The 72,089-nt window shown below is 44.7% G+C and overlaps 1 protein-coding gene across 1 annotated transcript; it reads left to right on the forward strand.

Moving 5' to 3' along the window:
- The first annotated feature begins 21,843 nt into the window (after positions 1 to 21,843).
- On the forward strand, positions 21,844 to 55,853 carry PLPP5 (phospholipid phosphatase 5). The gene is made up of 8 exons (XM_077262250.1): positions 21,844 to 21,894; positions 41,695 to 41,785; positions 48,685 to 48,793; positions 50,921 to 51,011; positions 51,333 to 51,396; positions 51,944 to 52,068; positions 52,386 to 52,556; positions 54,665 to 55,853. Exons 2-8 carry the CDS (start codon positions 41,715 to 41,717, stop codon positions 54,832 to 54,834), a joined length of 801 nt encoding a protein of 266 aa, XP_077118365.1. The 5' UTR covers positions 21,844 to 21,894; positions 41,695 to 41,714; the 3' UTR covers positions 54,835 to 55,853.
- The last annotated feature ends 16,236 nt before the right edge of the window (positions 55,854 to 72,089 follow it).

Consider the following 72,089-nt stretch of genomic DNA (forward strand, 5'->3'; position numbering starts at 1 on the left):
AGGTGGAACCTGTACTGACCGCAAACCCTAAACTGTCACCGCAACTAGAAGTAGCCGTGGGGTGTACCTAACACATCCTAGACACATTGACACAGCCGGAGGACTAAATACCCCTATAGATGGAAATGGGAATTCTATCTTGCCTCAGAGCAGAACCCCAAAGGATAGGCAGCCCCCCACAAATATTGACTGTGAGTATTAGAGGAAAGACACGCAGGCAGAAATCAGGATATAGCAAAAGAGGCCACGCTAGCTAAATAGGAAAGGATAGGACAGAATACTAAGCGGTCAGTATTAAAACCCTAAAAATATCCACAGCAGATAATACAAAAATTCCACCATCTAACTAAAGACATGGAATGTATATCTGCATCTCCTGAGAATCCAACTTGACTGAAATATCCAAACACAGTCTAAGCTGGACAAGAAAAAACATTGAATAGTACTGAATTGTAAAGCACACAGCATGTGTGCTGTAGAAACAAAACAAGACACTTATCTTTGCTGATTTGGCAGCAGGGCAGAAGGAACCAGAGATGCAAAACCTCCAAAAACAATGGACAACTGGCAAGAGCTAATGAATCCTGCACACCTAAATATCCCAGTCAGAGCTGCAATCAGCAGGGACACCTGCCCAGGATTGCAACCCAGGGACAACTGCATTACTATCAACAACCACCGGAGGGAACCCAAGAGCAGAATTCACAACAGTACCCCCCCTTAAAGAGGGGTCACCGAACCCTCACCAGAGCCCCCAGGCCGATCAGGACGAGCCAGATGAAAGGCACGGACCAAATCAGCAGCATGGACATCAGAGGCAAAAACCCAAGAATTATCCTCCTGGCCATAACCCTTCCATTTAACAAGGTACTGAAGCCTCCGCCTCGAAAAGCGAGAATCCAAAATCTTCTCAACCACATACTCCAACTCCCCATCAACCAACACAGGAGCAGTAGGATCAACAGAGGGAACAACGGGCACCACATATTTCCGCAATAAAGATCTATGGAAGACATTATGGATAGCAAAAGAAGCCGGAAAGACCAATCGAAAAGACACTGGATTAATAATCTCAGAAATCCTATAAGGACCAATAAAGCGAGGCTTAAACTTAGGGGAAGAAACCTTCATAGGAACATGACGGGAAGACAACCAGACCAGATCCCCAACCCGAAGCCGGGAACCAACACACCGACGACGATTAGCAAAACGTTGAGCCTCCTCCTGAGACAATACCAAATTGTCCACCACATGAGCCCAAATCTGCTGCAACCTGTCAACCACAGAATCCACACCAGGACAGTCAGAAGGCTCAACCTGCCCCGAAGAAAAACGAGGATGAAAACCAAAATTACAAAAGAAGGGCGAAACCAAGGTAGCCGAACTAGCCCGATTATTAAGGGCAAACTCGGCCAATGGCAAGAAAGCCACCCAATCATCCTGATCAGCAGACACAAAGCATCTCAGATAAGTTTCTAAAGTCTGATTAGTTCGCTCGGTTTAGCCATTTGTCTGAGGATGAAATGAGGAAGAAAAAGACAAATCAATGCCCAGCTTAGCACAAAAGGCCCGCCAAAACCGAGAAACAAACTGGGACCCTCTGTCGGACACAATATTCTCCGGAATACCATGCAAACGAACCACATGCTGAAAAAACAACGGAACCAAATCAGAAGAGGAAGGCAATTTAGGCAAAGGCACCAAATGGACCATCTTAGAGAACCGGTCACAACCCAGATGACAGACATCTTCTGGGAAACCGGAAGATCAGAAATAAAATCCATAGAAATATGCGTCCAGGGCCTCTCAGGGACCAGCAAAGGCAAAAGCAACCCACTAGCACGGGAACAACAAGGCTTGGCCCGCGCACAAGTCCCACAGGACTGCACAAAAGAACGCACATCACGTGACAAAGAAGGCCACCAAAAGGACCTACCAACCAAATCTCTGGTACCAAAAATACCAGGATGGCCAGCCAACACAGAACAATGGACCTCAGAAATCACTCTACTAGTCCATCTATCAGGAACAAAGTTTCCCCACTGGACAGCGGTCAGGTTTGTCAGCCTGAAATTCCTGAAGAACCCGTCGTAAATCAGGGGAAATGGCAGAAAGGACCACCCCTTTCAGAATGCCGACCGGTTCAAGGACCTCAGGAGAATCAGGCAAAAAACTCCTAGAGAAGGCATCAGCCTTAATATTCTTAGAACCCGGAAGATACGAGACCACGAAATCAAAACGGGAAAAAAACAAGGACCATCGAGCCTGTCTAGGATTCAGCCGCCTGGCAGACTCGAGGTGAATCAGATTTTTATGTTCGGTCAAGACCACAATACGGTGCTTAGCTCCCTCGAGCCAATGTCGCCACTCCTCAAACGCCCACTTCATAGCCAACAACTCCCGATTGCCGACATCATAATTGCGTTCAGCAGGCGAAAACTTACGGGAAAAGAAGGCACACGGTTTCATCAAGGAACCAACAGGATCTCTCTGAGACAAAACGGCCCCTGCCCCAATCTCAGAAGCGTCAACCTCAACCTGAAACGGAAGAGAAACATCTGGCGCAGAGGACCAATTCGTCACATCAGCGCCTTTCTTCGTCAAATCAGTCAAAAGGGTTTAACCACACTGGAGAAGTTAGCAATGAAACGGCGATAAAAATTAGCAAAGCCCAAAAATTTCTGAAGGCTCTTCAGAGATGTGGGTTGAATCCAATCATGAATGGCCTGAACCTTAACTGGATCCATCTCTATAGATGAGGGAGAAAAAAATAAAGCCCACAAAAGAAACCTTCTGCACTCCAAAGAGACACTTAGACCTCTTCACAAACAAAGCAGTATCACGAAGGATCTGAAATACCATCCTGACCTGTTTCACATGAGACTCCCAATCATCGGAAAAAATTAAAATGTCATCCAAATATACAATCATGAATTTATCAAGATAAGTCCGGAAGATATCGTGCATGAAGGACTGAAAAACAGATGGAGCATTAGAGAGCCCGAATGGCATCACAAGGTATTCAAAATGGCCTTCGGGCGTATTAAACACAGTTTTCCATTCATCACCCTGCTTAATACGAACAAGATTATATGCCCCCCGAAGGTCAATCTTAGTAAGCGAACTAGCCCCCTTAATCCTAGCAAACAAATCGGAAAGCAGAGGTAAAGGGTATTGATACTTGACCGTGATCTTATTCAAGAGGCGATAATCAATACAGGGTCTCAAGGAGCCATCCTTCTTAGCAACAAAAAAAAATCCTGCTCCCAACGGCGAAGAAGATGGCGGAATATGTCCTTTCTCCAAAGACTCCTTAACATAACTCCGCATGGCGGTATGTTCAGGCACAGACAGGTTGAAAGGTCGGCCCTTAGGAAACTTACAGCCTGGAATCAAGTCAATAGCACAATCACAGTCCCTATGTGGTGGAAGGGAACTGGACTTGGGCTCATCGAATACATCCTGAAAATCAGACAAAAACTCTGGAATTTCAGAAGTGGAAGAAGAGGAGATTGACATCAAAGGAACATCATTATGAACCCCCTGACATCCCCAACTAGTCACAGACATAGACTTCTAATCCAACACAGGATTATGTGCCTGCAACCACGGAAAACCCAGCACGATAGCATCATGTAAATTATGCAACACCAGAAATCGACAATCTTCCTGATAGGCTGGCGCCCTGCACATGGTCACCTGTGTCCAGAACTGGGGCTTATTTTTAGCCAAAGGTGTAGCATCAATCCCCCTTAAAGGAATAGGGTTCTGCAAAGACTGCAAGGGGAAACCACAACGCCTGGCAAACTCAAAGTCCATTAAGTTCAAGGCGGCGCCTGAATCCACAAACGCCATGACAGAAAATTATGATAATGAGCAGATCAAGGACACAGATAATACAAATTTAAGTTGTATAGTACTGATGGTAAATGAACTAGCGATCCTCTTTGTACGCCTAGGGCAGACTGAAATGACATGAGAAGCATCGCCACAATAAAAACACAACCTATTCTGACGTCTGAATCCCTGTTGTTCCGTTCTAGACAGAATCCTATCACACTGCATTGACTCAGGCATCTGCTCTGAGGACAACGCCACAGTGCGCACAGTTCTGCGCTCCCGCAAACGCCGATCAATCTGAATGGCCAGAGACATAGAATCACTCCGACCGAAAGGCGTGGGAAACCCCACCATAACATCTTTAACGGATTCAGAAAGACCCTTTCTGAAAATTGCCGCCAAAGCATCATCATTCCATTTAGTCAACACAGACCATTTTCTAAATTTCTGACAATACAATTCTGCCGCTTCTTGACCCTGAGACAGGACCAACAAGGTCTTCTCCGCTTGATCCACAGAATTTGGTTCATCATATAATAATCCTAAAGCCTGAAAAAAGGCGTCTACATTAAGCAAGGCCGGATTCCCAGATTCCAGGGAAAATGCCCAATCCTGAGGATCGCCACGCAGCAGGGAGATGACAATTTTAACCTGCTGAATGGAGTCACCAGAGGATCGAGGTCTCAGAGCAAAAAACAGTTTACAGTTGTTTTTAAAACTCAAAAATATGGACCTGTCCCCAAAAAACAAATCAGGAGTAGGAATCTTAGGCTCCAAAACTGGAGTCTGAACAATATAATCAGAAATACCCTGTACCCTAGCAGCAAGCTGGTCTACACGAGAAGCTAATCCCTGAACATCCATGCTAGCACAAGACTCCTCAGCCACCCAGAGAAAAACAGGGAAGAAAAGACAAAGCAGGCTACAGAAAAAAAAGGCTCCTTCTTCCCTTCTTCTGAGATGCATTTAACTCATTGTTGGCCAGTTGTACTGTTATGATCCGGTGACCTTGGAGCCGCATGAGACTTTCTCAGGAGTAGGTGGAACCTGTACTGACCGCAAACCCTAAACTGTCACCGCAACTAGAAGTAGCCGTGGGGTGTACCCGTGGGGTGTACCTAACACATCCTAGACACCTCGACATAGCCGGAGGACTAAATACCCCTATAGATGGAAATGGGAATTCTATCTTGCCTCAGAGCAGAACCCCAAAGGATAGGCAGCCCCCCACAAATATTGTCTGTGAGTATTAGAGGAAAGACACACGCGGGCAGAAATCAGGATTTAGTAAAAGAGGCCACACTAGCTAAATAGGAAAGGATAGGACAGAATACTAAGCGGTCAGTATTAAAACCCTAAAAATATCCACAGCAGATAATACAAAAATTCCACCATCTAACTAAAGACATGGAATATATATCTGCATCTCCTGAGAATCCAACATGACTGAAATATCCAAACACAGTCTAAGCTGGACAAGAAAAAACATTGAATAGTACTGAATTGTAAAGCACACAGCATGTGTGCTGTAGAAACAAAACAAGACACTTATCTTTGCTGATTTGGCAGCAGGGCAGAAGGAACCAGACAGAGATGCAAAACCTCCAAGAACAATGGACAACTGGCAAGGGCTAATGAATTCTGCACACCTAAATATCCCAGACAGAGCTGCAATCAGCAGGGACACCTGCCCAGGATTGCAACCCAGGGACAACTGCATTACTATCAACAACCACCGGAGGGAACCCAAGAGCAGAATTCACAACAGAGGTGGATCGCTGATGTTTTGGGAATGTGTGAGCTACAAAGGCACAGGAAACTTGGTCAAAGTTGAAGGAAAGATGAATGTAGCACCTTCTCAGCAAATACTGGAGGCAAATTTGCACTTATTAGCCCAGAAGCTGAGCATGGCATGTACTTGAACATTCCAACATGACAACGATCCAAAACACAAAACCAAGTCAACCTGTCATTGGCTACAGCAGAGCAAAGTGAAGGTTCTGGAGTGGCCATCTCAGTCTCCTGACCTCAATATCATTGAGCCACTCTGGGGAGATCTCAAGCCCGCAGTTCATGCTAGACAGCCCAGAAATTTACAGCAACTGGAGGCTTTTTGCCAAGAAGAGTGGGCAGCTTTACCACCTGAGAAAATAACCTCACCCACAACTACCACAAAAGATTTTAAGCTGTCATTGATCTTAGAGGGGGCAGTACACGGTATTAAGAAATGGGGTTTGTGAACTTTTGATCAGGGTCATTTGGATGTTTTGGGTTGTCATTATGATTTAAAGAGAGAAAACAGTAGTTTGACAATAAATGGCTTCACCCAACCACTAACCATGAGCGGAGAAAAATAAGTTTTGGTGTTATCATTCATATTTTCTGAAAAAAAGGCCAAGAAAGCAAAAATTCTCCCGGGGTATGTAAATTTTTGAGCACAACTGTACAATGGATGGGCTGCTATATTGACTACCTCCTATTCATTTGGAAAGGTCAACAGGAAAAAATTGCATAATTTTTGTCCTATTAATAACAACCTCTTTAATTTAAGATTTATCCACTGTCATAACAATTATACCAACAATTTTTTGGATATTACTTTACATGATGTGACAAAGTCACTGGTAAAGTGCTGGAGGGGAGATATGTGTCACTAAGCTTAATGGCGTCAGGGATATAAAGCCAGAGTATTTTCCTCCAGCACACTAAAATGTTCTGAGACCTTAACTAAAGTTGCACAAATGGGCTGGTTTTATGTGGACATTAATAGAGCGGGTGGGAGAATGTCCACCTTATCTCCACCTGCAGTGCCGGCACCACCGTGTCCTGACTGGACCTGTGTAATGTCACAATCATGTGATCAGTCACATTATGGAGGAGCAACATGTACTGGGGCATAAGTAGCTGGCTTCCAAAGACAGCAGTGTTCAGTGTGCCTGGAGAGGAAGCACTCCAGGAAAGTGTTTGTGCCCGTTGCTAACCGTGAATGGGCTGATCCCCGGCTAAGAGGCTTTTGCCCAGAGGGCCGTGTTTATTTTTTCCAACTTGGTTTATGCTGCCTTTAATAAACCAAGCACGTTCTTAAAGAGACAGTGTTCCATTTCTACCTCTGTGTCCAGCAAAGTGTGCCACCCTACCACAATGGGGATACCTCTAATAATAATGTCATAATAACACCATTTCGCAAACCAACAAATTTTAATGAGATGCTCCAGGCTAAGTCATGTCATCCTGCGCATGTCATAAAAAACATTCCCAAAGGAGAATTTATCCACAAAAGAAATAGTACTCAGAGGATTTTATTAAGGAAGCAGAAATAGTTATAAAATAGACTTTCATACAGAGGATACAATCCAGCATTATTAAACCATGCATTAACACAGGTGTCCCAAATCAATAGGACTGAATTACTTGACAAAGAGTTCCCTCGTGTACCATAAATGAGACATATATCTACAAATATTAAAAAAATAGATCTAATCCCAATAAAAACACAGATCAAATTTTCAACCAACTGAATTCAATTTCAGGATATAGTCAAAATAGTAAAAAGAAAATACCTACCTATCTTACAACAGGATAATAAATTAAAACAATCTGAAAAATACAAACAACATTAAATATATAGCCAAAAAAGCACCAACTCTTGGATATTTCCTCTCCCCTAGTTTGTTTAAACATAAAACACACATAACAACTGACACATGGTGATCATTAAAAGGTTGGGGTTTTTTTTAGATGTGGCAGTGACAAATGCATCTCATGTGCACATGCCCATAAAACCAATACTTTTACTTCCTTTTCCACTGGGCTTTCCCTCCCTATTAAAGATTTCATGAATTGCAACACAATGGGTGTCCTATACCTTATAGACTGCACCCAGTATCGTATTCAATACGTGGGTTGGACAATAAAAGCAAATCAGAAAACACACGTCTGAAGTGATTAATACAGCGGCGATCAATATCTCTGCAGTACCAAGACATTTTTCCCAATGTCACAAGGGAGACTTTTCTTCTCTTCAATTTAAAGGTACTGTCACACTCAGCGACGCTGCAGCGATATAGACAACGAGCCGATCGCTGCAGCGTCGCTGTTTAGGTCGCTGGGGAGCTGTCACGATCAGGGGAACGACTCCGCATCGTTGAAACTGGCTTCAACGATGCCGAAGTCCCCCTGCAGCATCCGGGTAACCAGGGTAAACATCGGGTTACTAAGTGCAGGGCCACGCTTAGTAACCCGATATTTACCCTGGTTACCATTGTAAAGGTAAAAAAAAAACACTACATACTCACCTTCTGATGTCTGTCACGTCCCCCGGCGTCCGCGCTGCTGCTCAGAGCTTCCTTCACTGAATGTGTCAGGGTCGGCAGAGCACAGCGGTGACGTCACCGCTGTGCTCGGCTTTACGGCCGGCACTGACACATTCAGTGCAGGAAGCTCTGAGCAGCAGCGCGGACGCCGGGGGACGTGACAGACATCAGAAGGTGAGTATGTACTGTTTTTTTTTTTACTTTTACAATGGTAACCAGGGTAAATATCGGGTTACTAAGCGCGGCCCTGCGCTTAGTAACCCGATGGCATTGATGGCATCGTTGCTTTTGCTGTCAAACACGACGATACACACCGACCTAACGACGAAATAAGGTGCTGGCCTTCTAGCTCCGACCAACGATATCACAGCGGGATCCAGATCGCTGCTGCGTGTCAAACACAACGATATCGCTATCCAGGACGCTGCAACGTCATGGATCGTTGTCGTTCTCGTTGGAAAGTTGTTCAGTGTGAAGGTACCTTAAGGCCATTCAAAAAGTCATCAAACCAGCAAGAGGAGGCAATTATGGAAGAATAATTCTGAACTGCGAATCCTTCTGGATTATTAAACTGAACACTAGGACTTCAGCTGGCCTAAATGTTAGGATATTAATTACACATCAAACACGATCTAGACATAGTCTAAAAGTAAATATATATAGTACAGACCAAAAGTTTGGACACACCTCATTTAAAGATTTTTCTGTATTTTCATGACTATGAAAATTGTACATTCACACTGAAGGCATCAAAACTATGAAGTAACACATGTGGAATTATATACTTAACAAAAAAGTATGAAACAACTGAAATGATGTCTTATATTCTAGGTTCTTCAAAGTAGCCACCTTTTGCTTTGATGGCTGCTTTGCACACTCTTGGCATTCTCTTGATGAGCTTCAAGAGGTAGTCACCGGGAATGGTCTTCCAACAATCTTGAAGGAGTTCCCAGAGATGCTTAGCACTTGTTGGCCCTTTTGCCTTCACTCTGCGGTCCAGCTCACCCCAAACCATCTCGATTGGGTTCAGGTCTGGTGACTGTAGAGGCCAGGTCATCTGGCGTAACACCCCATCACTCTCCTTCTTGGTCAAATAGCCCTTACACAGCCTGGAGGTGTGTTTGGGGTCATTGTCCTGTTGAAAAATAAATGATGGTCCAACTAAATGCAAACCGGATGGAATAGCATGCTGCTGCAAGATGCTGTGGTAGCCATGCTGGTTCAGTATGCCTTCAATTTTGAATAAATCCCCAACAGTGTCACCAGCAAAGAACCCCCACACCATCTCCTCCATGCTTCATGGTGGGAACCAGGCATGTAGAGTCCATCCGTTCACCTTTTCTGCGTCACACAAAGACACGGTGGTTGGAACCAAAGATCTCAAATTTGGACTCATCAGACCAAAGCACAGATTTCCACTGGTCTAATGTCCATTCCTTGTGTTCTTTAGCCCAAACAAGTCTCTTCTGCTTGTTGCCTGTCCTTAGCAGTGGTTTCCTAGCAGCTATTTTACCATGAAGGCCTGCTGCACAAAGTCTCCTCTTAACAGTTGTTGTAGAGATGTGTCTGCTGCTAGAACTCGGTATGACATTGACCTGGTCTCTAATCTGAGCTGCTGTTAACCTGTGATTTCTGAGGCTGGCGACTCGGATAAACTTATCCTCAGAAGCAGAGGTGACTCTTGGTCATCCTTTCCTGGGGAGGTCCTCATGTGAGCCAGTTTTTTTGTAGTGCTTGATGGTTTTTGCCACTGCACTTGGGGACACTTTCAAAGTTTTCCCAATTTTTCGGACTGACTGACCTTCATTTCTTAAAGTAATGATGGCCACTCGTTTTTCTTTACTTAGCTGCTTTTTTCTTGCCATAATACAAATTCTAACAGTCTATTCAGTAGGACTATCAGCTGTGTATCCACCAGACTTCTGCTCAACACAACTGATGGTCCCAACCCCATTTATAAGGCAAGAAATCCCACTTATTAAACCTGACAGGGCACACCTGTGAAGTGAAAACCATTCCCGGTGACTACCTCTTGAAGCTCATCAAGAGAATGCCAAGAGTGTGCAAAGCAGTCATCAAAGCAAAAGGCGGCTACTTTGAAGAACCTAGAATATAAGACATAATTTCAGTAGTTTCACACTTTTTTGTTAAGTATATCATTCCACATGTGTTAATTCATAATTTTGATGCCTTCAGTGTGAATGTACAATTTTCATAGTCCTGAAAATACAGAAAAATCTTTTAATGAGGTGTGTCCAAACTTTTGGTCTGTACTGTATATATTTATTTATTATGCACCCATTCACACAATGAAAGTAAGCCAGACAAATATTTCATTAAAATACCCAAAAGATATAGACCAATAAATATATGCTATGTATCTCCAAAATTAGCATAAATCAAACAAAAGGGAGCTACAGCCCAGCAAATAACCATAAAATTATATTTTTATTGTAATAATTAAAAACAAACAGTCATAAATATACAGAAAGGGGAGATTAGTACATGGCAGAGTGAACTCATGGTGATCCATATAATAAATTCGCATGGTGAGTTCATAAACGAAATCTAACACAATGCAACAATTATGGAGCAAATGTGCACCAGCAAGCTCTGGATTGTAGAGGTAAATTTACCAGAGTGGGCACAAAGCTACCAAAGTTATACGCAGGACAATGTATAGTTAAACACACTGATAGCTATATGCATGCACACACAAGTGTGTAGTCCCCGCACAGATAATAGTATGCAAGTATAATGTAGTGTGCTGAATGACATCCATATCAGGGAAACCCCATTAAGGTGCCAGTGCAATAAATTAGGTTCAATTGGGTATAAGTATGTATATATGTATGCAGGGAACAAACAGCTGTTAATTCATAATTTTGATGCCTTCAGTGTGAATGTACAATTTTCATAGTCCTGAAAATACAGAAAAATCTTTTAATGAGAAGGTGTGTCCAAACTTTTGGTCTGTAATGTATATATTTATTTATTATGCACCCATTCACACAATGAAAGTAAGCCAGACAAATATTTCATTAACCCTATGGTCAGCTCTGTTGATCTTGATTATCCCCAGGTGTTTCTCATAACTTTCATTGAATTTGCTTCATTGTGATTGGCGTGTTACTAACATGTGATTTTAAATGTTTTGTATATATTTGTAACTCCGGAACATGCACCATAACCATGAATAAGGCTTTCATTAGCCAAAACGCGTAGGTCTAATTTCTACGCTGATGGATGATATATATGCACACAATATACAACTGTTTTTAGATGACCAAATAAAAATGGATTTTTAACTACTTCAATCGAACCTCCTTACTTCAGGAACCTCCCCGCCTCAAGAACGTATCCTCGGTGAAACCAATTTGAATATTGACTCAGAGAAGGTATATTCTGGTTACAGGTGTTCACAGAATGAGAACATCAAAGCCGAGAAAAATTCTAATTCTCTACTATCTACCCTCCGGGAGGAAGAATCCAAATCCATCTTCGATTCTTCCAAGGGGATGGCTAGTCTTGCCGGGCTAAGAAATACTCAGCAATTCAAGGTTCTTGTTTCCAAACCCGCTCCATTCTGCTCTGATGATGTCCAGTTGGTGAAAAGCATCCTGACCAAGAAGACGGTGAGAGATGTAACTTTTCTTCCAGTGGTTTTGATAGTACGTGGTCCTGATGAGAGGTTGTGGGAGTTCGAAAGGAAGAGGCAGGCTCCATCTTCTCTGCAGGACGTCCTCGCTGCTTGAAGAGGAGGCGTAAAGGGGGAGTACTGCAACACCAATGGGCCTTCTACCTCCATGTGGGCATGCCAACATACTTACCGGCCATGGCAGCGTCCCCGTGCTCCTCTGCCTCCTACAGTGCATGCCGCACAGGCTTCCCTGCTTGTAAAGGGCAGCTGCAAAGATGCCCCAAGGCAGTAGCTGAGAGGCATCTTATATATAAGACACATTCCCCAATAGTGAGGTGCCTGAGCATCCCCTATAGCAGTGTTCCCCAACTCCAGTCCTCAAGAGCCACCAACAGGTCGTGTTTTCAGGATTTCCTTAGTATGGCCCAGGTGATGGAATTGTTGCCTGTATAGATGATGGAATTCTCACCTGGGCAATACCAAGGAAAACATGACCCGTTGGTGGCTCTTGAGGACCGAACTTGGGGAACACTGCCCTATAGCTTCCTTAGTGTTAGTGTGTGTGCAACTGTATGTTGCCAGGTCCCCCACCCTCAGTCTGTACCGTTTCCCATAACCCGTGCATTTGAATGAAAATCTATCCCCGAATTCCACATTGTCCGTTCTATAAGTCTCTGAATCCTGCCTGTCAGTGACTCCGGTCCTGGGTTCCTGTTCAGCGAACCCGACCCTTAGGGTTGGCAGCTGTGGTACTGGGGACTGCATAGGAGTGGTACCTGGCGGCTACCTGCAGCTCAAGAGTGAGTCCACCATCAGGAGCTCCAGTGAACACCAGGTAGCCACGTAGCTACGACCCTCCTAGGCAAGCCCGGCCCCACTGCACAGTGGGTACACCACCTGCGAGAATGACAACTACTATAGCACACACATACTGCTAAGATTATATATACACTGCTCAAAAAAATAAAGGGAACACTTAAACAACAGAATATAACAACAAGTAAATCAAACTTCTGAGAAATCAAACTGTCCACTTAGGAACCAACACTGTTTGACAATCAATTTCACATGCTGTTGTGCAAATGGAATAGACAACAGATGGAAATTATTGGCAATTATCAAGACACCCTCAATAAAGGAGTGGTTCTGCAGGTGGGGACCACAGACCACATCTCAGTACCAATAATTTCTGGCTGATGTTTTGGTGACTTTTGAATATTGGTTGTGCTTTCACACTCGTGGTAGCATGAGACGGACTCTACAACCCACACAAATGGTTCAGGTAGTGCAGCTCATCCAGGATGGCACATCAATGCGAGCTGTGGCAAGGTCTGCTGTGTCTGTCAGCGTAGTGTCCAGAGGCTTGAAGCGCCACCAGGAGACAGGCCAGTACACCAGGAGACATGGAGGGGGCCGTAGGAGGGCAACAACCCAGCAACAGGACCGCTACCTCCGCCTTTGTGCAAGGAGGAACAGGAGGAGCACTGCCGGAGCACTGCCAGAGCCCTGCAAAATGACCTCCAGCAGGCCACAAATGTGCATGTGTCTGCACAAACAGAAACCGACTCCATGAGGATGGTCTGAGTGCCCGACATCCACAGAAGGGGGTTGTGACCACAGCCCAACACCGTGCAGGACGCTTGGCATTTGCCACAGAACACCAGGATTGGCAAATTCGCCACTGGCGCCCTGTGCTCTTCACAGATGAAAGTAGGTTCACACTGAGCACATTTGACAGAGTCTGGAGACACTGTGGAGAGCGATCTGCTGCCTGCAACATCCTTCAGCATGACCGGTTTGACAGTGGGTCAGTAATGGTGTGGGGTGGCATTTCTTTGGAGGTTCGCGCTCCCTCCATGTGCTCGCCAGAGGTAGCCTGACTGCCATTAGGTACCGAGATGAGATCCTCGGACCCCTTGTGAGACCATATGCTGGTGCAGTTGGCCCTGGGTTCCTCCTAATGCAGGACAATGTCAGACCTCATGTGGCCGGAGTGTGTCAGCAGTTCCTGCAAGATGACGGCATTGAAGCTATGGACTGGCCCGCCCATTCCCCTGAACTGAATCCGATTGAACACATCCGGGACATCATGTCTCTAACCATCCACCAACGTCACGTTGCACCACAGACTGTCCAGTTGGTCTTTAGTCCAGGTCTGAGAGGAGATCCCTCAAAAGACCATCCGCCGCCTCATCAGGAGCATGCCAGGCATTGTACAGTAGGGCGGTTATACAGACACGTGGAGGCCACACACAATACTGAGCATCATTTCCTTGTCATGAGGCATTTCCACTGAAGTTGGATCAGCCTGTAATTTGATTTTCCACTTTGATTTTGAGTATCATTCCAAATCCAGACATCCATGGGATATTAATTTTGATTTACATTGACAATTGTTATGTTTTATTGTTCTGAACACATTCCACTATGCAATGAATAAAAATTGCAACTGGAATATTTCATTCAGAGATATCTAGGATGTGGTATTTTAGTGTTCCCTTTATTTTTTTGAGCAGTGTATATACATACATACATAAATAGTATTACTATATCACACACATGCCTAATGCCACTATATACACACACAATAGTAACAGGTCACACACCTAGCGCCACTACATACGTACATGGTACTAGATCACACACATACTGCCACTGTATAAAGTCATGGCTAAAAGTGTTGGCACTCTTGAAATTGTTCCAATTACGGTATTTCTTACAGGCAATTGTTGCAATTACACATTTCGTTATACACACGCTTATCTCCTTTGTGTGTATTGGAACACAAAAAAAAAACAGAAAAGGAGGCAAACTGGACATCATTTCACACAAAACCTCAAAAATGGTCTCGATAAAATTGTTGGCACCCTCAACTTAACATTTGGTTGCACACCCTTTGGAATAAATAACTGCAATCAATCACTTCCTATACCCACCAACAAGCTTCTTACACCTCTCAACTAGAATTTTGGGCCACTCTTCTTATGCAATCTGCTCCAGGTCTCTCATATATGAAGGCGCCTTCTCCCAACAGCAATTTTGAGAGCTCTCCACAGGTGCTCGTTGGGATTTAGATCCGGATTCGCTGCTGGCCACTGCACAACTCTCCAGCACTTTGTTTCCATCCATTTCTGGGTGCTTCTTGATGTATGTTTGGGGTCACTGTGCTGCTGGAAGACCCATGACCTAGAATGCAAACCCAGCTTTCTGACATGGGCATTACATTGCGACCAAGAATCCTTTGGTAATCTTCAGATTTAATGATGCCTTGTACACAGTCACACTGCCAGAGACAGGAAGAGTACCCCAAAACATTGGCACCTCTGCCATATTTGATTGTAGGTACTGTGCTCTTATTTTCATAAGCCTCATTCCATTTTTGGTAACCAGTAGAATGATGTGCTTTACCAAAAAGCTCTATCTTGGTCTCATCTGTCCACAAGATGCTTTCCCAGAAGGATCTTGGCTTACTCACGTACATTTTGGCAAACTCAAGTCTAACTTTTCTATACCTGTGTCAGCAGTGGTGTCCTCCTGGGTTTCCTGCCATAGCATTTGATTACATTTAAATGTCAGCGAATTGTTCACGCTGACACTTGTCAGAACCGCAGGTGGCACACATGGTTCGTGGACCCACTGTGCCACAGGGCCAGGCCTGGCCAGGAAGGGGAGTAGCTAAACGGCTACCTGGTGTTCACTGGAGTTCCTGCTGACCCAGGGGTCAGGTTCCCTGACGTGGACTCAGGCTTCTTTCAGACTGGGCTGATTTGGAGACTGATCTTAGCAGTCTGGATACATGAAATACTCGGATAGGCACACATACAGACACATGGCTTTCGGATACTGGTACTAGGACCGGGGAACAATGTTCAGGACTTGCAAAGCAAGGACCAGGGATTCTGGTTAAGGACTGGGCACGCAAGGACCCGCGGACCTAACAACTCTCTATCAGGAGAAACTACACACTAATGAATACTGTGGCTTCGGCGACATTAGAGAGAGCTTTATATAAAAGATGCCTCCCAGCAATTGTCTGGGAGGCATCTTGCAGGTGTACTCAGATACTAAATGCCTCTCGGCTATTGGCTTGGGGCATTTTACCATGCCCCTGTAAGAGCTAAGAGTGCTGCCAGGAAGTGCAGGAGGCATGCCATCCAACGGAGAGGAGACTGCGCGGCGGCAGTGCTATGTCGGCATCCCTGCATATGGGAAGGAGGAAAGTCATGCAGGGACGTCGGCATTATCGTTACAACACTGATGCACCCTGAGCCTGTAGGATGGCTTGAATTCCTTTGGAACATGATTGGGGTTCTTATCCACCATCTAGATCATCCTGTGCTGCAACCTTTCATCATTTTTTCTCCGGGGAGACTAGATGCAGTCTCACGGGTTGTAAACTTCTTGATTATGTTGTGCACCTTTTATGAAGGAATATCAAGATCTCTGGAGATGGACAACCCCTTCTTGATCTCAATGTTTGGCCCCCGATAAGATAAAAAAAGCTTATACTCACCTCCCATGCCTGCGTCATTCCAGCAGTGTCAGTATGCACAGTCCCGTGGCTCTCGTTGGGTTGTGATGACGTGAACCTGGTGCCCAATCAGCACTGACACCAGCGTTGATTGGGGACCGGGCACCACGTGAGGTCCTGGACCACTAATGCCGACACCTCTGGAACGGCGCAGGCACAGGAGGTGAGTATAGGGTTTATAGAGTTTTGTTTTATCGGGGCCAAACATTTAGATCGAGAAGGGGTTGTCCTGGTAGTGGACAGCCCCTCTAATTGTAGTAGCACACACACAGTTGAGGCCATCACAAGCGAGAAATGTAGATTGCAATATGTGGGGTGCACCACCAGACCGATACGAAGAGGTATCTCAGACCATATATATGAAGTGCAAAATATAACTACTCGCAGCTTATCAGGTTCTTCTCAACACTTCCTTAATCATCACAAGGGTGATGTCACCACACCGAGGGTATGTGCACACGTTGGAAAAGAGGTGCAGAATTTTCTGCACAAAATCCGCATCTCCTGGCAGAATCCGCAGCCGCGGATTTGCAGTGGTTTTTATGCAGATTTTGTGCGGTTTTTACGCAGAATTGATGTGGATTTTGTGCGGATTTTGCCACTGCGGATTTTTAACATGGAGCGGTGCAGAAACGTTGCAGATCCACACAAAAGAAGTGACATGCACTTCTTTGAAATCCGCAGGAATTCCGCACTGATTTTTCCAAACCATCTTTTTTTTTCCCATTGCTTAACATTGTACTGTACACCACAGTGCGGATCTGCAGCGTTTCGGCGCAGAAAAATCGCTGCGGATCCGCAGCAAATCCTCATCGTGTGCACATAGCCTAAAGTTTAACGCCAATGAAAGATTCCTCCACCCAAATAGGGAGGGGAGAGATCACGTATTTACATAAAAAAGAAGCATTATTAGACACTAGAACCCCTAAAGGTATGAATATTAGGACGGATCTTCTATATATACATGGAGTTCTAGTTTTTTGAATTCCTTCTTTATACTGATGAATAGTGATTTGTTCCCGTCACTTCTGTGCCAATACTATTTAGTGGAACTGTTTGCGCCGAGGGACCATGCTGCACTCTGATTAAGAACATGACTGTTCGGAACGCGCAAGTTGCACATATTCCCGGGAATGTGGAGGTTTTTTTATTTGAAATGATGCAATAAACAGTTGTTTTTAATTACATCCCTCGGATTAATTGCTGGATAAACCTCTTCAGTTTCTCTCAGTCTGTTGCCGGCAGCCATTTTTCCTTGAACTGCCAGAGGGTCATCTCTCCACGAATTGGTGAGCTGGATTATTTTTCTTTTTTGTATGCCTTAATATTCATGTATACACATAAATCGTACCGCTAAATACACACACGCACACCTACATACTGCTACATATATACACACACACACCTATGTAGTACTATATGCACACACCTATGTACTGCTATGTACACGCACCTATGTACTACTATATACACGCGCGCACCTATGTACTACTATATACACGCGCGCACCTATGTACTACTATATACACACGCACCTATGTACTACTATATACACACACACACACCTATGTACTACCATATACACACGCCTATGTACTACTATATACACACGCACCTATGTACTACTATATACACACACACCTATGTACTACTATATACACACGCACCTATGTACTACTATATACACACACACACCTATGTACTACCATATACACACGCCTATGTACTACTATATACACACGCACCTATGTACTACTATATACACACACACCTATGTACTACTATATACACGCGCGCACCTATGTACTACTATATACACACACACACACCTATGTACTACTATATACACGCGTGCACCTATGTACTAATATATACACACACACACACACCTATGTACTACTATATACACACACACACACCTATGTACTACTATATACACACGCCTATGTACTACTATATACACACACACACCTATGTACTACTATATACACGCGCGCACCTATGTACTACTATATACACACACACACCTATGTACTACTATATACACGCGCGCACCTATGTACTACTATATACACACACACACCTATGTACTACTATCTACAGGCGCGCACCTATGTACTACTATATACATACACACCTATGTACTACTATATACACACGCCTATGTACTACTATATACACACACGCCTATGTTCTACTATATACACACGCCCCTATGTACTACTATATACACACACACCTATGTACTACTATATACACGCGCGCACCTATGTACTACTATCTACACGCGCGCACCTATGTACTACTATATACACACACACCTATGTACTACTATATACACACGCACCTATGTACTACTATATACACACACACCTATGTACTACTATATACACACACACACCTATGTACTACTATATACACGCGCGCACCTATGTACTACTATATACACACACACACACCTATGTACTACTATATACACGCGCGCACCTATGTACTACTATATACACACACACACCTATGTACTACTATCTACACGCGCGCACCTATGTACTACTATATACACACGCCTATGTACTACTACATACACACACAGCTATGTACTACTATATACACGCACCTATGTACTACTATATACACGCACCTATGTACTACTATATACACGCACCTATGTACTACTATACACACACCTATGCACTACTATATACACACACACACAGCTATGTACTACTATATACACACACACCTATACTACTATATACACACACACCTATGTACTACTATATACACGCGCGCACCTATGTACTACTATATACACACACCTATGTACTACTATATACACACACCTATGCACTACTATATACACGCGCGCACCTATGTACTACTATATATACACACACACACACTCCCTATGTACTACTACATACACAAACGCACCTATGTACTACTATATACACACACACCTATGCACTACTATATACACACACACCTATGTACTACTATATACACACACCTATGTACTACTATATACACACCTATGTACTACTATATACACACACACCTATGTACTACTATATACACGCGCACCTATGTACTACTATATACACACCCCTATGTACTACTATATACACACCTATGTACTACTATATACACACACACACCCCTATGTACTACTATATACACGCACACACCTATGTACTACTATATACACACACACACCCCTATGTACTACTATATACACACACGCACCTATGTACTACTATATACACGCGCACACCTATGTACTACTATATACACACCTATGTACTACTATATACACACACACCCCTATGTACTACTATATACACGCACACACCTATGTACTACTATATACACACACACACACCCCTATGTACTACTATATACACACACGCACCTATGTACTACTATATACACACACACACCTATGTACTACTATATACACACACCTATGTACGACTACATACACGCACGCACCTATGTACTACTATATACACACACCTACAGTTGTGGCCAAAAGTATTCACACCCCTGCACTTCTGTCAGATAATAAATACTCAGTTTCTTCCTGAAAAAGATTGCAAACACAAATTCTTTGTTATTATTATCTTCATTTAATTTGTCTTAAATGAAAAAAACACAAAAAGAATTGTCCTAAAGCCAAATTGGATATAATTCCACACCAAACATAAAAAAGGGGGTGGACAAAAGTATTGGCGCTGTTCGAAAAATCATGTGATGCTTCTCTAATTAGTGTAATTAACAGCTCCTGTAACTTACCTGTGGCACCTAACAGGTGTTGGCAATAACTAACTCACACTTGCAGCCGGTTGACATGGATTAAAGTTGACTCAACCTCTGTCCTGTGTCCTTGTGTGTACCACATTGAGCATGGAGAAAACAAAGAAGACCAAAGAACTGTCTGAGGACTTGAGAAACCAAATTGTGAGGAAGCATGAGCAATCTCAAGGCTACAAGTCCATCTCCAAAGACCTGAATGTTCCTGTGTCTACCCTGCGCAGTGTCATCAAGAAGTTTAAAGCCCATGGCACTGTGGCTAACCTCCCTAGATGTGGACGGAAAAGAAAAATTGACAAGAGATTTCACCGCAAGATTGTGCGGATGTTGGATAAAGAACCTCGACAAACATCCAAACAAGTTCAAGCTGCCCTGCAGTCCGAGGGTACAACAGTGTCAACCCATACTATCCGTCGGCGTCTGAATGAAAAGGGACTGTATGGTAGGAGACCCAGGAAGACCCCACTTCTTACCCCGAGACATAAAAAAGCCAGGCTGGAGTTTGCCAAAACTTACCTGAAAAAGCCTAAAACGTTTTGGAAGAATGTTCTCTGGTCAGATGAGGCAAAGTAGAGTTTTTTGGGCAAAGGCATCAACATAGAGTTTACAGGAGAAAAAAAGAGGCATTCAAAGAAAAGAACACGGTCCCTACAGTCAAACATGGCGGAGGTTCCCTGATGTTTTGGGGTTGCTTTGCTGCCTCTGGACTGCTTGACCGTGTGCATGGCATTATGAAGTCTGAAGACTACCAACAAATTTTGCAGCATAATGTAGGACCCAGTGTGAGAAAGCTGGGTCTCCCTCAGAGGTCATGGGTCTTCCAGCAGGACAATGACCCAAAACACACTTCAAAAAGCACTAGAAAATGGTTTGAGAGAAAGCACTGGAGACTTCTATGGTGGCCAGCAATGAGTCCAGACCTGAATCCCATAGAACACCTGTGGAGAGATCTAAAAATGGCAGTTTGGAGAAGGCATCCTTCAAATATCAGGGACCTGGAGCCGTTTGCCAAAGAAGAATGGTCTAAAATTCCAGCAGAGCATTGTAAGAAACTTATTGATGGTTACCGGAAGCGGTTGGTCGCAGTTATTTTGGCTAAAGGTTGTGCAACCAAGTATTAGGCTGAGGGTGCCAATACTTTTGTCCGGCCCATTTTTGGAGTTTTGTGTGAAATGATCAATGTTTTGCTTTTTGCTTCATTCTCTTTTGTGTTTTTTCATTTAAGAAAAATTAAATGAAGATAATAATAATACCAAAGAATTTGTGATTGCAATCATTTTCAGGAAGAAACTGAGTATTATCTGACAGAATTGCAGGGGTGTCAATACTTTTGGCCACAACTGTATGTACTACTATATACACACGCACACCTATGTACTGCTATATATACACACGCGCCTATGTACACACATATATGGGACGTTTATATACAAAAATAATGCTACCAGCGATAAGAGAATATTCCCAGGCCCTTGGTCCAGCCGCCATGTTAGTAGTCCCCCCAGCCGGCCTCCCACCAGCCTGAATCCCGGGGGCCTCTGCTGACAGTCACGATTGCGGTGTTATCGCCTCCATTCTGCATGTGGACGAGGTCACGGTGCACTTCCGTCGGCGGCTGACAGGCGGCAGCACTCTCCGGGCTGAGTCTCCCGGACTTGTCTCTGTCACCTCTTCTCATTGGTTCTGAAGCATCTATATAAGTAGCGGACTGCTGGGCAAGCAGCTGCCAGACAAGACAGCAGCGCCACGTGTGCACGGTAGGAGGGCGGGGCGGTGACGTCACGGCGCCGCTGTTATCAGCTGTGTGCGGCGGCTGCTACTCGGGGCGCTAATTACTAATCATTAGTCCTCTAATGAGGAGGGGGGGGGGAGGTGTCCGCACCGGCCGGGGATGGAGACCTGTATTAGAAATTGTGTTCCCGCTGCTTCATAGCACAGGGTCAGGCCGGGGAACTGCTTGTATAGCAATTACCTCCATGTCAGCTGGTCTGTCTGTATGTGACTGCTGCCATATGTGAGGTATATAGCTGCATCCTATGGAATAATGGGCAGCCTATGTCTGTGTGTGTGCATGTATGTATGTGTGTGTATCTATCTATCTATCTATCTATCTATATATATCTCTATCATTACTGGTATGTATGTATGTATCATGTAATTATGGGCAGCCTATATCTGTGTGTATGTATCATGTAAGTATGGGCAGCCTATATCTATACAGTATTTACAGGTGTGTAATATTATTATTTATTATTATTTATTTATATCGCACCATTAATTCCATGGTGCTGTACATGAGAATATAAATATATACGTATAGTTATATTACACACTGTACACATAAGCTGCCCATTATTCCATGATATATACACATGTAGTTTAGTGTCTCTCTATATACATACACACCTATTATTCTCTAGTACATGTGGCAGTACAGTGTGTATATACCATATGTAGTGTCTATAGCTCTATCCTATGGAACAATGGGCAGCCTATACCTGTGTGTGTATATCTAGCATTACTGGTGTGCATGTATATATCATGTAATTATGGTCAGCCTATATCTATACAGTATGTGTAATGTGTATCTATATTACACATATACACTATAGATACAAGCTGCCCGTAATCTAGTTACACCAGTAATGTATGTATATTATTCCATGTGTATTCCTCATACATGCGCGCACACCCCTCTATAGTGTGTGGCAGCACAGTGTATGTCTGATACGTGGCCACTAAGGTGTATACGGCATTGAATATATCAGCCGTTCCTCCGGTCACACCCCATGCCTCATCTATAGAATTCTCGCTTATACGGCAGTGCTTGTATTTAATATTCATATAGTCACTGTTCACCTCAGTGTGTGGACGGTGGTTGCTTGCTCTCTTCTTTCTGTTAGTGGCTGCTGTGTTTCTTCTTGGAGCTGATGCTTGGGAGGTAGTTATTGCGCGCTCCTCCCATCAGCCTAACATCGTCCGTACCCACATCCTGTCACATCGCTGCGTCCTAGGAGAATGTGCTGCTCTCCCTTTGGACGCAGTCGCCCTACTGTATAAATGGGAGCCCAATGCACGGACTGGCCGGCGGCTCACACGAGCAGAGCGTGATGGCCGCATAGAAGTGCAAAGATCGGGATAGCCGCTGGCCAGTCCATGCATTGTGGTCCGATCTATGACTGCACCCGTAGGGTGGGAAAAGGCAGTGAGTCTTTGGGGTAACGGTCCTTATGACCTCCTGCTGGCAAAGACACAGCAGTGGGGAGTCGGCGTGGTTGGCTCCATCAACCACTTTCGTGCTGCGGTCAATGGTGACCATGGCTGATAAGGAGTTTGACAGGAAATCGGTTTGTGATTACCAGGAACCAATGGTTGCTATGGCAAAATAAGCCTAACACTGGTCTCTGCTTCTAGATCAAAGCCTAATGGACCATGTCAGAGGCGTAATCTTAGGCTGCCTGCCAGTATAAAGCCTCATTCAGACATCTGATGCACGTGCTGGTCACAGGTCTTCTGACCCGAGTGTGACGGCCCATAGGAATATAAGTAACGCAGTGCATTATATGTGGGACCAACGGGTCATGTATTCGAGTCCCTTGTGAGACTAGCCGGACAGGCGGGTCCCGGCAGCTTCTCCCTGCCCGCTGTGACAGGAGGCAGGGACCGTGAGCCAGCGCCGATTGGGCACCGTCATCACGTGTCCTTCCACCGCATTACAGCCCAGGACCACGAGTGCCGACACAGGAGGAGATATAGGTTTGTTTTTTTGTCGGGGCCAAACCTTGTTTGACAAGGGGTTGTCATAGTAGTGGATAGCCCCTTTAAGGGTGTGTGCACACGTGCAGTACTTGCAGCAGAGTTTTTGCTGTAAATACAGTAGTGTTGGCAAGCAAAAAATCTCTGTAAAAGCTGTGCTTATTGATGAGTCTTTTTTAGTGATGAGCGAGTGTACTTGTTGCTCGGGTGATCTCCGAGTATTTATGACTGCTCGGAGATTTAGTTTTCATCGCGGCAGCTGGATGATTTACAGCTACTAGACAGCTTGAACACATGTGGGGATTTCCTAGCAACCAGGCAACCCCCACATGTACTCTGCCTGGCTAATAGTTGTAAATCATTCAGCTGCTGTGATGAAAACTAAATCTCTGAACACTAACAAATACTTGGAGACTACTGTCGGGAAAACCCGAGCAACAAGTGTACTCGCTCATCACTAGTCTTTCCCATTTATTTGAAAAAAAACTCAAAGAATTGACCTGCTGGAGACTTGAAAATGCTTCACATCTGCAAAGAAAAGCTGCGCGTGCATAAGATTTCAGAAATCCGTCATTTTGCTGCTACTGTAAAACGACACAACATTTGAACTTATCCAAATACTGCCCGAAGGACTTCCTAGAATTGTGCACTTTTTTTTTTTTCCAGGCGGATTCTGACTCAGAAACTGCCTAAGAAACCTATTAACATTAAAAGAAAAAATAAATAAATAAACCTAAGCATTTGTGTGTAAAAAAGATTCGCTGTACACATGACTTGACTACTTCAGGTTTCTAAAAACACCAAGAAGTTAAGCGACGGGTCCATTCTTCTGATGGTCTCTGCTGGGTAGATGCTCTGTACTTTACAATGCAAGCCAGGGAGAAAACCCTCCAAAAGAACTGCGGGGGGATAAAACTGTTAGAAAAAACCCTCAAAAAATGGCTAAAAAAATTACACAATGGACATTTAAAGAAAAAAAAACAAAAAACCAAAACTCCTTAACCCCTTAATGACCGCCAATATGTCTTTTTACTGAAACTGAGATATGAGACTAGCATCCCCATACAGGAGACAATCCAGCCGCTGTCGGCTGTACATTATAACTGACAACTTGCTGCATCAGCCACAATCAGTGTTGGCACAGACCATGGCCATTTAACCTCTTAGATGCTGCTGTCAATATTGACTACATATAAATGGGTAACTGTGGCGGCTTCTTTAACCCCATCGGCACCCTGAGATCGTGATCGTGTGATCTTGATATTTGCCATGGCAATTCACGACCAAATAGCGCCTTAGTCTGCAAAAGTTAGCGACATTTAGGTGGCAAAAATACTTTTTTTCATACCTGCGATGGGGTCCATCAGCCAGCCCCAGTGTAGCGCTGCTCCTGGGATCGGATCCGCTTCCTCCTCCTTGGGGGCTCTCGGACCGGGCACCATGCTGCTGAAAACCATTTCCCAGCGGGGCCAGTGTAACAGTGGCCGCGTCCGGCCGTGTCACTTCCGGCCGTGTCATCTCCGGGCTCCAGTGTTTGCTGGGTGGCAGAATTCAGTGGCGGCCTCATGGAGAGGCCCTTTGACAGCACGGTCGAGGATGAGCAGGATCAACCAGGTAAAGAGCGCATATAAGGGGGGAGGGCGCTGTATGTACCACCAGCCATCCTGAAATTAAGGAGCACCCGGTCAGTGTGCTCTTTCAATGGAGGAAACAGCCAGACCTGAGGGACCAGAGCAGAGCCAGGGGCACCTGAGTAGGCTTCTCACACAGCCGTACCACAATGCCATTCTATTCCCCTATACATTCAGAGGTAATGCCGAAATCACTGTGTGTTTTAGGAAGAGCCTTCCACCCCGTCAGCAGAAAATAATAATTCTGGGAAAAGTAAATGTCCCATTTGCACCGCTAAATTGCCAGAAAACTGGCAGAAACCGCTCTGTAAATCCTGTACATTTGATTGTTGGGGAAGAGCAGACATCACTTATGACCAGCATGAGGTCAATGATAAGACAGGAGGTCCAGGCTTCCATCTCAAGCCTGAATCTCCCTCATACCAGCCAAACGGAACCGCAGAGATTGCGAAAAAGGCTTAGGGGAATCCAGCCCCTCGGATGATGATATTTCGGAAAATTCGGATCAGGATGAAAAGGAAGATTCTATAGGAAGAGGGAAAAGAGATCTCTTTTCAGCAGCAGACACAGATGAGCTCCTGCATGCAGTATGCAACACTATGCAGTTAGTAACAGACACAGTAATGACACCAAGATAAAAAACTATTATTATATCCCAATTAAAATTAATATCCAGGATTTGTAATAAATGGGTCACCACATGTGCCAAGATTATAGTGTAGAACCACTAAAAGGAAAAAAAAATGGAGCATTTTTCAACACTATGCAGTTGCAGGACACCCCGGAAGAAGTCTCTATACAGGATGAAATGTTTGGCGGTCCGCGTTCCCAGCTCACTAGAGTTTTCCCAGTTAATAACCACATCCGGTCCATGATCCAAGAGGAGTGGCAGGAGGCAGAAAAGAGGCTGCTAGTGCTGAGGGACTTTAGTCTCCAATTGCCTTTCAACCCAGAGGATATAAAAACTTGGGATGAAGTACCCAAGATAGACATGCCATTGGCCAAACTGGCAAAGAAGACGGCGATCCCGTTCGAGGACTCTTCCGGACTGAAGGAACCAATGGATTGTAAGGCAGATGGACTACTGATGAGAGCCTGGGAGTTTTCAGCAGCGATAATTCGGGCCAACATTGCAGCAACTGCTGTAGCCCGGTCCATGCATTTATGGATGGACAATTTGGAGGAACATCTCAAAGCAAAAACTTCCAGAGATGTCATACTTAAGTCTCTGCCTTTTTGTTAAAGCTTGCAACAGGATTCATGGCAGAAGCATCAGCAGAGTATGTGCGATTCGCAGCCAGGAGCGTGTCATTATCTAATGCGGCCAGAAGAGCAATCTGGCTAAAGACTTGGTTAGGGAATATTCAGTCAAAAAATAAACTGCAATCCCATTGGGGTAAAGTGTTTAGGCCAATTTTAGATGACATGCTAGAAAAGGCCTCGGATAAGAAAAAAGGGTTCCCTGAGGAGAATGCGAGAAAGTATCAGCCCTTTCGTAGATCCCGTCCAGGTCAAGAGGGAAACAGAAGACTGGGAGGTGGAGCTATCCCAAGGGGGGGGGGGGGCAGAGTAGAGACTGAATCTGCCCAGGTCCAGGCTCAGGAAAGTCAATAAATGACGCCATCAGAGTGGGAGGTCGGTTAAAGGAGTTTCTAGGGGGTTGGCAGAAAATACCTCCGAATCCCTGGATTCTTCATACAATTGGCCAGGGTTACAAAGTAGAGTTCACCAGCCTACCCCCAGAAAGGTTCATAGTAACCAAATCCCATCCTCTATTAGACTCCCCTATGTGGACAGACATCCAGGAGCTACTAAAAATAGATGTAGTCCTTGCAGTTCCCGCTCCAGAGAGAAGCAAGGGTCATTACTCGAGTCTCTTTTCAATAAAGAAACCATCAGGATACTCCCGAAATATCATAAATCTCAAACCCCTGGACAAGTGGTTTAAATACAAGAGATTCAAAATTGAGTCCATAAAATCCACTATACCCCTGATAGACAAGGGCATGGTGATGTGCACTTTAGACTTGAAGAGTGCATACTACCATGTCCCAATCCACACTTCCTATCAGAAATATTTAAGATTCGCCCTGATAAACCAGGAGATAATCCATAATTTTCAATTCCGGTGCCTCCCCTTTTGCCTTGCTTCAGCCCCCAGAATTTTTACCAAGCTGATGTTAGAAATGGTGGCTTACTTAAGAAGCCACGGTATAACCATAGTACCATATCTGGATGACTTTTTGGTAGTGGCGAGATCCGAGAAACAACTCAGGATCGACTGCCACTTCACAATCTCCATGCTGCAGGAGCTAGGGTGGATCCTAAATTGAGAAATCAAATTTGGTCCCACAATCCAGAATAAAATTTTTGGGAGTCATATTAGATTCCCACATCAGAGCATATTTTTTTTGCCAGAAGGAAGACAAACCACAATAATCAAAAATGTCTGCCGGTTCAGAAAGAATCCGTCCTCTATAAGAGAAGCAATGAGGATTCTGGGTTTAATGACGGCTTGTATTCCCTGCGTGAAGTGGAGTCAATTTCACTTTCAAGGGTTGCAGAAGGAGGTTCTGAAGACCTGGGACAGAAGGCAGAGTTCCTTGGACAAGATGACTTTCTCTTTGTAAAAAAAAAAAAAAAAAAGTACTAAACTGGTGGACCATCCCAGGAAACCTGAAAGTAGGTGTATCATGGGTTCTCTGTCCATGTATCAGCATTACCACAGATGCCAGTCAGTTCGGATGGGGCGGACATATAAAGGGAAAATACTACCAAGGTCAATGGAATCCAGAGATGAAGTCCAGGTTATCAAATTTCAGAGAACTATACACAATATGGAAAGTTATTTACCAGGCTCGATCATAGATCAGAGGCAAACATGTGAAATTACTGTCCGACAATGTAACAGCAGTGGCGTTTCAAAAACACCAGGGAGGCCCGAAGCACCCATCATTACAGCATCTGGCAAATGAGATTTTCAGGTGGGCAGAAAACTGTCAAATCCGTCTCGGCAGTACACCTGGAAGGAGCCAAGAACCAGGTGGCAGATTTCTTGAGCAGGACACCGTTTGAATCCTACGGAGTGGGAATTGAATGTGGAAGTGTTTGACATGCTGTGCCGAAGGTGGGGAGTACTGCAAGTGGATCTTTGTCACCAGGACAAATGCAAAAGCCAGAACCTTTTTTTTCACTAAATCCCCTAGACAGGGCTGTGGGGGTCGACGCTCTATCGCAACATTGGGGAGAAGGGCTCCTGTATGCCTCCCCCGCCCCCCCCCCATTGATTTCGAGAACACTCAGAAAGATACGGGACGACGGAACGACAGTCATCTTGGTAGTACCTTTTTGGCCACGGAGAAGCTGGTTCTCTTTTAAACAGAATGGCAGTAGAGGCAGTTGCCGAAGAGACAGGACCAAGGTCCATTGCTCCACAAAAATCCAGACTCACTGCAACTATCTGCTTGGATCCTGAACGCCAGACCCTGAGAACCAGAGGCCTGTCGGAAGAGGTGATCACCACACTACAAGCAAGCAGAAAGCCGGTGACTTCGGCAATCTACAATAAAATTTGGAGGCGATTTTTGTACCTTTTCAGGAGGAGCTCCAGTAGACACTTCAAGTCAGAACATTCCCAGAATCCTCGACTTCTTCTAGTTAGGCTTTAAAAGTGCAGATTGCGGCCCTTAGTGTCTTTGACTTTTTTTCTTTAGCCGGGCATCCCTGGGTAGCAAGGTTTTCTAGGGCCACACAGAGATTGAGACTCTTGTAAGAAAGTCATCTCCACCATGGGACCTTATCCTAGTCCTTAATACCCTGTGTAAACCTCCGTAGATCTCCTGTTAGAGGACAAGGATATAACCAAGCTCTTTTTAAAACTACTTTCCTTGTAGCCATCACATCGGCCAAGAGGTTGGGGGAGATGCAGGCCCTATCTGTACAAGATCTATATCTACAGATTTTTGATAGGATAGTCCTATGGCTTGACCCAACTTTCCTCCCCAAAGTGGTACCATCTACAAAGATGAACCAAGAAGTAATTCTTCCTTTGTTCTGCCAGCACCTTTAGAAATCCAAAAGAAGGGGTCTATCATAATTTAGAAGTCAGAGACAGTGCTAAAATATCTAAAGGCAACCGAGAGTTGAAGAGACAAAAACCTGTTTATACAATATGGGGGGCCAAACAGGGGCTGTAGATCAGGAAAGGCAACTATCACGAGGTGGATAAACATTACAAGCTAGAAGAAGAAATAGTTTGACGGCACTGCTACTGGGCAAGATTACCATTTACTCGGTTAATGCCCTCTGAGTTAGACTGTACCTGTGGCTCGTACATCCTAGTAACCTGTCCTTCTAGCCACAATGTTTTAGGTATTTGAATAAAGCATGAAGTTTTAAGGATCAGTGAGTGCTATCTACAACTTTTCTCTTTTTTGCATATTACAAGCTAGATGTTGTTTCAGAACAGTTAGCCTTTGGGAGGAAGGTCTGACATGCAGTAGTCCCACCATAAGATTTCCATCCTTCGGTACTTCTCCATGGTGCTGTCAGGTGGTGAACTGGAAAACTGTAATTAGACCTACTGATGACTGTTTCCAGGAATCCATCCTGACAGCAATACTAGTTCCCTCCCTACTGCAAGCCATTCTTTTGTATACTAATGTGACGTAACATTGGTGTAAGAATTGTTAATAAAGTGTTTGTTTTTTTTTTCATCCATCCAGATGTGGTACTTTGGAAAATCACTGGTGGGTGGTAAGGGGAGGGTCCTTTTAACCGCTCGTTGTTCCTGTCCCTCTGAAGGTAAGTAGGACGTCCTCCATGGTGCTGTCAGGATGGATTCCTGGAAACACAATAACCGGTAGGTCTAATTACGGTTTTTGTAAATTTCCATGAAAAAATGAAAGATTGCTGCTACACTTTTAAACCTCCTAAAATGCTAACAAAATAAAATAACATTTTACAAATGGTGGTGATGTAAAGCAGACATGAGGGAAATGTTGCTTTGCTATGGTATGACTACCTGGATTAAAGGGATAATCATTCAAAGTTTGAAAATTGCTAATCTTTTTTACAGTTTTGTCAAATTTCTGATATATATATATATATATAATAATAATAATAATAATAATAATAATAATAATAATAATAATTTTATTTATATAGCGCCAACATATTCCGCAGCGCTTTACAACTTATAGAGGGGACTTATACAGACAATAGACATTACAGCATAACAGAAATCACAGTTCAAAACAGATACCAGTAGGAATGAGGGCCCTGCTCGCAAGCTTACAATCTATGAGGAAAAGGGGAGACACGAGAGGTGGATGGTAACAATTGCTTTAGTTATTTGGACCAGCCATAGTGTAAGGCTCGGGTGTTCATGTAAAGCTGCATGAACCAGTTAACTGCCTAAGTATGTAACAGTACAGACACAGAGGCTATTAACTGCATAAAGTGTATGAGAAGATGGAGGAACGTGATTATGTTGTTGTTTTTTTATTAATAGGCCACACAGGGATAATTAGGTTAATGCGTTGAGGCGGTAGGCCAATCTGAACAAATGAGTTTTTAGGGCACGCTTAAAACTGTGGGGATTGGGGATTAATTGTATTAACCTAGGTAGTGCATTCCAAAGAATCGGCGCCGCACGTGTAAAGTCTTGGAGACGGGAGTGGGAGGTTCTGATTATTGAGGATGCTAACCTGAGGTCATTAGCAGAGCGGAGGGCACGGGTAGGTTGGTAGACTGAGACCAGAGAGGAGATGTAGGGTGGTGCTGAGCCATGGAGTGCTTTGTGGATGAGGGTAGTAGTTTTGTACTGGATTCTGGATTGGATGGGTAGCCAGTGTAATGACTGGCACAAGGTAGAGGCATCGGTGTAACGGTTGGCGAGGAATATGATCCTGGCAGCAGCATTCAGGACAGATTGGAGCGGGGAGAGTCTGGTAAAAGGTAGGCCAATTAGTAGAGAGTTACAATAGTCCAGACGAGAATGAATAAGTGAGACAGTGAGTTAATATATATATATATATTAATTTATTTTTTTTTACAAGAGAGATGAGTCCCTTTGATTGGTTCCGCTTCCTGTAACCGATGTTATAACAAACTCTCCTCCTCTTCATAGTCCAGCTTTGTACAATACATGAACTGGATGTTAAGAATATTTTTCTCACTCCATGTGAAAAGTTGCAGGAGTGTTAAGATTTGGCGTGAATATGGCCTCCGAGTTGCCGGCCTGTCATCTGCTCTGCATTCACCGTCTACCCCTGTTCATCCACAGCCCTAACAAGGCTTTCTCCTCTGTCCTCTCCTGCTTCTAAGCTGTAACATAATACAGTAATATCTAAAAATCATGGATTATTTGGTAAATATAGACCCCACACTTTTACACCACAGGCTGAACAGATCAAGATTTTCGAATTGACACTGTAATAGTTTTATTTTTAAAAATATGATCCCATCACGATCCCAACTTGTATTTTGGTACAGATGTGGCTAGGAGCATAGCAGGCACATGCACATCTTTTGACATTTTTAAATTAAACTTTTTTTCGGAAATGCGTTTTAAAATTTTGCGCTCGCATAGGTAAAATATTAACAAAGATACTCTTGTGACATATCTGGTGAAAGCCTGTACAGTTCTGAGTAGAATGGTGTTTATTTTGTTTCTTGATCTTTTTTTCTAGCCTGAGTTATGTGGAGAAATGTAAAGGCAGGCAACACCGAAATTCACACTTTTTCCGAACTTTGAAAATCAATTTAAAAAAAAATTATCTAGAATTTTTATTTCTTCACATTTTGCATTCTCTGGCACACTATTACCAAATAACAAAATCTCAAAAGAATTAAAAATATAGTGGTAAAAATCATTGGTTCACTTGACATGGAACGACCCATTCCCATTAATTAAAATGGGTTATTTGCGTTTTTCAGAAAATACTACATCAAACTCATTGTGGGAATGTAGTCTAAAGGTAGGGACTGAGAACCCCCAAACATGTGAAGAAAATAGAAAACCAGTTTATGCATTTCATAATTTCCTCTTGACTTACATTTTTTGTAGTAAAGAGAGGACAAAAAGGCACCAAACACACAGAGGCCATCCTAATAACCTTTGTAACTGGGCCACTGGCTGTGACCGGACGCTACATGAAGGGTGACCTTTTTGGGAGATCTGTTAGATTTGCATAGAATACAAATTTGCTTCAAGATGTGTAGCAGCAAATATTCACCATGCCTGGAGCCGAATAGGGAGTTCCCGTTTGAGCAAATATTCACTGTATAGATGAAAGTTGTGCAACTTTGTCCTATACTTTGTGTCTCAATTTCCTCACAATATTCAAGATCTCCTTTTGCTGTGGTTTTTAAGGGAACTTATGTGAAAAGCACTGTTAGGGTATGGCTCCACGGTCCGGAGGGGCGGCGGTATCGCCGCAGCGGCGAAGCCGCTCGGCGCTAAGGCCCGCCCCCTTTCTGGGACGCGATCATGCCGGATGTGTACAGTACACATCCGGGATCATCGCACCCCTCGCCATAGGGCCCTGTGATATGCCTTGCGGGGACGCTGCGTCCCCGCAAGGTGTACGGACATGCTGTGATCTGAAAAGACGCGCAGCATGTCCGGAGTCGCAGGGCCGCCGCGTGCGGGTTTCCACGCATAGTGGAGACGGGATTTCATAAAATCCCCTCCACTATGCTGGAACATCTGGACGCTGCTTGTTTGACGCTGCAGCGTCAAACAAGCAGCGGTTACTTACCGTGGAAACATACCCTTAATCTGCAGCTGAACCTGCCCAGTGCTGGCACTGAAGGCCCCGCTGCTGGGAGAAAATGAGCTTTATTCCCCCTCCCCCCCCCCAAATACGGCAGCTTTCAGGCTCCATTCATAGGGGTGGCACCGGAGTGGGTTCCGTTACCTCCAGGTACACAAGCTGTACACCTGTGTGAGCACAATGTGACCTGGACATATTTTTAAAAGGTGAGTTCCTATGTAATGACAGCAAGCAAAAAAACCTTATTTTGAGGGTGCAGTTCAGGCCACTTGTGTGGATGTTGAAGAGAAGGGTATTCTTATTACTATTTCCATCCTGACGAAGGGCTTCTGACTTCTGGACTCTGCTCTGAGTCTATGCTCATATACTGAGATAAGCTTCCTAGAAGTTGCTAGTATGGATCTTATCTAATGTATACACCAGATATCGGCCCACCTATCCTGATTTGAGGTGAAGGTCATATGTTGGAATTTTTTAACCCGGTTCGGTCAGATTAGAAGCCTGGATGGCCGGCGGTGGCCCCTAACCCTGAGCTGATCACTTGCCCAGGATTGAGGCAAGCCCCCATTGGGCACTGTGGTAGCCTTCGATGACTTTGCATCCTATAAGTAAGGCCGGGGTCACACTTGCGAGTGTAATGCAAGTCTCTCGCATCGATACCCGGCACTCGGGACTGGAGTGTGTGGCTGCATGTATTTCTATGTAGCTGAACACTTCGGTCCTGAGTGCCCGTGACAGCGTCAGGTTTTGAGGCGACTCGCGCAAGTTTCTCGCATTACACTCGCAAGTGTGACCCCGGCCTAAAGATGAGTAACTCTATTGTGATCCGGCACTCGGGATGCCTGGCCGAGGATACTGTGTGCACAAGTGAAGACCAGTTACTACAGAGGATCAGACCAGAGCTGCGTGACTCAAATTGCTCTTCTCTAGTGCCCACTTTTTATATTGTGCTGCCACCATCTGCTGGAAGGTCATTGTGACAACCAGGACGACCATCCACTTCCTCTTGTACTAATTGTGACTATTTATACGTGGTCAAAATTGTTGGTACCCTCGTTTAATGACCGAAAAACAGTCGTCACAGAAATAACTTGAATCTGACAAAAGTAGTAATAAATAAGAAATCTATGAGAATGAACAAATGAAAGTCAGACATTGCTTTTCAACCGTGCTTCCACAGAATAAAAAAACAAACAAAAAAAAACATGAAATAGACCTGGACAGAAATGATGGTACCCCTGAAAATAATGTGACAAAAGGGACATGTTAAATCACGGTGTGTCCACTAACCAGCACCACAGGTGTCTACACTCTTGGAATCAGTGAGTGGGCCGGTATATAGGGCTACAGATACTCACTGTGCTGTGTGGTGACATGGTGTGTATCACACACAACATGGACTAGAGGAAGCGAAGGAAAGGGTTGTCTCAGGAGATTAGAAAGAAAATTATAGACAAACATGTTAAAGGTAAAAGTTACAAGACCGTCTCCAAGCAGCTTCATGTTCCTGTGAATACAGTTGCACATATTATTCAGAAATGTAAGATCCATGGGACTGTAGCTAACCTCCCTGGACGTGGCCACAGGAGGAAAACTGATGACAAATCAAAGAGACGGATAATACAAATGGTAACAAAAGAGCCCAGAAAAACTTCTAAACTGATTAAAGGTGAACATCAAGCTCATGGAACATCAGTGTCAGATCGCACCATCCGTCGTTGTATGAGCCAAAGTGGACTTCATGGGAGACGACCAAGGAGGACATAATTGTTGAATGAAAACAAAAATCATAAAAAAGCCAAGCTGGAATTTGCCAAACTATGTTGACAGCTGCAAAGCTTCTGGGAGAATGTCCTATGGACAGATGAGACAAAAATGGAACTTTTTGGTAAGGCACATCAGCTCTATATTCAGATGGATAAATGAAGCATATCAAAGAACACTGTTCCTAATGTTAAACATGGAGGAGGCTCTGTTATGTTCTGGGGCTTGTTTGCTGCATCTGGCACAGGGTGTCTAGAATCTGTGCAGGGTACAATGAAATCTGAAGACTATTGGATCGCCCCCATGCAAGGGCAATGGGGTATTCTGCACCGGGTCCTCCGGTTCGGGGGATGTCACGGTGGCCAGACCCAGTCCGTGGCCCTTTGAGGGACGTCCAATAAAGGAAAGTTGTTTTTTTTTTTTTATGGTTTTGGGAAAGGTCTTTAAAGGGGAAATGTTCGTGACGCCACCTGTGGTATTCAGTCAGTGACCGACGCTGCTTAGGGGTCCACTGGGGCGATGTGATGGCAGCTAGATGGTATACCTTCCCACAGGTGAAGTATATCCCCAGGGCTTCCCAGAAGTGTAGATGGTGATGGTGGATGATATAAAGCGCAGGGAATAACGAGGACACAAGGTTGCAGTCTCTTTACCTTTTACTGAAGACTTCAGCATCCACATTCCAGGGTACAGACCACAGGGCAGCCAGAGTCCAGCCGGTCTGAAGGCAAATCCAGAGTCCCCTTTTGTGAGGAGTGCCCTAGTAGATAGGAGCAAGGCTCCCCCTGGTGGTCTGGAGTGTGAAGTGTGGTGTATGGTTTGTGATACCTGGTAGGAAGATCTCCTTTATTGCCATCAGACGTAATATCACTCCCCCTGGTGGAAGAATGACATTACTGCAACGACCAGGACTCTGGGGCGCTGCACTATCAAGAATTCTAGAGAGAAATGTGCTGCCCAGTGTCAGAAAGCTTGGTCTCAGTCGCAGGTCATGGGTCTTGCAACAGGGTAATGACCCAAAACACACAGCTAAAAACACCCAAGAATGGCTAAGAGGAAAACATTGGACTATTCTGAAGTGGCCTTCTATGAGCCCTGACCTAAATCCTATTGAGCATCTTTGGAAAGAGCTGAAACATGTCGTCTGGAAAAGGCAACCTTCAATCACAAGACAACTGGAGCAGTTTGCTCTTGAGGAGTGGGCCACAATACCTGTCGAGAAGAGCAGAAGTCTGTGACAGTTACAGGAATCGTTTGATTACCTCAAAAGGTTGTGCAACAAAATATTAAGTTAAGGGTACCATCATTTCTGTCCAGGCCTATTTCATGAGATTTATTTTAATTTTTTTTATTTCTGTGGAAGCATGGTTGAAATGCAATGTCTGACTTTCATTTGTTTATTTTCATTGATTTTTTTTATTTTTTATTTATTTATTTCTTTTGTCGGATTCAAGTTATTTCTGTGACCACTGTGGGTTTTTCTGTCATTAAACGAGGGGTACCAACAATTTTTGATCACGTGTGTATTTCTAATGTGTAATCACTATAGCTAATGCCCTCCGCTCTACCGCTGCTACTTCTGGTGCCCCATTTTCTAATTTCCTAAATATCTGCTCCATAGGTATGTTGTATGCTGAGATGAGCCTGAACTATGCCGCCACTGGTGCCAGATGGACCAATGAATATGGTGCTGTATCCATCCTGGGGTAGAGAATGACATGAGCTGTGTGGTTCAGACTTTCCATGTCCCTCCCTTTGACTATGCAGAGAACATTTTGGCCTGGAGGAGAAAGGGACACAAATTGCTAGTAAGGCTATGTGCACACATTGCGGTTTTTGCTGCGGATCCGCAGCGTTTTTGACGCTGCGGATCCGCAGCAGTTTTCCATGCGGTGTACAGTACTATGTAAACCTGTGGAGAAAAAAAAAACCGCAGTGCACATGCTGCGGGAAAAAAACACGCGGAAACGCAGCGGTTTATTTTCCCGCAGCATGTCAATTCTTTGTGCGGAATCCGCAGCAGTTTTACACCTGCTCCATAATAGAAACCCGCAGGTGTCTAAAACCGCAGTGGAAACCGCACAAAAAAAGCGATAAAATCCGCAGTACTTTTGGCACTGCGGATTTATCAAATCCGCTGCTGAAAATTCTGCAGTGGAATCTGCAGCGTGTGCACATAGCCTTAGAGTGGAACGACAGACGAGCCAAGGTCTTGCGGTGTAGGGACTATGGTTAAGAAATGTATAGTCACGTTCACTTTGGGAAATGAAGGTCTACATCCACCAGTAGGTCTAAAGGTACCTTCACACTAAACGACTTACCAACGATCACGACCAGCGATACGACCTGGCCGTGATCGTTGGTAAGTCGTTGTGTGGTCGCTGGGGAGCTGTCACACAGACAGCTCTCCAGCGACCAACGATGCCGAAGTCCCCGGGTAACCAAGGTAAACATCGGGTTACTAAGCGCAGGGCCGCGCTTAGTAACCTGATGTGTACCCTGGTTACCATTGTAAATGTAAAAAAAAAAAACAAAAAAAAAAAAAAACCAGTACATACTTACATTCCGGTGTCTGTCACGTCCCTCGCCGTCAGCTTCCTGCACTGACTGTGAGCGCCGGCCATAAATCAGAGCTCTGCTTTTACTTTACGGCCGGCGCTCAGTCAGTGCGGGAAGCTGATGGCGAGGGACGTGACACACCGGAATGTAAGTATGTACTGTTTTTTGTTTTTTTTACATTTACAATGGTAACCAGGGTAAACATCGGGTTACTAAGCGCGGCCCTGCGCTTAGTAACCCAATGTTTACCCTGGTTACAAGCGAACACATCGCTGGATCGGTGTCACACACACCGATCCAGCGATGACAGCGGGTGATCCAGCGACGAAATAAAGTTCTGGACTTCTAGCTCCGACCAGCGATATCACAGCGGGATCCTGATCGCTGCTGCGTGTCAAACACAACGAGATCGCTATCCAGGACGCTGTAACGTCACGGATTGCTGTCGTTCTCGTTGGAAAGTTGCTCAGTGTGAAGGTACCTTAAGGTAGTAGCTTTTATCATCTCCTCTCCCTGACCATGAGAGCAATAAAAATACAAAATATAGCAATCACAAAAATCCAATAACTTATTTTATTACTCTTTACAATTCTGAGCCTATCTGTACAGACAATATCACGCATTAGTTTGACTCCAATGAACAATGCAAACACAAAGCTGCATGAGCCGGTCAGCAGCCAAAGTCCATGTGTGCACAGAGAAGTGTGTGACATATAACTGTGACAAGAACTACATTTATAAAATGTGATCAGCTAGCCTAATGTGTACTTGGGTCACACATTTAAGTGTGCTCTGGCAATGCATCTGACCTTCTCGGGTAGTACATTCTGGAGAACTGGTGCAAAGTCTTGGCAGAACGGAGAACACTGGTAGGCAGACATGAGGAATGAGATGTAGTGCTGTGAAGAGCTTTGTTGGTGAGAGGATAAGTTTAGATTGTACTCTGTAGCAGATTGGCAACCAGTGTAAGGCCATGTTCACACGTTGCGGCACAGGTGCCGGGAAAGGTCAGAGACACAGCGCACTGCAGTACTTTGCCCTCAACAGGGCAGACAATGTACGCCTGTGCCGAAGCCGAGGCATGAAGACCAGAAGAGGACGTCATCTGATGAAGATAGGAGGCGCCGGACCGCGACGCCCATCGGACCGGGACCGCACCGCCTCTGGGTGAGTGTAATCTAACCTCTTTTTCTCATCTTTCAGGATACATCGGGGGCTTATCTACAGCGTTCCAGAATGCTGGTGGGCTTAGCTCACCTTCGATTTTGGGGGTGACAGGTTCCCTTAAAAAAAAAAAAAAAAATCTGCGGAGTTGGGTGCGAGAAACGCTGCAGATCGAGAGGGGGAAGTGTGTGGGCAGAGATTTGCGGGGTGGATGTGCATGTCTATGTGCGGGTGTTTTATGTGTGTGTCTGCGGGGATCGCATGGCTGTGTCTGTGCGTGGGTGTGTGCAGGTCTGTATGTAGGCAGGCATCGTCCGATGGGACTACTAGTCCCATCCGGCTATGCCTGCTACAGTGACAGGTAGCGGGATGATGGGACAGTATAGTCTCTTCATCCGGCTACTGTGTTCAAGTGTACAAAAAAACAAATACACACATACAACATATAGTACATACAGAGCATATAACACCGTACTACATACATACAGTGCATACAAAAGGGCAGCACGGCAGCTCAGTGGATAGTACTGTAGCCTTGCAGCGCTGGGGTCCTGGGTTCTAATCCCACCTTGGACAACATCTGCAAGGAGTTTGTATGTTCTCCCCGTGTTTGCGTGGGTTTCCTCCGGGTACTCCAGTTTCCTCCCACTTGCCAAAGACCTACTGATAGGGGATTTATATTGTGAGCCCCATTGGGGACAGCGATGATGTGTGCAAAACTGTAAAGCGCTGCGGAATATGTTAGCGCTCTATAAAAATAAAGATTATTACAGTACATAGTGTATACAACATGCAGTACATACAGAACATACAAAAGGCAGCACGGTGGCTCAGTGGATAGCATTGCAGCCTTGCAGCGCTAGAGTCCTGGGTTCTAATCCCACCAAAGACAACATCTGCAAGGAGTTTGTTCTCCCTGTGTTTGTGTGGGTTTCCTCTGGGTTATCAGGTTTCCTCCCACATGCCAAAGACAAATTGATAGGGAATTTAGATTGTGAGCTCCATTGGGGACAGCGATGATGTGTGCAAAACTGTAAAGCGCTGCGGAATGTTAGCGCTATATAAAAATAAAGATTATTAATACAGTACATACAACATACAGTGCATACAATATACAGAACATATGGTGCATACAACATACAGTGCATACAATATACAGTGCATACAATATACACAACCATACGGTGCATACAACTTACACATTTTTTTGTTCAATAAGAGATCTTTATTAAGCTTTTAAAACCGCTCAAAAAACTATCAAAACTGCACCTGCGTTTTCTGCCAAGAGGTGCGGATTTAGTGGCGAAAAATCTGCAACGTATGCACATACCCTAATAACTGGCACAGGATGGAGGATTGGAGAAGCGGGTTGACAAATTAAAACCTGTCTGTTGCATTCAGGATAAGTTGAAACGAGGAAAGTTTAGGGTAAGAAGACCTATTGGGGTAGTAGCGAGTTAGAATAATCAAGATGAGACTCAATCATATAGACCGCATATGGCATTTAGTCTCAATGGTGGCCATCATTATATCTGGTCTGGATGTATAGAGTGATCAGCTGCTAGTCTTGACCGTTTTTTCCTGGAGACACTCCATCGTGTCATCTTCATGTGAAGGGTACGATACCCTACTCATAGTACTTGTTTACCACTGTATTGTAGGCCCTTAGTGGTGCAGGTGATGGAGAGAACCCCTCTCATGCCTGATTCTAGGCCTGGATTTTTGTTTCTTCACATAAAAATCCTGGTCTGAATTAGCAGCTGAGGGCCCATGGAGGAAAGCTCCTATCAAGCATCTGGTTTCTAGGATAGTGTCGGGAGGTGCCCGATGAAGGCGGCAGAAGGCCCACCCAGTCTTGCCCCTTAAATGCCATGGTCACTGTTCACCATGGCATCGAAGGGGTTAAATTTCTGCGATCAATAAACATCCAGCATCCACTGGGTATGCAGCAAACATAGCATGTGAGTCTGATCCATGTAAATCTTCCTGACTTCTGCCGTACATATACAGTGGGTGTTGGGAGAAATGGGTGAATGCTTAGCAGGTCAAGGTGCTGTTGAGCCGTGATCCTCTCTTGCTTAGACAGCGGTTATTAGGTCTGCCGAATTAGGTGGCAGGCCATTGTCTACCAGATGGGTTTGTATGGATGAAGTCTTGTACCTACTGGTGCCTGTCGCCTTCATCCTTGGCTATACAGTTTTCACTGGTAGTCCATTTTCTTCATTATTTCCTCTATTGCTCACTACTAGCAACATAAGGTGTTGGAACACCTTCTACCTGATTTGCGCTCAAAGGGAAGCTTTCGGCTTCATTGTACTCTAAAAAATTTTTTTTTTTTTTTTTTTTTTTTATGCATAGTGGTCTTGTAAAGACAAGTTCATCCTTACTTTATCTGGCCAATCTTTCCTCTGCTTCCAGGAAATCACGGTTTGAATCAATGTGCATGTGAGGTTGAGGTGCTCTGGGCTTTACAAAGCACTTCCTAAGCCTTTTTTCTCCTGCTCTATTCAGTGCCCAGTGTTACCTTCTGCTTGACTGACAACCCATTTGGTATGACTTCAAGCAACGAAGTTGTCAGCTAAGCAGGGGGAGGTGCTATGCTGGGACTAGAGCCTTGGGAAAGTGCTCCGACACCTCCAAAGCACTTCAGCCTCATTGGCATATTCATTTTAAATGGCAGCTTCTCGCTAACAAAAGAGGCCTGGCTAGCTAACGGTGTGATACATGCATAAATAAAGAGCTTGAGGTTGAAATCCTGCGGACTCCTCATATTGACTTCCCCCCCCCCCCCCCCCCCCCCAACAGGCCTATGGGTTAAAATAAATGGCTGCCCACTCTCCCCAGTCCCACAAGCTACGAAGGTGTGGACTAGTCATAGATGACATTACTGTTTCTTATCTTCTAGGATTTTGCCATCGCACTAGGATGGAGAAGAGGATCCTGGAAGGCTTCGGAGCAGAATTCTTCATCAGGGCTCTGCTCCTTGGCATATTTCTGTAAGTCACTGGATGTCATGATTCGGGCAGTATAGTGGTTGGATGGAGATGGTAAGGGATCCCTTACCATCTCCATCCAAACAGCTGCAGATTTTCTGCAGAAAATAAGCGCTGGTAGATCTATCGATTGTCTCTCAATTTAGACCTGCACGGTATATCTGCTGCGATTGTCCATTTTCATTCCGGTTTACACCAGGTCATGTGCAGCCTAAAACTGATGAGCAAAGTTGTAAACTAACAAGCGTTTGATTGGTGGACACTTATTTTATATTCTTGTCTTTGATTAGGAACCAATGTTTGACCCATTAGAGTTTTGATCCATAGAATATTCCAAAAATGTCTGGATGCTGGTTCCACTGCTGGGATCTCAATGTATCCTAAGAATGGGCTACCAGGAAACGAGGTTGGGCACTCGCAACTCAACTCAATTCTCTTGTATGAATGTTTGAGAAATTTGCAGAGCAACCTTGATCCTGCATCTGTCACAAATAAAACGTGGGATAAAAACAATGAGCAAATACCCTGCTGTAAATAAATACTGTGAACTAAGTACCTCATGTTATCTTCATGTATTAAAATTTGTATCAAGAAAATATAAAAGCCATTCCACCGTGTCAAGGTATACCTGATCAAGATGGTCCTTGCCTCTAGTATCTCACATCTATCCCACTATGCCTGCACCCCTCAAAATAGACTAGGGGTGAGGAGACAAGGACCCAACTGTTTTGAATCTGCCTCTGGAAAGCTAAATAAACAAGGTGCACAGCCCAATGGGGAGTGGTTCTTCCCCAAAATGTGTTCAGTACAAGAAACTGAAGCAAACGAAAAACTGGGCCAGCACACTTGTTGGTGTAAGTGCAGTATTTAGATACACACTCCACAGTGGCCATTAACAGACAAAACCTAAGCTTAAAACAATAAATGGATACGGCAGTAATAGTACATGAAAATAACATGGGAGTACTTGGTTTACTCGGAATTGGCAAATTAAGATAGACTCAGTCCTGATACTTCCAGTCGAATATTGGGTCTACTATTATGGCAAGAATAACTGAAAACTAAATGCTGTTGGTTTATTCTCAACCGAAGATTGGCCGTCACGGTCCTGAAGTACAGTGCAGTCAGTGATGGTCCTCTCTACTGCTACAAGAGTGCCAATCCATGTCACTTTTATACAAGTCTACTCGCCAACGGACCCCCGGGGGGGGGGGGGGGGTCGGACCCCTATGTTTACAAGGAACTAAAGCAAAATGGAAAAATTGGTCTGGACCACCGATTTTCGTAGGAGTAAATGTGTAGCCTCACATTCACAATGTGGCCATTAACAAACAAAACCTAAGATAAAAATAAGAATTGGTGACCCTGCAGTAGGCAAGTAAGAAATATAGTAGTACATCTGCCACAAATGGTCTGCTCTGCCTGCAGCCACCACAATGGGATCTCATCACCTGCAGCATGTGCATTGAAGACAACTGACCATCACCCCTCTGAGCTTGTTGGCCATTGGTACCAAAACCATGTGTTTTTTTTTTATTTTTTTTAAATATATGTAATTTTTAATTCTTAAATGAGAGAACCACAACGCACAAGAAAAGGAATAATATTTCATGTATGTAAACACAACCAGCAATAGTGTGGTGCCCAAATGTCATATGCAGCCAATCCCAAATATAGTACAATGGCACCAAATTGGCAAAGGAAATGCTGCGGGTGACGTGTGTCAGAGATGGGGACTTCTCAGGTACCACAATTTCAGTCACAGGTACTGTTTATACAAGGTTCTAGCGGCTTCTCTGCCAGTGTGACTTTTTCCAGTTTGTTCAGGTCATTTTCCGTATAATTGTCAGGATACCCACTAATCACCACACCTCTGATCTGACATGGAGGCAAAAATATAAAAACTACACAAAATGATGAATAGTCTTTTATCCTTTTAACTATGAATTATTTACTATGCTTTATTAACCAGTCGTCTTAGGGTACCGTCACACATTGAAATTTTCATCGCTGCGACGGCACGATCCGTGACGTCGCAGCGATCGTATGAATATCGCTCCAGCGTCGTAGACTGCGGTCACACGTTGCAATCACGGCGCTGGAGCGATGCTGAAGTCCCCGGGTAACCAGGGTAAACATCGGGTAACTAAGCGCAGGGCCGCGCTTAGTAACCCGATGTTTACCCTGGTTACCAGCGTAAACGTAAAAAAACAAACAGTACATACTCACCCGTCGGTGTCCTTCAGGTCCCTTGCCGTCTGCTTCCTGCTCTGAGTGCAGCCGTACAGTGAGAGCAGATCGCAGCACCGCTGTGATCTGCTCTCACTTTCCGGCCGGCACTCAGAGCAGGAAGCAGACGGCAAGGGACCTGAAGGACACCGACGGGTGAGCATGTACGGTTTGTTTTTTTACGTTTACGCTTGTAACCAGGGTAAACATCGGGTTACTAAGCGCGGCCCTGCGCTTAGTTACCCGATGTTTACCCTGGTTACAAGCGAAGACATCGCTGGATCGCTGTCACACACAACGATCCAGCGATGTCAGCGGGTGATCAAGCGACGAAAGAAAGTTCCATACGATCTGCTACGACGTACGATTCTCAGCAGGGTCCCTGATCGCTGCTGCGTGTCAGACACTGCGATATCGTAACGATATCGCTAGAACGTCACGAATCGTAACGTCGTAGCGATGGAAATTTCAATGTGTGACGGTACCCTTACATGAATTGCTGCCATTGTATATTTATAGTGATGCATTGAGAAATCTGTCTTCATCCTCCACGCTTTTTAATGTTTTTTAATCTTGGGGCTTGTTTCCCTATTAATGAGTAAAGCGATTAACCATATTTTTCGGACTAAAGACGCACTTTTTTTCCTCCAAAAATGTGGCGGAAAATGGGGGTGTGTCTTATAGTCCGGATGTACCTGCTCTGGCTGAGGTGGGGTAGCGGCATTGGTGAACAGCGGGTCACAGGAGGCTGGAGCCGGCGGCTGCGGCTAACTCATGTGCCTGCTGCTAAAGAGAAATGAATATTCCCTGCATTCCGCAGCCATGGGCGTGGAGGGCAATGAATATTATCTCTTTAATAGCGTCTTGTTATGATTGGCCCCCAACCCTGGTCCTGGTATGTATGGCCACATCAGAAAACATTAAAAAAAAAACAAAAAAAAAAAAAAACATTACACTTGCCTTCCCAGCGCTCCCTCACAGCATCTTGTTCAGATGCCAGCAGCTGCTTTGTTTGTAAGAAATGCATGGCAGGAACGTCATGCGCTGCTCACAAGCAGAGCACAGCTGCCAGAATACTCACTGCTCTGCGCGCCAGGACTGTGCGCAGAGAGCAGTGAGTTTTCATTGCTCTTCAGTAGCGCGCACAGTGTCAGCTGCTGGCTTCCTGCTGCTGCTGGCGGTCATGTGTGCTGCTAATAGAGAGAAATGAATATTCACCTCTCTCCACACCCAGAGAGGTGAATATTAATTTCTCTTAAGTTGCAGCACACCTGACCTCCCAGCAGCTGCAGGAAGCCAGCAGCTGACGCTGTGCGCGCTACTGAAGAGCAATGAATACTCACTGCTCTCTGCACACAGTTCCAGCGTACAGAGCAGTGAGTATTCCGTCAGCTGTCCTCTGCTTGTGAGCAGCGCATGACGTTCCTGCCATTCGCTGCTTACAAACATAAAGTAGCTGCTGGCATTGGAACAAGAATGCCAGGAAGGTAAGTGTAATTTTTTTTTTTTGTTTGTTGTTTTCTGAGGGGACCATGCATTTCAGGATGTCGGTGAGGGCCAATTATAAGGCTGGGGGCCAATCATACCAGAATAGGGATGGGGCCATGCATACTAAGACAAGATGGGGAAGGAGGAGCCCTGCATACTAGGATGAGATGTGGGTCCCTGCATACCAGGATAGGGATGAGGCCATGCATACTAGGATAGGGATGAGGGGAACCATTGCTACCAGGATAGGGTGAGGGGAACCATTCCTACCAGGATGGGGATGAGGGGACCATATTTACCTGGATTTGGATATTACATACAGAATTGACGAAATTTTTTCCCCTAATTTCCTCCTCTAAAACCCAGTTGTGTCTTATGGTCCGTCTTATAGTTAAAAAAAAGTATTATGATTTTTGGCTAGTAGCACTCTGGGAAAATGATTAACTGGCATTGTCACAAAAGGATAATGTTATATCTATCCTTTTGTGACATTAATGCCAATTATCCCCACCATGAAGGTAGTCTGGTGCAGTAAGCATGATAGATAGAGATATATGTGTGTGTGTGTATGTATGTGTATATATATATATATATATATATATATATATATATATATATATATATATATTTATATTTATATATTTATATATATTTATATATTTATATATATTTATATATATATATATATATATTAGTAGAGTTTTTTTTGTTTGCCTTTTTTTCTTTTCACGGTCACCATGACATCACAGTACAAAAAAAGTTGCTTGTAAATGTAGTCAGCCCTTGTCTTTTTTTCCAGGACTATGGAAATGGCCATCAATGGCTGAGCTTTAAAGGGAACCTGTGACAAGGTTTTTGCTACTCCATCTGAGAGCAGTTTGATTTAGGAGCAGAGGCCCTGCTTCCTGCAATGTTGCTTGCCTTACTGGGTGCTGCAATCTGGATTAAAAATTAGTTTTTCTCTGCTGCAGATGTAGCGGATCTCTGAATGCTGAGCTGTGTATAACCCCGCCCACACCACTGATTAGCTGTATTCTGCCTATGCACAGTGTACATAAAGCCAGTCACAGGTGGGGGGTGTGGCTGGGCTACCTGGAAGCAGGGCAATTAGTCCTGTAGTGATCTCCCCCTGGTTAAAAACATTTTATGAAAACTACACTTAGCAGCCCAGTTAATGACACTGCTGGAATCGGGGTCTCGGTCTCTACTTTATTCCTGCATGTAGGATAGCTGCGGAGACACCATCACGTGTTTCTCGACGCAAGCAGTGAATAGCCAGACCTTTCCCCGGGAGGGAACAACCACGGGAAGGGCAGCATCCAATAAAGGAAACATCCAATACTGGAAAACCACCTATGCCAAGCATGGTATCCATCCACAGACAGCTGTTTCGGGGTGTTTGCCCCTCATCAGTGTGGAGTAGGAATCTGGCTATTAGGAGCAGTGCCTAGTAAAAGGCTGTGAAGGAACAGATGATTGGCCTCGGGGAGACCAAAACATCCAACACCGCGGAGACACCATCACGTGTTTCTCAACGCAGTGATCCAGAACACTGCCCCCATCCCTTATGGGAAATATGCAAATGCATGTAGGATAGCTGCGGAGACACCATCACGTGTTTCTCGACGCAAGCAGTGAATAGCCAGACCTTTCCCCGGGAGGGAACAACCACGGGAAGGGCAGCATCCAATAGAGGAAACATCCAATACTGGAAAACCACCTATGCCAAGCATGGTATCCTGTAGGTAGGTAGGCTGTGAAGGAACAGATTTTACTAGGCACTGCTCCTAATAGCCAGATTCCTACTCCACACTGAGGGGCAAACACCCCGAAACAGCTGTCTGTGGATGGATACCATGCTTGGCATAGGTGGTTTTCCAGTATTGGATGTTTCCTTTATTGGATGCTGCCCTTCCCGTGGTTGTTCCCTCCCGGGGAAAGGTCTGGCTATTCACTGCTTGCGTCGAGAAACACGTGATGGTGTCTCCGCAGCTATCCTACATGCATTTGCATATTTCCCATAAGGGATGGGGGCAGTGTTCTGGATCACTGCGTTGAGAAACACGTGATGGTGTCTCCGCGGTGTTGGATGTTTTGGTCTCCCCGAGGCCAATCATCTGTTCCTTCACAGCCTTTTACTAGGCACTGCTCCTAATAGCCAGATTCCTACTCCACACTGATGAGGGGCAAACACCCCGAAACAGCTGTCTGTGGATGGATACCATGCTTGGCATAGGTGGTTTTCCAGTATTGGATGTTTCCTTTATTGGATGCTGCCCTTCCCGTGGTTGTTCCCTCCCGGGGAAAGGTCTGGCTATTCACTGCTTGCGTCGAGAAACACGTGATGGTGTCTCCGCAGCTATCCTACATGCATTTGCATATTTCCCATAAGGGATGGGGGCAGTGTTCTGGATCACTGCGTTGAGAAACACGTGATGGCGTCTCCGCGGTGTTGGATGTTTTGGTCTCCCCGAGGCCAATCATCTGTTCCTTCACTCTACTTTATTCCTGGTCTCAGCTTAGTGGGACAGATCCCCTTTAATTCTTCTAGAATTGCTATAACTGCCATTCACATCTATGAGAAATGTGTAAACACCATAGCACGTCCAGTCTTTGCTATTTCGGAGTCTGACCACATGTACATGAACCCTTTTTCAGAGAGATCACCATACTGTCCATTTGCTGCACTAGGGCTTGGGGACCACATTAGAGGGGGACAGTCCGTCTCCTTAAATCAGAACAGAAAGTTTGTTCCAGTTATGGTGGATGAGAGCAGTCTTTATGGACCACCATTTATGGCCTTCATGTAATGTTAGGTTTCCACTCCTGGGTGAATGTCTTGTTGGCTGCAGCTCCAACCATTGTTTCGCTCTGGTCCTGCTGGCAATCGTCAGATCTTCATCTCTTGCATTATTGGTAATATTACCCATGTCCGAAAAACCCAAGTACCAGCTTGTCACTATTATTCTTACCCCGCGATTTGTAAGGCAGTCAGAATTTTACCTTTTTTGCCTCCTCGTAGAATTTGGAGAACAATGGATGTTTTGGATTAACCGACTGTCATAGAAGGTTCTGTGTATCATACTAAAAGAATAAATGGCCCCTCACCACTGCGTACTGAATTAGTGCAATTTTGCTGGGATGTTAGTCTTTAAACTTTTTTTTTTTTTTTCTTTTGTCTATAGGATAACAGAAATGCTGCATCCGTTCCAGCGAGTTATACAGCCAGAAGAGATGTGGCTGTACAGAAATCCCTACGTAACGTCTGATCGGGTGCCCACTAACAGCATGTTTGTATGTGGTTTTTAGTTTGAGGCTGCTGGCCAATCCTTTGGACTATGAAGATTTCTTGATGTCTTAAATTTAGATTGCATAAAACTCCAAGAAGATGTTAGAGATCAAAAACATTCACTTGACCAGAGGCCATGACCGTATTCCATGGCTGCCAACTAGGGCCTGCAAACCTTCTACCTGCTGGAATCCCCGGTTCTTCTTTTCTTCTGTATGTCTTGATGCCTGATGTTTTCAGGGCTTGCTAATCATAAGATGTGCTGTAGATGAAGGTAGGAGGAGGTTTGCAGGGCTCGGGTCCAGCGGCCACTGAACCAGGGTCTTTCAAATCTTCTTAATAATCTGTACAAAACTGGCAAAAATTGTGCCATACATTACCGTGACATTCGCCATACGAACAATTTGTCACATCTTGATAGACCTATTTTGGCTGTTTTTCTCTTCTATTCACCACCCTTTAGCTGGACTACTTTACACTAGAATTTAACAAAAAGACTTGCAGGACGGTAGTCCAGCAGCCACATCGGTAGCCTATGACTGGCTACCAAAGCAGAGTGATCCTTGTGCTACCTGTGGCATCCCCACACCTCTTCTGATCAGTAGGTCTTCTCCACGTCATGTGTGCATCACACTGCCATGATGCCCCATGTGGTGGTCTGACAGCCATAGATGTGGCCGCTACACCAGCCACCAGGGTCTTGTTAATGTTTTTGCTCCACTGTGGTAATGAACGCCACGTCAAAATCTAGGGCACTTTACAACTTCACTTTGCCATCTACTGTTTTTTTTTGTTTTTTTTTTACTTTTCTCTTGGTCTGATTTTAGACATTCTATATCTCATGGTTGGGTCAAAGGGCTGTGTGATTGGAGTTGGTGTGTGGACACTGCTTTGTTCCTGGGACGTTTCCTTCTGTGCTAGTGATTGCTGGGCAGGCATTGTTACCTGGCTTACAATATTTTATGGGCACAGCAGTATGTAAAGCTGCAAGGTGTCTTCTCAGATATACGATAGGGGGAATGTACTCTTGGTTTTCATGTCACACATCAGTCTTGCACTTGGTTCTGTTGAAGTAAGATGTGCCACGTTCTATTCAGCACGCCTCTTATAAATGGTGCGTTGTAGTCTAACCGTGCGCCAGAGACTTGTGCTAATTTCTGATATATATCATTTGGAGCAGGGGAAAGTGTGTAACACTAAGGCCATGTTCACATGTGTATTTGAGGGTTTTTTTACCTCAGCATTTATAAGCAAAATCAAGAGTGGAACAATCAAAGTATAATAGAAACACATCACCACTTCTGTATCCATCACCCACTGATTTTGGTTTACAAATGTTGAGGTAAAATACTGACCTAATATTTAACAAGTGCACATGACTTTGGATTTTTTTTTTCTTACAGCAAGCCAAAAACTGAAAGTTGGGGGGAGGGGGGTTGAAAGTGTTCATGAAAAATCCTAATTTCTGTGTTCCCTGCTGTTGTGCTATGCTTCTCCATGGTAACAGACTACAAACATGGTGTGTAGTCTGATCCTTCAGTCTTGGGCTATGTGCACACGTTGTGGATTGGGGTGCAGAATTTTCCACACAAAATCTGCATCACTTGGCAGAAAACGCAGGTGCAGATTTGCCGCGGATTTTGTGCAGTTTTGTTGCGGAATTGATGCTGATTTTTCTGCGTTTTTTTTACCCCTGCGGATTTCTATAATGGAAGGGGTCAGAAATGCTGCAGTTCCGCAGAAAAGTAGTAGCATGCTTTTCATCCGCAGCGGTTTTCATGTGAATTTTTCCGCACCATTAGCACAGCATTTTTTTTTTCCTATTGATTCACATTGTACTGTAAATCACTTTGCGAAAATGCAGCGTTTCTGCGTGGAAAAATCCGCTGCGGATCTGCACTAATTCCGCATTGTGTGCACACAGCCTTACTCCCTTCCATCTGTACCTTTCTCCTCCCCCCCCCCCCCCCCCTAAGCATTCACTGCATTAAGGCCCCTTACAGAATGTAATTTCTTTTTGGGCAAAAGTACCGTATATTTTTGTGCATATTGTGTGCCCCAAAATTGAATTCTGTGTCTTGCATATTCATTTTTTTTTTATTTATTTATTTTTTGTCTCCCTACTTCTCTAGCTGATTTCTTTCATGACTCCCATTTGTGTTGTGGTCGTAGCGCGTCTTTGCCGGAGAGCGGACCTTACAGATTCTAGAGAAGCCATATTTGGTAATCTAAGCATTCAGATTGTTAACAATAGCCTTCACGTTTAACTAATTTAATAAAAAAATAAAAATTGCTGACTGGGTAAATGCATGACCAACAAAGGACAAATTGCTAACTTTATTTTTCAGTTGTCCCCAACACAACATGGCAAATGAAGCTTTACAGGTGTCCATTTAATTTAATGCACAGATGGGGCGTTTTCTAGCCCCTCTGATCACTAGTAAAAAGACCCTGCCCTAATTATGCTGCAGAGTGTTATTTTTTCACCTTACACCCACGAAGGACTGATGCGTTTTGTATATAACGGTCTTGTGTTCCCCGCAGCTGCCAGCCTCTCCCTTGGTCTGAATGGCATCTTCACCAATACAATAAAGCTGATAGTTGGAAGGTGAGTGCCGTCCGGCTGAGGTACTGGCTCTTCATACGAATCTGGTCTGTGTGCAGGCACCGTATATAAGCCAATAACACTGGGTATTGAGGCATTTAGAGGGGGTTGTCCACGATTACAAAAACATGGCTGTTCTTTCACTGACATCGCCACCTGGCTATGTGAAAGATATTGTAGCTCAGCACCGTTAACTTTAGTAGGGCCTAGTTGCAATATCAGAAACAACCCATGGTGGAGAGGTTAATCTCTGTACTAAGTAATTGGCACTTAATGAGTTGGGTTTTTTTTGTTGTTTTTTTTAAGTCCAAGTGGGTTTTCTCCCTGTATGAGTTGCTATCTATTAACACCCATTTGGACTTAACTTTAAATACTTTGCTTGCTAATATTTTTTCAATGGAGGCGTAAATTGAGAGGGAGGGGGGAATAAATATTCTGCTCTGCAGCCAGTCATAGAGGATAATTTTAGTAATGTTCTCTTTTTAAGGGGAAGTCTTAAGATTGAGAATATTGTTTTGGCTAGAGAAATTATTTTATTTTTGTTTTTTAGGCCCCGTCCGGACTTCTTCTTCCGCTGTTTTCCAGATGGTCGAGAGTCACCAGGGCTCGATTGTACAGGAGACCTAGAAACTGTGATTGAAGGAAGAAAAAGTTTTCCCAGTGGCCATTCCTCATGTGAGCGCACTGCCTCCTTCTACACTATATAAAATAATGGCTTCAAGTATCTTTGTTGGTGCCATTTCCCTATCCATGGCTGTCCTGTTTTAATAGAGCAGGCTGGATATTTATGGTTTTTAATAAATGACCCCCTGGCTAGAGGTATATATGGGGTCTGATATATTCCCCAATGTTGACGTACAGTGTGTGGAGATATGATCAACACACCCCGCACACACCCATACCGAATATTGGTGTTTGTCAGGCTAGGAGCCATGACCTGTGCTGTAGGCCGGACTTTTCTTTCTCCCGTTCACCTCTTTTCTTTTATCCAGTTGCCTTTGCAGGCCTGGGCTTTACTGCCCTGTACATAGCTGGGAAGCTTGGAAGCTTTTCCCCTGGTGGTCGTGGACATTCCTGGAGACTGTGCAGCTTCCTATTTCCTCTTTTGTGTGCTGCCTCCATTGCTCTGTCCCGGACCTGTGACTACAAGCACCACTGGCAGGGTAAGGACATTGGCGTGGCTATAAGTGCTCAGGTTAAGCTGAAGAGCTTAATGGACAAAAGTATTGGTACACACCTCAGTGATTTCAGACTTTTCATTCACTTGGATGAGTCTGGGTTTGGCAAATGCCAGGAGAACGAACGTTGCCTGAATGCAATGTGCCGTCTGTCCAGTTTGGAGGAGGGATAAAGATATGGGATGGTTGTTCAAGGAGCGGCCAAGGCTCTTTAGTTCCAGTGAAAAACATCTTATCTTCTGCTGAAGCAATATTATGGGCAATTTTATCTTCCAACATTGCCCTTTTCTATTCCCCATGAATGCCCATTACACAAGGTTCATAAAGGCATGGTTGGGGTGAATTTGGTGGAAGAACATGACCGGCTACACAGATCCCCGACCTTTGCCCCATCCAACACCTTTGGGATGAACTAAAACTGAGATTGAGCCTGGCTTAACCTTCAACATCAGGGTCTGACCTCAGAAGTACTCTTCTGGATGAAGGGGTTAAAATTCCCAGATGCATCACTAAAATCTTGTAGAAAACCTTCCCAGACAAGAGGAAGACCTTATATCTGTAAAGGGAACCAACTCCATATTGATGTCTATGGAGGTAGAGCGGGATATTAGAAAAGCCCCTGTAGGTGACATAATACTTTTTGCGATTAGGGTCACACTTGTTTGCCTTGTCCATATCATCTGCAATCAAAGTCTGGATTTCCAGTGGTTCCTTCTGCCCTTTAGACACCTGCCGCGGACAATAGTTTGAGGTTTATTAATGTGCTGCCATCTTTATGTAATAGTATGAGAAACCTTTTCTAAAATTTGTTTTAGTATTGCACGCTATATACAAACTGCCTTGCAGGAGTTGAGGTGGTAGTCCCTTGGCATTGGAGACCCTTTGCCTTGTTAAAGCTTTCCAAATGTGTCCTTGGATGTAATGGCAGGAGTTACAATTTGTAAAGTAAATAAATGATCTTGGAGGAGTCAAGAATGTGGAGCTTCTGGGCAGAAGTCATGGTGGCTTTGCCGTTAAAGCTGTTCATTCAGCCTCTGACATTCCTGAGGGTGGAATATATCATCTCAAGACTATCCAAATTTGTGTGCTCGGTGAAGTTGGATGCCACTGGCAGTGGCTTCTGGGCAGTGCACCTATGAAACCTGAGCAAGCCGAACAAGCTTTACCGAGGATGTGCAGAATCTAGAAGACAATGGGCTTGAGATGACAACTTGTCCTGTCTTTAGACATATTAGTGAGTTTACAGTGTGACTACCATGACTTTTCTGATAACTCTGTGGTTCTTATGGTTACATATAAGACCACCCTTAGAACTTGGAAAAGTTTAGGTAAAAGATTCTGTTGGCTGTGCTAGGGACCTCACCTCTGAGCTACGCTCCCTGTGTGGAATCGATAACATCCATGCATTACTCACTTGGTCAACATTCATGGTACAGGGTAAGGACTGCAATGTCTGAACCGACCGTGGGTCTCCTGACCAGGAGAAACATGAGACTGTTGCATTTGGGGCAAGAGACCCACGGCCGGTGCGGACATCGCAGTCCATTCTCAAACTACTAATGTTCACTGTGTGTAATCCACCCACATCCAAGGCCTGGTCAGTTTCCCCGGTTATAGTTTATCATCTGGGGTCCCTTAGAGGTAAGTGGGGTGGTCTAAACTAGACAAAGTAAATTCTTTATGTCCTGTTCAGTACTTCTGCATCTACGATCGATTGTAACACCTAAAAAGAAAATCCATGGCACTTGCCAATTTTCCGTGGTATTTAATCAAACAGCGGTGTAACAGCAAAAACGCCACATAGGACGGGAGGTGAAGGAAGGCTATGGCTGTTTTGGGCAGGGTTACTCTTCGACTGGCTGCTCTGCACCTCCCTCCAACATTGCCTGGTGGTTACACTGACGTTTGATAAAATGCCACAGAGGATTGGCGAGTGCCTGCCTTATATCTTTTTACAAGTTTTCTTCTACCTTTTCATGCAGCCCCACCATTTATATGTTAACGACATCCTTGGGAGCAATTGTGATTTATCCATAAGATAGTTCTGTGGTCCGTTTCACTAATGGGTCATTGTTCTCCTTCTCTTCTTCCAGATGTGGTGGTTGGTGCCATTATTGGATTCCTCTTCGCTTACCTCTGCTACAGGCAGTATTACCCTCCATTATCAGACCGAGATTGTCATCAGCCGTACAGGAATAAGGGACGGGTGTCGGCGGCTCAGGAGCGGAAGCTGAGCACCCCGGGGTACACTCTAGATGTATAGGGGCACGCTGAGACCTTTACATTCCTTATTTATTGACTTTCATCTGCTTCTGATGTACCAAGGAGTGGCACTGGCTGTCTCAGGAGCAAATCTGATTTTTAATTGTTTATTAATAGTGGATTTGCACTTAATCTAGTCCTTTGGCGCACCAGACAGGATCGACCCCGGATCAGGCTGTAGTTACAATAGGAAGACTTGATCCTTGTGATGGCGTCTACATCCAGGTCGGTGCTGACAATGTGTAGGGGACACATCGGACTGGGACATGTGCCGTGTGTGTTTAGATCACAGTGCTGGATTTAAAGGGATCATCCACTCAACCTTGTTCGGTTTGCCTTATTAGGGCATCATGAAGGGACCTTGTAACCTCTTAGTTTATTTTATAATGTTTTTTCTATGAAATGGGACTTGTATTGAATCCTGTATTCCCAGGAGAAGGCAATGGGTTCTGGAAGCAGATGCTGAGCACAACTTCTGTATGTTGGACCATGTATGTGTGAGAAGGTGATCTTCCCGCTTGGAAAGGACACATTGCTTTTTTCCTTCTACGTGTATAAAGCAGAATGTCCCGTGTATCTATTACATGAAGGACCCCAGTCAATGTGAAAGAGGGGTTTGGGTTTTTTTTTACTCTACAGTCCCTCAAGAGCTGCAACCTTTTGTCTTCAAACCAGCCCTAGGGAAGACTGTCTATCTGTAATGTCTATTTTAAGGCTCTCATCTGTGTAAAAAAAAAAAAAAAAAAAAAAAAGAAACTTGCTCTGATGTTGATCCAGAAAAGTTCATGCGAGTACAATGCAATTTTTCTCAACTAGCAATAACAGAATTCTGTAATCGTTATCTAAAGCTAGTTTTCAAACTAATGTATTAATCTTCTATACAGATAGAATAAATAGGATAGGTGTCCTATCGATATTTAATGTCACAAGCCCCCTACATATAATAAAGCATCACCCCTTAGTGTCTTTCATGTGGCGTTAAAGGGTATTTAGCCTTATTTAACATATTAAATAATATTGAAAAAAATTTTGGGGCCCCTTTTTTTAATTTAAATAACCAGCTAATAGAAAGCAGACAACTGTGAGCTAATCTTATTAGTCTGGGGTGGGGTTCAGTAAACGTGGAGCTTCCCGCCCTGTTAACAGCTCAAAGCTGTCTGTGTACCCTTTACTGGTTATTTATAATGGGGGGCCATTCAAAAAAATGATTTGTGGTCTCCCAATTTTTAAGAACAGCAAAGGCTAAGCAAACAGCTTTGTGCTGATATTAATAGGCTGGGAAGGGCCCTGGATATTGTCCACTTCCCAGACTTGTAAGACCAGTACCTCAGCTTCCCCGGAAATGGCGCTTCCATCAGATGCACCAATTCTGACACTTAGCCTCCACTTTTTCCAGTTGCCTTGGTGAGTTGGCAATGACATCCATGTGTGCTGTACGTGTTGTAGCAGTAAAGTACAGAAAAAGCTTTGTCACTATTGCCATACTGGAATAGCGCTGATGGCACACTGAACTAAAGGCCCCGTCACACATAGCGAGATCGCTAGCGAGATCGCTGCTGAGTCACAAGTTTTGTGACGCAACAGCGACCTCCGTAGCGATCTCGCTATGTGTGACACGTACCAGCGACCAGGCCCCTGATGTGAGATCGCTGGTCGTGTCGGAATGGCCTGGGCCGTTTTTTGGTCGTTGAGGTCCCGCTGACATCGCTGAATCGGTGTGTGTGACACCGATCCAGCGATGTCTTCACTGGTAACCAGGGTAAACATCGGGTTACTAAGCGCAGGGCCGCGCTTAGTAACCCGATGTTTACCCTGGTTACCAGCGTAAATGTAAAAAAAAACAAACAGTACATACTCACCATCTGATGTCCGTCAGGTCCCTTGCCGTCTGCTTCCTGCTCTGACTGAGATCCGGCCGTACAGTGAGAGCAGAGCGCAGCAGTGACGTCACCGCTGCGCTCTGCTCACTGTACGGTGGCTCAGTCAGAGCAGGAAGCAGACGGCAAGGGACCTGACGGACATCAGATGGCGAGTATGTACGGTTTGTTTTTTTTTTTGGTAACGGCCCTGCGCTTAGTAACCCTATGTTTACCCTGGTTACCCGGGTGCTGTAGGGGGGACTTCGGCATCGTTGAAGACAGTTTCAACGATGCCGAAGTCGTTCCCCTGATCGTTGGTCGCTGGAGAGAGCTGTCTGTGTGACCGCTCCCCAGCGACCACACAGCGACTTACCAACGATCACGGCCAGGTCGTATCGCTGGTCGTGATCGTTGGTAAATCGCTATGTGTGACGGGGCCTTAAAACACAGTACTGTTTTTTCTCATACTGGTTTTATACAGACATGTGAAGGTGGCCTAATAGGAAGCGTTGACTGTGTATGGAGGAGGAAGCACAGCAGTCAAGTGATCACTGTGTGTGTGTGTGTGTGTGTATATATAGTGTGGCAGTAGGAGCTGATGGATTATGGGAGACCCAGACAGCTCTGGTATGCTGACTGTATTTCCCCTGTAACTGTGACCAGTAGGGTTGAGCGAAACAGATCGGCACTTTTCAAAAGTCGCCGACTTTTAGCAAAGTCGGGTTTCGTGAAACCCGACCTGATCCCACTCTGGGATCGGGTCGGCGGTACACGATCTGTAATCCAAAGTCAGGTTTCGATATATATATATATATATATATATATATATATATATATATATATATATATATATATATATATATATATATATATACTTCAGCGCGATAATGTTGAAAAGCCGGTAATTCAATTGCCGGCTTTTCATTTCTCCTGCCTAAACCCGACATGATATGAGACATGGTTTACATACAGTAAACCATCTCGTATCCCCCTTTTTTTTTTTTTTTGCATATTCCACACGGTAAAGCCAGTGACTGAGGGCAGATATTAATAGCCTAGAAAGGGTCCATGGTTATTGGGCCCCCCCTGGCTAAAAACATCTGCCCCCAGCCACCCCAGAAAAGGCACATCTGGAAGATGCGCCTATTCTGGCACTTGGCCACTCTCTTCCCACTCCCGTGTAGTGGTGGGATATGGGGTAATGAAGGGTTAATGCCACCTTGCTATTGTAAGGTGACATTAAGCCAGATTAATAATGGAGAGGCGTCAATTATGACACCTATCCATTATTAATCCAATTGTTTGAAAGGGTTAAACACACACACACGATTAAAAAGTATTTTAATGAAATAAACACACAGGTTGTTTTAATATTTTATTGCTCTCTCAATCCATTTGAAGACCCTCGCTTGGCAAAATAATAAACCCACAATATACATACCCTCTGAACGGTCAGGTCCCACGAAGTAAATCCATCTGAAGGGGTTAAAATATTTTACAGGCAGGAGCTGTGCTAATGCACTCGCTGCTGCCTGTAAACCCCGGCGAATGAATGAAGGTAATGTAGGTCAATGACCTATAGTTACCTTCAGTCGCGGTGATGCGCCCCCTGCTGGATGTCCTCATGAACTGCAGCCTGGGAACTTTTTCCCATGCGCCAGGTCATATGAGGACATCCACCAGGGGGCGCATCACCGCGACTGAAGGTAACTATAGGTCATTGACCTACATTACCTTCATTCATTCGCCGGGGTTTACAGGCAGCAGCGAGTGCATTAGCACAGCCCTGTCTGTAAAATATTTTAACCCCTTCAGATGGATTTACTTCGTGGGACCTGACCGTTCAGAGGGTATGTATATTGTGGGTTTATTATTTTGCCAAGCGAGGGTCTTCAAATGGATTGAGAGAGCAATAAAATACTAAAACAACCGGTGTGTTTATTTCATTAAAATACTTTTTAATAATGTGTGTGTGTTTTTTAACCCTTTCGTACTATTGGATTAATAATGGATAGGTGACATAATTGACGCCTCTCCATTATTAATCTGGCTTAATGTCACCTTACAATAGCAAGGTGGCATTAACCCTTCATTACCCCATATCCCACCGCTACACGGGAGTGGGAAGAGAGTGGCCAAGTGCCAGAATAGGCGCATCTTCCAGATGTGCCTTTTTCTGGGGTGGCTGGGGGCAGATGTTTTTAGCCACGGGGGGGCCAATAACCATGGACCCTCTCTAGGCTATTAATATCTGCCGTCAGTCACTGGCTTTACCGCTCTGGTGGAGAAAATTGCGCGGGAGCCCACGCCAATTTTTTCTGCGATTTAACCGTTAAATTTAATAGCTACAGCGCCGAAATTTTGCACATACACACACACACACACACTACTAACATTAGTAGTGTGTAATATGCAAAAAAAAGGGGGATATGAGATGGTTTACTGTATGTAAACCATGTCTCATATCATGTCGGCTTTAGGCAGGAGAAATGAAAAGCCGGCAATTGAATTACCGGCTTTTCAACATTATCGCGCTGAAGTAAATATTAAAAAAGTATGCTTCCCCATTGAAATGCATTGGGTTTCATGTTTTGGCCGATCCCCGACTTTTCAATAAGATCGGCCGATTTCACTCGACCCGAGTCGGGTTTCGTGAAACCCGACTCGATCTCAAAAAATGAAAAGTCGCTCCACCCTAGTGACCAGCCCTAGTTACAGGGGAAATCAATTAAAAATATTTATTTAAATGTGCCCCTAAAATGAAAAGCCCACATTTCTAGTCCCATCCCCAGATAAGTGTCTGATATAATGAAAATTTGTTACAGAATCGAGCACGATTTATTTTTATTTTTTACATAATTTAGTTGTCCTGTGCGCTCATAGAAAAAAGGATAAACAGACCTTTATTTCCTTTATTTTTCCACCGATATCTCCCTATGTCTGCAAAAAAAATGACCATGACATAAGCATGAAGCCTCACTTTATCACAAAAAAATGGAAATAGTACATGACTATCCAAAGAAAGATAATTTTGTAGCTCTTTAAACAAACAGAAAATTGTGCCTAGTCGGGAATGGGGGTAAATGTTCTTTAACACAGCAGTGTCGGAGCATTGCTTCCTAGCAGATCCACGGATGTAGAAAGCTCATTACCTTCTACAGGAGTGTTGTGGGCATGATTTGTAACCTCAATGCAAATTGAATATATGAATATTAATGAGCCAATATTTACATTAATACCCTCCAATGTTTTCTGAGCTGAAAAAGGTGATCGTTTTACTTTCTGGTGTAATTGTTTAGTGATGAGCACGTTTGCTGGGATAAGGTGTTGCCCGAGCATGCTCGGGTCCTGACTGAGTGACTTTGGCGTGCTTGAATAATATGTATGCATTCCCACGGCTGCATGTCTCGCTGCTGCTAGGCAATCCCTGTATGTTGCAGCTATCACGGGGACTCAGAACATATTTTTTGAGCGCTATATAAGCCCCCATCACATGTCCCATTACTACAGTGTACAGCATCTGGCGATGCATCGGACTGTTCTTCCTATCTACCGCCTCCTGTGTACTGAGCCCAATTACGGTTATTAGCGGTGATGTCACTGTGGACCTCACCACCAGTGTAGTGTCGATTTGGACAATGGGTGGCTTTTTTTATTCATTTTTTTTTTTTTGTGGGGTCTCCATTTTTAGTTTTGGGATGCCTGGCCTTCAAAAAGTTTAGTACAAGTGACAATATTAGAAATTCTGTAAAATATGTTGTCAAAAATCCACTTCTGAGCAACTTATCTCACCTGTCATCCTGCCTCCTGGAAGTACCATCTACTGAAAAAACTAACCAAGAAGGGCTCCCTGTGTAATGAATGAACCAGATTACACTTCCTATTTTACTTTATGGATGGGAAGTAGTGGGAATAGTGTGAGAAGACAAGCACAGGCAGAAACTGTCAGCTAAAGTTAGTGAGTGATTCACAGCTACACTGCTCAGTACATGTTGCTTCTGAGCATGTCTGAAACAAAAACAAAGGGATTCCAGTTTGCATGACACAGAATATAGACAAAATTTAGAAAATTGGAGTCAAACCTGGCAAAAGACAACTGGTAAAAGAATTATATTCATACACATGATACAAGACCTTTGGGTCTCTGTGTATTTAGAGTTTACCTTGGTTGTGCTACTGATTGTTTGGAGTTTAGACACATTGCGTTCCATTGGTTGTATCTTGTGTTTCACATGATACAAGTCCTATAATGGCCAGAAAGGGTGTTATTCCTCATGCACACACATGCCTATTCTGAAAATTTATGCTATGCAGATGACTACAATGTGGAAGTCTGCCGAACATGCAGGTTTTTGCTGCCAATTTCTAGCGAAGTATGTCACATGTGAACACGCTCGAAGCTTAGGAATTGAATTTGCTGGGAGAAAACTTTGATTTATTAATTTAAAAAAGCTAAGACTGATGTATCTAATTCTATATAATGGATACGTTCTGTATTTCTAGGGACTATCCTGACCATGGTTGGGCCCAGGAGCAATGCTGTGTATATGTGAGGGGCTGGGGAAGAGAACCGGTCTATGAATGTATTATACTGATGTCCATTTACATTTCGGGATTATTGTGATTCTTTTTATAAACCATAAATTTATGCTTCCTGTGTCCATCCATTGGGCTGTATGTCCATTTGTAAAAATAAAAAAAAATTGAAATTAAAGGATATTGTGGTTGTATTACTTTTTTCCCCTGTGCAGTTGATCATACAAGTCCTCATTGGTGGCTCTTCACCTAATAGATGGTGGTGTGGGGTCACGTATCTCTTGCTAATCCTGATGGCAGGTGTTACCCAGCTGAATAAAGGTGGCCATACTTCTATACTAGTTATCGGCTGAGTGGTCGTATAGCTGACCACCATAGCTTCTGATCCTCCCTATACATATGCGTGGTTTGGATGAGTGTACATGTGGTTTCCCTGGGGAAGCAGAAAGAGTAAGTATTTGCCATATAACTTTTGGCGGCAGTATCCTTTTAAACTTGCCGGGGTTCCCAATTTATGTGTGTGTGGGGGGGGGTGTCTTGAATGTACAGCTGGTGAAATAAGTAGAAATGAAAAAGTTGCAGCTTTTGGTAAAATTTCAAAAAAGATCCTTATTCCAACAAAATGAATTAAAAATAGTGGTCAGGATGGTCAAAGCAATGCTTTTCGAACATGGTGGTTCTTTATCAAGCTTGTAAGAAAATCACTGAGCACCAGTCTTGAATACACGACACAAATGAAAAATACCGTATTTTTCAGACTATAATATGCACCGGACCATTAAGATGGGGGTACCTTATTGTCTGAATTTAAGGTATCTTACCTGAGGGCTGGCGGTGGTAGAGCGGGGTCACAGGAGGCAGGGTCCCTTCCTCAGGAAGCCGGCGACAGAAGTGGGGCAATGCTGCAGTCCCAGGGTATCCCAGTGGTGCGATGCTGCATGTCTAGTGTTGGCAGTGAGGCAGTGTGTTGCATGGAGCAGGGTCCCTTCCTCAGGATGCCAGCGGCAGAAATGTAGTGGTGATGCTGCGGCCTGGTGTCCAGTGAGCGGTGTGCATCATTGGTTTCTCTAGTCACCTTCCACGACAGTCACCTTGGAGGATGTCTCCCCACCCTAATGGGGGACAGGAACACAGAGGTTAAATAACCTTCCCCTTCCTGCTAACTCCAGTGTTTTTCCTGTCCCCCAGTGGGGCATGAAGAGGTCCTGCAGGTGCTGTTGTGGCCGCTGAATGGAGCACCTGAATTCTCTTACCACCGGGCAGCCGAGGTCGAGCGGTGATCCTCTCCTCCACGTGCTGCACTCCGTCTCCATCTCTAACAGTGGACTCGGGCCCTCCTTCCCGCCCCTCCTGCGCCTGTCAGGCAAAGCGGGGCGGTGACGTGCTGCCGGGGTCCTTGCTGAGCTCCCCGGCGTCCTCCTCTGGCATTCGTATGGAGTTCCGGGTTCGTGCGCACGCTGGATGTGACGTCGGCGCACTTCCGGTTCGCGGCCTGGGGCTCCACACTGGAACGCACGCAATCTCTTGCGTTCCATGTGGTCGGTGGCCACTGGGAGGAATCGCCGGCAGAATAGGGTCTTCTCAGGCCTCCCTACGGGACCAAAGGGGGAGGAGCACGTAATTAACGCTGGGGACCTCGATACCTTCATATCCTGGTCTGGGCCTCCAGGTAAGATGCTGTCTCCCTGTTTGTGTGACTGTATACAGCTTGACCATGGACGGCGACAAACCCTCTGCTTCATCTGCAGATCCCAGCATTTGCCCTCCTGCCGTGAGTAGCTGGGCTGGTTCCCTTTCTGTTCAGCATGTTTAAATGGGTCATTTAGTATACCTCTCTCTTCTAGGGAGAAAAGGTCTCTGCCCCAAAGAATAAACCTAGCCGCAAGTGTGGTGTTTGTGGCTCCCGGCTATCTTCCGCCTATAAGAAGACCCTGTGTCAACCCCTGTACAGATGACATATTACGTGCTGAACAGTCCTCCCTCCTGGACAGCATAAAAACCTTGATTAAACAGGAGGTGCAATCCTCCATGGCGGTCTTCTCCTAACCCCAAGTGTCGCATCCTCCTCCTCCTAAAAAGAGGAAAATGGCCCCAGTTGGTACTGATACTGATTCTGACTCTGGTGAGGTCCATTTCTCGGAGTCAGACGATAATTGGGAGAATGAGGGCTCCACATCCACCCCTAAAGCTGATGGAAAGAAATATTACTTTTCCTCTGAGGCTATAGATGAGCTGGTCTCCATAGTAAGAAGCAGCATGGGGGTTGAGGAAGTGGAGGAAAAACATTCCGTGCAGGATGAAATGTTTGGGGGCCTGAAACCCCAGGCTAAATAAGGGTTCCCCATCCATGAAAATGTTCAGAATCTCATTTTCCAAGAGCGGGTTTCCCCAGAGAAGGGCCTTAGTGTCCCTTCAGACATTAAAAACTGTTTTCCCTTAGAAAATGATAGTTCGATTTGGGAGGTCCCCAGAGTAGACGTTCAGGTCTCTAAAGTCACCAAAAAGACATCTCTCCCATTTGAGGACTCTTCTCAATTGAAAGATACAATGGATCGAAAAATAAAGAGCCACCTAAAGAAGTCCTGGGAGTCCTCTACAAACCTTCTTAAAGCAAATATTTCTTCCACTTGCGTTGCCAGGGCCCTGGTCCTCTGGCTTTGCAAATTAGAGGAACATCTCTCCCAAGGTACTTCCTGAGAGGAAATTCTGGACTCCCTTCCCCTTCAAAAAGCTTCAGGGTTCTTAGCTGATGCTTCAGGAGAGTCCGTCCGTGTGGCCGCCCAGTCCCTAGTCCTCTCGAACTCGGCTAGGAGAGCTGTTTGGCTGAAATCTTGGGGAGGCGACATTACCTCTGAGACCAAACTCTGCCCCATCCCCTTTCAGGGTCACCGTGTGTTCGGGCCAGTACTGGATGATATCCTGGATAAGGCCTCTGATAGGAAGAAATCGCTTCCTGAACAAAAGATTACTAGGAAGCGTTTTTTTCATCCCCCTCGTGACAAGTCCTCCCAGAAGGACTTTAGAGGAAAAGGTAAAACGGGTCGTTGGAGCTACCCGAAAGGGGGTAGAGGCAGGATTATCCTTGTGCCTCAACAGCAACAGACCCAGGACAAACAATGACTCTCGGTAGGGGGCCGACTCTCACGGTTTCTCACCCAATGGCAGTCCATATCCACGAACCAGTGGATCCTCCACACATTAAAATTCGGGCTGAAATTGGAATTCGAGAGCCCCCCCCCCCCCCCCATTGCCTGAGAATTACTCCGGAACAACCCCCCAGACCTCCGCGACTCATTTCTCCTTCAAATTCAGGAACTCTTGCGAGAAAGTGATCTCCCATGTACCTCAGCAGGACTTAGGCAGAGGTCATTACTCTCGCCTATTCCTCATAAGGAAGCCCACCGGGAAATGCAGACTGATCATAAATTTAAAACCCTTGAACCAGGTCATCAAGTATCGAAGGTTCAAAATGGAGTCAGTCAAGACCGCAATCCCACTTATTGGGCAAGACTGGGTGATGGCAACGATAGACCTAAGGGATGCCTATTATCACGTTCCAATCCATCCGGATCACAGGAGGTTCCTAAGGTTTGCGATCTCCCACAACCGCAGGATCACACTACCAGTTCAATGTGCTTCCATTCGGAGTATCCTCAGCCCTGAGGTTATTCTCGAAAATCATGAGAGAAGTGGTTATCTGCCTTGTCCCTTACCTAGACGACCTTATCATCATGGCTCCTTCAACATCTCAGCTAAACCAAGATGTATCAAAAACTCTAGGTATTCTCGAGTCCCTGGGCTGGATCCTGAATCTCCAAAAGTCGGACCTACAGTGTCAAAGTTCAGGATGGCCGGCACTTTGGATGGAGTGGAAAACTCGCTCTGTACAAAGCGCCGCCCCCTTCTGTAGATGCGATGATTCCGGATGTGTTCATTGCACACATCCAGAATCATCGCACCCCTCACATAGGGCACTGTGTTTTACCTTGCGGTGGTGCAGCGGCGCCGCAAGGTAAACGGACCTGCTGCGTTCTAAAAAGACGTGCCGCATGTCCGGAAACGCAGGGCTGCCGGGTGCGTGTTCGCACACAGTGGAGATGGGATTTCATAAAATCCCCTCCACTATGCTGTAACATCTGGACGCTGCGGCTCCACGCAGCATTCAATCCGCAGCTATTCCGGATGTAATACGGCCCGTGGACACATACCCTAAGACTCAGAAGAAAGGATGTCCTTCCTTCCTGAAGATCGTCAGCGTGACCTTTGCCAATGAATCTCCAGATTCAAGCAACAAAGATCCCCAACCCTGAAGGAGTCCATGTCCATTCTAGGATCCCTAACTTCGTGTATTCAGGCGGTATCTTGGGCCCAAGCCCTCACACGGACCCTTCAGACTCACATTCTCCTATATTCTCTAATGTATCAAAACACTCTGTCCAGGAGAATTCCACTTCCCGGACATGTGAAGTCAGCCCTTTCGTGGTGGCTGGAACCTTCGGCAAGGGGTAAGCTGGGACCAGCTCCCTCTGAAAGTGCTTCACACTGATGCCAGCCGAAGAGGTTGGCGTGCCGTGGTGGACCAAACCTTTTCAGGGACTATGGTCCCCAGACATAAGTTCCAGATCTTCCAACCTGAGGGAATTAAAGGCAGTAGAGGAAGCACTGGTAGCTGCCTCATCTCTAGTCCAAGGCCATCATATACGTGTCTCCAACAACGTGATGACAGTGGCTTATCTTCGTCATCAAGGGGGCACGAAGTATGCCAGTCTGAAGTTAGTGGCAGCACGGATATTTCTCTGGGCGGAGAAACACCTGCTTTCGATCTCTGCAGTACATCTGAAGGGTTTAGACAACACCAAAGCGGACTTCCTCAGCAGGAAGGATGTACATCCTGGAGAATGGTGCCTGAACCAGGAGGTTTTCCCTATCCTTAACCTCGAGATGGGGGACCCCGGAGGTCGACTTATTTGCAAATGCCCAAAACGCAAAGTCAAAAACATATTTCTTCCTCAGCCCCATGCAGGGGGCTCTGGGAATAGATGCTTTCATTCATCCATGGACCTTCAACTTGGCTTATGCCTTCCCACCAATTCTGATGCTGTCAAAGACGCTGCAGAAAATCCGGTCAGACAAAGTCACAACAATCCTGATTGCCCCATTGTGGCCAGGTCGCAGCTGGTACAGTGCTGTGAGGGGAATGACCGAAGAAGGTCCCATTCCTCTTCCTCAAAGAACCGACCTCCTTGTCCAAGGTCCCCTCCTTTATCCGGATCTCAAAAAGTTCAACCTGGCTACTGAAACCAACATACTAAAAGCCAGAGGTCTCTCCGACAGGGTTATCCAAACTCTCCAAAAGAGTAGGAAACCGGTGACCAATGCCATCTATAACAAAGTATGGAAGAAGTTCTCTTACTGGTGTCTTCCCAGTGTCCCTGATCCCTTCCATCCCAACATTTCTCAAATCTTAGACTTCCTCCAGAAGGGTCTAGATCTTGGGCTCTCCCCGAGTACTCTAAAAGTTCAGGTATCGGCCCTTAGTTCCTTTTTTGACCAGGATCTAGCTGGCCATCGCTGGATCAAAAGATTCAGAACTTCAGCAAGTAGACTACGTCCTAGTTTACCTAGTCGGGTCCCCCCTGGGACCTAAATTTAGTACTTAATAGATTAACTCATCCACCCTTTGAGCCATTGTCTTCTCTGCCCCTTAAAATCCTAACACTTAAAACAGTGTTCCTGGTCTCAATTACCACAGCTAGGTGCGTAGGAGAGCTGCAAGCCTTGTCAGTACAAGAGCCCTTCCTATCCATAAACTCTTGATAGCATAGTCCTACGACTAGACCCAGCCTTTATGCCCAAAGTAGTTTCAGATTTTCATAGGGGTCAGGATGTGGTTTTGCCCTCATTTTGTCCAAACCCCTTCTAACAAGAAGGAGGAAAACTTCCATACCCTGGATGTCCGCAGGGTAGTCCTCCATTACCTGGAGCAGTCCAAGGCTTGGAGGGTCGACCAGAATCAATTTATCAAATTCTCAGGACAGAATAGAGGGAAGTAAGCGGCTAAGAGCACGATTGCAAGTTGGATAAAACAAGCCATCTGCCTTGCATATTCGGCGAAAGATCTCCCTCCGCCGATCTCACTGAAGGCCCATTCTACCCGGTCGGTTTCCACGTCATGGGCAGCAAGAGGGAACACCTCATCAGAGCAGATATGCAGAGCTGCCACGTGGTCTTCTGTTCATACTTTCATCAGACACTACAGGCTAAATTTCGACAGGGATCTGACTTTCGGCAGACGTGTTCTACAGGCCGTAGTCCCTCCCTAAAGAAATTAACGTTGGTATAACTCCATGGTGACTGTCGTGGAAGGTGACTAGAGAAAATAGAATTACACTTACCGGTAATTCTGTTTCTAGGAACCTTCCACGACCACTAAATTCCCTCCCTATCTGATATTCACTGGATGATTCCTGCACTTTAGTGGTAACTATTCACGCTACTATGGCCAGAAAAAACACTGGAGTTAGCAGGAAGGGGAGGGTTATTTAGCCTCTTTGTGTTCCTGTCCCCCATTAGGGTGGGGAGACATCCTCCAAGGTGACTGTCGTGGAAGGTTCCTAGAAACCGAATTACCTGTAAGTCTAATTCTATTTTCTCGGCAGCCATTTTCCTGAGGCCGCACTTGCGCAGATTTAGATCTCGGCAGCCCTCGGCTTCAGGAAAATGGCCGCCGATATCTGACTGCACACACACTGCCTCTGGTGGCCGTTTTCCTGAAGCCGAGGGCTGCTGAGATCTCAAGTCCACAGCCTCGGGAAAATGGAGCGCGAGGGCTGAATCTGCGCACGTGCTGCCTGTGGCAGCCCATGGCTTCAGGAAGATGGCTGCAGGGAAACCAATGATGCACTCAGCCCTGCTCGCCGCCGACACTTCTGCTGCCACCGTTACCCTGAGAAAGGGATGCTGCTACACCACTGCCGCAACCCCCCGGTAAGCCTATAAGATGCACCCCCTATTTTTTTGGGGAAAAAGTACATCTTCTAGTCCGAAAAATACAGTAATTGGCTAATTAACACTAACATTCCATAAGAAAAAGAAACAATATCAATCAAGAAAACAAAAGGGAAGAAGGGGGAAGAAAACAAATATGTAGAACATATGTAAAATAAAAAAACTTAAATGGAATACATGAAAGCAAGGGAAAAAACAATTGAAAAATGAATAGTAAAACATAAAAAAACCTAGAAAGCTATCCAGATAAATCTTAGTAATGATAAGCGATTTCATTTCTCAAATTTAACCCTAAAGTAAATCGAGTAGGCAAGTTAAAAATCCAGTACACCTCTTAGGCCGGCGTCACACTCGGCGTAGGGAAATACGGTCCGTATTTTACGGCCTTAATACGCAGTAATTTTCCCAAAACACTGTTCCGTATTCAATGCGAGGATGCGATTTTTACGGACAAATGTATCCGTATGGCGATTTATTTCTTTTTTTTACTTATTTTTTTTTGCGCAGGCTTGCAAAATGGACAAAGCATGGATCCATCTTCTAAAATATTCCTAAAAACATATATACAGATATATATATATATATATACACACTCACCGGCCACTTTATTAGGTACACCATGCTAGTAACGGGTTGGACCCCCTTTTGCCTTCAGAACTGCCTCAATTCTTCGTGGCATAGATTCAACAAGGTGCTGGAAGCATTCCTCAGAGATTTTGGTCCATATTGACAAGATGGCATCACACAGTTGCCGCAGATTTGTCGGCTGCACATCCCAAAGATGCTCCATACAAGGCAGGATGGATCCATGCTTTCATGTTGTTTACGCCAAATTCTGACCCTACCATCCGAATGTCGCAGCAGAAATCGAGACTCATCAGACCAAGCAACGTTTTTCCAATCTTCTACTGTCCAATTTCGATGAGCTTGTACAAATTGTAGCCTCAGTTTCCTGTTCTTAGCTGAAAGGAGTGGTACCCGGTGTGGTCTTCTGCTGCTGTAGCCCATCTGCCTCAAAGTTCGACGCACTGTGCGTTCAGAGATGCTCTTAGGCCTACCTTGGTTGTAACGGGTGGCGATTTGAGTCACTGTTGCCTTTCTATCAGCTCGAACCAGTCTGCCCATTCTCCTCTGGCATCAACAAGGCATTTCCGCCCACAGAACTGCCGCTCACTGGATTTTTTTTCTTTTTCGGACCATTCTCAGTAAACCCTAGAGATGGTTGTGCGTGAAAATCCCAGTAGATCAGCAGTTTCTGAAATACTCAGACCAGCCCTTCTGGCACCAACAACCATGCCACGTTCAAAGGCACTCAAATCACCTTTCTTCCCCATACTGATGCTCGGTTTGAACTGCAGGAGATTGTCTTGACCATGTCTACATGCCTAAATGCACTGAGTTGCCGCCATGTGATTGGCTGATTAGAAATTTAGTGTTAACAAGAAGTTGGACAGGTGTACCTAATAAAGTGGCCAGTGAGTGTGTATATATATATATATATATATATATATATATATATATATATATCATAAAAGCCGGTAATTCAATTGCCAGCTTTTGCTATCTCCTTCCCAAACCCGACATGATATGAGACATGGTTTACATACAGTAAACCATTTTTTTTTTTTTTTTTTTTTTACATATTCCTCTTTAGTTATGTAACAAGTGTCTGTGTGTAAAATTTTGAAGCTCTAGCTATTAAATTAAAGGGTTAAATCCCGGGAAAAATTGGCGTGGGCTCCCGCGCAATTTTCTCCACCAGAGTGGGAAAGCCAGTGACTGAGGGCAGATATTAATAGCCTAGGGAGGTACCATGGTTATAGGACCCCCCCCTGGAAAAAAAACATCTGCCCCCAGCCACCCCAGAAAAGGCACATCTGGAAGATGCGCCTGGCACTTAGCCTCTCTCTTCCCACTCCCGTGTAGCGGTGGGATATGGGGTAATGAAGGGTTAATGTCACCTTGCTATTGTAAAGGTGACATTAAGCCAGGTTAATAATGGAGAGGCGTCAATTATGACACCTATCCATTATTAATCCAATAGTACTAAATGGTTAATAAAACACACACATTATTAAATAGTATTTTTATAAAATAGACACATGGTGTTTTAATATTTTATTATACTCTTAATCCACCTGAAGACCCTTGTCACATGAAATAAAGTTAAACAAACAACAATATTCCATACGTTCCGTCGTTCAGTCTTGTCCCACGCTGTAAATCCATCTGAAGGGGTTAAATCATTTTACACCCAGGAACTAATGCAGCTGTGCTCCTGTCTGTAAAACTTTGTGAATGAATGGAATGCAGGGGAATGTCCTATAGTTACCTCGCGTCACGGTGATGCGCCCTCTGCTGGATGAACTCATATGAACTCGACCGTGGGAACTGTGGGAACAGAAAAAAAAAAAAAAACCTCTGCACACCTACATGTTGGAAGAAGAACACCGTTCTGAGCAGAAGAGCCAAACGGAGGGCAACTGGTACTGTGTTTATATATGAGAAACATATAGTCCCAGGAACAGGGTTGCTTTAAAGATATGCAATATCAGGCACTGTCTCTCGAGTGGCATTATTACTGGGGTAAAAAAAAGAAATTGCACCTCCTATACCGGTTTCATAGAGGCCCATTTTGTGTGGGCCATAGCTATTACATGTTGGGTGTCTTCACAGGTCCTTTATATGCAGGCACCCAGTAGATGGTAGTATTGGCATAGTGTGCTCTCATTATGGCTTCTTTTGTTCTTTAAGACCTTTTATTGATTTGGTGAGGTGGTTAGAATTCCTTCATGAGTCCAGCCTGAAGAACAACTCCTATAGGAGTGACTTATCTGGTTCATTTTCTCCTCAAGTTGGCCCCTTCCTGCCGGCGTCTTTCCGCCAGGCAATGATAAATGATCACGAAGCAACTTTACAAATTACAATGTCCTATTGGGTGTTTGTTGCTCTTTTCCACAGCTTTTGTTTCATCCCAAAGTAATTCTGCTTTCCATCTGTCCCTGTGTTCTTTCACATAGCCCTGTAGTATATATATTTTTTTTTTGTGGTGTAGATAAATGGTGTATGTAATTCTGAGAACATTTTTAGAATTTAAGAAGATGTCACTCTGAGGAAAGTGAGCCCCAAACTGTGCAAAGTACATAAACTTACAAACTCATCAGGCACTCACCCTCCATGGGTCCAGTGCTGCTCCGGTCCTGGTGTTTTGACTACAGCAAGTGATGTCATGCCAATAAGGCGCATCACCACTCCAGCCAGTGGCTGAGTTCATCTTCACGTACCGTCAACTTCGATGTACGACCACTGAGCTCAGGGACTGGCTAGAGTGCTTACGCACGCTGTTAAGGTCAAAACAAAGGGTTGGGAGCAGCGATCTAGAGCTAGACCCATTGGTGGTGAGTATCTCCCCAATTTTTATATTTTTCACAGATTGGGGCTCACTTTCCTGAAAGTGGTCACCTCCTTTACATATCATCCTTTACTTATAAATCTCACTGAAACAATTTAGATCTTTTATAACTAAAGGATCATCTTAATTTTAAAAATGTTCTCGGAGAATTATCTACTCAAGTGTCCACAGCATCTCAACAACATATATGGTACAGTGTCTCCAATGGTCAGAGAAAACGCACTAGTAATGGCACAACATCTTGCCCTGAAATGAAAGAAGATTCTGTGGTCAAAAAACTCATTGATCCAATCCCCCCAATGTGCATTTCGCGTGGATATTATTCCTGCTTTCTCAAGGGGAGGTATAGAGAAATGGTGCAAACAACGACTATTTTGCAACCATGTCAAATGGTCAAATGGAAATCCACATGATCACATATTGCCCAATGTCGCTGCTCAC

This window comes from Ranitomeya variabilis, chromosome 5, assembly GCF_051348905.1.
Source record: "Ranitomeya variabilis isolate aRanVar5 chromosome 5, aRanVar5.hap1, whole genome shotgun sequence".
Lineage (NCBI taxonomy): Eukaryota > Metazoa > Chordata > Amphibia > Anura > Dendrobatidae > Ranitomeya > Ranitomeya variabilis.

What these genes read in the sequence shown, in the direction of transcription:
- PLPP5 (XM_077262250.1), top strand. Translation starts at nt 41,715, where the DNA reads ATGGAGAAGAGGATCCTGGAAGGCTTCGGAGCAGAATTCTTCATCAGG. An exon ending in CTGCTCCTTGGCATATTTCT is followed by an intron (nt 41,786 to 48,684) that starts GTAAGTCACTGG and finishes TTTTGTCTATAG; the next exon opens with GATAACAGAAATGCTGCATC. An exon ending in TGCCCACTAACAGCATGTTT is followed by an intron (nt 48,794 to 50,920) that starts GTATGTGGTTTT and finishes CTACTTCTCTAG; the next exon opens with CTGATTTCTTTCATGACTCC.